This window comes from Poecilia mexicana, unplaced genomic scaffold, assembly GCF_051168715.1.
Source record: "Poecilia mexicana isolate PSO_F unplaced genomic scaffold, ASM5116871v1 scaffold_2, whole genome shotgun sequence".
NCBI classification, from domain to species: Eukaryota; Metazoa; Chordata; class Actinopteri; order Cyprinodontiformes; family Poeciliidae; genus Poecilia; species Poecilia mexicana.
This window is the reverse complement of record NW_028263371.1, coordinates 35,209,292-35,281,380: the sequence shown is the minus strand read 5'-3', so window position 1 is coordinate 35,281,380 and position 72,089 is coordinate 35,209,292. Positions and strand designations below refer to the sequence as shown.

Below are 72,089 nucleotides of genomic sequence, written 5' to 3'. Positions count from 1 at the left end.
CAATATATAAGTAAGAAAATTAAGATGAAATGTTAGAAACTTTGTTCATGTGATAATCATCCTCCAGCTACTTCTCGTCGTCTTCTTTGTGGTTTGTGCCAGTGGCAGCATCTGAAGCCTCATGCATAAAGCAGTGTGCGCACAAAAAAGTGCGGTCCCATATATTACGCAAAAGTCGACATGTATTTGGATTTTTTTTTCTTTAAAATGTATTTCTTCTTTTTGTGTGGTGACATAATGTGTCCTCAAAGCACCTTTTAAATAAAATATATAATATTATTGTAAATACTTATACTGCTTCAAACAAGGATGTTGCCATGGTTATTGATTCACATGTTGGCAGACTTCCGGGTATTTATTCTAATTTACATATAAATTTGTGGGAGGCGACAGGGCGGACCAGCAGCTATGCTCTATATCCCGCAAATTAGGATTTATAAAGGATAGGTGCGCGTCCACGTGTGTGCGCACGGCTTTATGTGTGACTCGTGTATGGTGTAAAAAAAGTGCATTTGTTGCAGTTTTGCAAAATAAACTAATTTGATATGACCAAAAAAGATATGCGCTGCTGAGGTTTGTTGTGGTGAAGAAAGAGCTGAGTCAACAAGTGGAGTGTTTTTCTATCTTCCAACACTTACTATGGTCACCTTTGGTTGAGTATTGATGATCAGTAACATCCAGCCGACAGCTGCTAACAGCAAAAGAAGTTGTACTCTAGTTAGCTTTCACTAAAGCAGGGTGTATTCCTGTTCTTCTAGGAGATTTTCCCTCTGCAGAAGTAGCAAACCCAAGTTCAAACGTAGCTCTAACAGAGGCATGGCTGCGGTTGAACTGTGAGCAGAAGAGCACTCAGATCTGCCAACAACAAAAGGAACACTCACAGTTTGCCAAGGGTCCCAGCTGACCTGTGCTAAGCATTTCAGAAATGAAATCAGAGGATTTCTTTAGCCGTTCCTCAGAATATTCAACCCTGTTATGCCTTTTTTTCTCCTACCCTCAGAAACAATAGTTGGAGGATTCAAAAAATGACACAGAAAGAGAGAATCATAAAACACAGTACATTAAAAGGACAAACTGCTTTGCTGAGACTTAATGTGATAGAGCGATGCTAAGTAGTGCACAAATGTTACATGAAGGGAAAATTATATGTTGCTATCAGTGGTTTTTACTAAAAATACTTGTATTCAGGCTTTTTATTCCTGAGCTCAGGTAGAAGAACCTGTTGGTGGGATAACTACAGGCTGTGAACTCCACATCTCTGGTCTTTATGAGAAAGTAGAAAATAAAATAAATGTTGTTTGCCATGTAGAACGAGGTGCTTTGATCAGATGGGACCAAAATGCAGCTGGGTGATTCTCACGAACATGGTACAACTTACAACAAAAATAAAAATGCATTGTATGCACACAAAAACACACCTTCTTTATAAAATAGAATCTAATTTTATCTTTCAATGTAAAATTATAACCTCTATGCATATTTTTAAAGGTATTTTTAGACATTTTAGTCTGACTTTGAAGAAATAAATTCATTACCGTAACACAATTTTGATGAAGAAATATGAAACCACAAAAACATTTTTCCACTTTTTTTGGACACCATGGACTTCAGTGTCCACAAAGGAGAAGGTACCAACAAAGAATAGTCATTAATAACAAAATGTATTATTTTAATGTAAACAATTATTTCATTACCGTAACATGAATACAATTTTAAAATCTATTTTTGTTCTAATTTTGTGTTAAATCATTAAATTGAAAAAACAACACAACCATAATATAAAAGAGTCTGACCATTTCATTGAGGAATTAAAAAGTTCATGTAATTCTTTTATCTAATCTAAATAAATTATCATAAAATGAGCATAGCGGTAATGAAAAAACGTATGTCGGTAATGAATAAGAATGTTTCGGTAATGAACACTTTATAATTACACTAACATTTAACTACACATAAATAATAAAATGGCATGTAACAAAACATACATCTGCAAATGTACCAACGGCTCTTTCCATGGCTCTACCAACGTTGAGCCATGGAAACAAACCCACAACTGACTTTTTTTCATCTCTGCTAATGTAAGGTTGGGCAATTGGACGAATTCATCAATCCTCAGGAATAGTAGGGCTGTAGTGATTCAATAATCTCACGACACAATACAATACACGATATTCTGCTCACGATACCATATATATTGCGATATTCAGCAAAGAATACAATTCAATACACTTTTGCAATTTTCTGAAAGATTTTAGAGGGACAGAGTGATTTTGGTGACATTTTGTGACTTAGAGTTGGATTGAATTAATTTAACTGAAAACTGATTAAAAGCACCAACTACACAATACCTGGCTCTAGTTGGACATGGACACAGACTTAAAGTCAACAGCTGGACAAAATGAATCAAAGAAGTGGTGAGAAGACATGTTTCTTTTAATTGAAACAGTACAAACTGTAGCTTACATGCATTTGTGAAGTAAATAAAGTGCACCAAGTACCTGCTCTGAATAGTTTGATACCTTTTTAACCTTGACACTTAACATCTGAAGGAATCACTCTAAGCCTGATGACCTAATCACTCTCCCGGCGAAGCAAGCAATGAGTGAACAAGACGACAGTTGGATGTTGCAATACTTGCATTACTATATCGATTTTTTCTAGGAAAGAAAATATTGATATATATCGCAAAAATCGATATTACACAGACCTGGATAATAGGCTATGTCCTTCACTGGGTGTTTTTTTTTATTTTTATTCATTTATTTTTATGTAAGGGTGATTTATTTATTGAGGTGGCTCGGGCATCCTCACCAGATGCCCAAGCCACCTCAACTGGCTCCTCTCAATGTGGAGGAGCAGTGGCTCTACTCTGAGTCCCTCCCAGATGACCAAGCTCCTCACCTTGTCTCTACAGGAGAGCTCAGAGAAAAAACATTTTAGCCTCTTGTAGCTGTGATCTTGTTCTTTTGGTGATGACCCAAATCTCATGTCCATAAATGAGGGAAGGGTTGTAGATTGGCCAGTAAATTGAGAGCTTTGTCTTTTGACTCAGCTCTCTCTTCACCAGGGCAGACCAGTGCAACTGAGAAAATGTTGCATATTGCTGAACCATAATGGAAAGCCATTACTGCTTACAATGAAAAGCAGTATATGCTTCACTGTGGACGCTGCACCAATCCACCTGTCAATTTCTCACTCCATTTTCCCATCCATGACTACAGATATACTGGGAACTAAACCTGTAGATCATGACCTGATGAAGCCAACAGGACCACATCATCTGCAAAAAGCAGAGATGCGAAGGCCACCAAAACGGACCCTGTCCACATCTTGGCTGCGTTTAGAAATTCTGTCCATGAAAGTAATGAACAGAATCGATGACAAAGGGCAGCCTTGGCGGAGTCCAACTCTCACCGGAAACCAGCCCGACTTACTGTCAGCCCCTACAGGGCTCCCTGAAGGACACGGTCGAACACCTTTTCCAAGTTCACAATACGCATGTAGATTGATTGGACGAACTTCCACGGACCCTCCAGGACCTGCTGAGGGTGTAGAGCTGGTCTAGTGTTTCACGACCAAGACAAAACCCACACTGCTCTTCCTGAAGCTTAGATTCGACTAATCCAGATAATCCAGAACCACAGAATAGACATTACCAGGGAGGCCTAAGAACCCTCTGTAGTTGGAGCATACTCTGTAGGTGGACCACCCCCCCCGGGCTGCCAGTCCAGGAGAACTGCCCCCAGTATACATCTTCTTTCACTCATTCACCTTCCAAGTAAAATTTTGATAGTGGAATATCCTTAACTGAATCGAAAAACCATCAAATTGGATCATGAGCTGAAATGGGTCCCTCTGAATCTAAGCATTTTTGGAAATTTTAATTGATATCCAGCACTACTTCGTTTTGCCCTTCACATTAGGTAATTAATATTTGTTGCCATAAAATAGTATAACCATTTTTCATAAGTAGGAAGTAAATAAAAAACTGCTGTAATTGTGTAAAAAAAAACAATAAGAAGGAGCATTAAAGTTTAAATGCACTATGTATTTATCTATTTTTTCATTTCAAAAAGACACTGTTCATCACCGTAATCTTGTTTTTCATTACCGCAACAGGTCTAAAATTACGCGGTAATGAAAGTTGTGCATTACGGTAATGAGTGACAATCGCATGAGATAGCTTAAAATGGTAGCATGCCATGGTGAGTCAGCTAAAATTTTTTCACCTACAATACAAATTCCCTGATATCTTCTCTACAGAAAAATATCTAATCATTTACTTTTTAAGCACATGAGGTAATGCACATTACGGTAATGATCGCCTATGGTGTGCGAATAGGCGTATGCAAGGAGAAACATAACAATTATCATAATCAAAATATGTCAAACAATCTTATTTTTTAGCCATATTTTGTCTTCTCTTCTTTGTGGTACATTATGGGTCAAAATAACTCAATTTTAAAAAATTCTATAAATTTAACAGGACTTCGAACAAGGTGCTACGGTAATGAGTTTTGCACCTCTGGACACTCACTTTTATTAAAATATATTTTATTATTTAATAGGAAATCATTAGATATTACAATATTGAGCTAGTTTACATTATTTTACACAAGTTGGTAGTATTTTTTTATAAACCAGCTCGAATAATTACAATGATAAATTGAGGTGAAAGCATTTTTTTTTACTGTGGACGCATTACGGTAATGAATTTCTGACTCTAAAATTAGTTAAAAAACATTTAAAAAAATATTTTGGTAACTAACAATTAACTGTGCCAAATATTAGAAATGATGATTGTTCAAATAAAAGTGAATTATTTTTAATTTTCATGAGTATGACTTTAAAATCTTCTTAGACATTCAAATGACTGGGTTCGTGAGAATCACCCAGCTGTCTGGTTTATGAACAAATTACTCCGCATGGAAGATTATTAATAATGAGCAGCAATAACAAAACACGGTGGTGGCAGCTTTGGTTTGTTTGAAAAATAACAAAATCAAAACTTTGTTTTCCTTCCACTTCACAATTATGCATTACTTTGTGAGTTATGTTGTGGTTAGAATGTGATAGTTTTTTTTTAAAAGTATTCATTCAGATTATTTGCTACCATTGTTGAATTGATGACAGAGAAGAATCCGATTCAAAGAAAGGAGAATTTGATTGTTTGATTTAAGCCTGTCACCATTTAAAAAAATCATCAAAATTTTTATAGTTTCCATATTTTTAGGGCTTTTTGGTTAAACAATAAAATGATCCACTTTGAGTCTAAAATCATTATAAATATTAGCTTACATTTTTTTTAATTTCTGATCATTTTTTGCACTCAATTCTCAAACAGTAAGAACATTTTGGATGACCTGTTTTCTAGTATTAGTGTTGAAAAGCAACAGAATGTTCCACATTTCAAAGCCATAAAAAAGTCAAAGCTATTATCTTTTATGTACAAAATGGCTTTGGATGGAGATTATTTGTCTCTCAGACCAGTTGGAATTTCACTCTCAATTAGAAACTATGTCACTTTGCTGACACTGAAAGCAAGTCCTGATACTTGACTTGAAAAAAATACTATTGTTTGTTTAGATTTGGCAGCAGCACATAAATGGAATGCAGCCAGTGGACTAAACCTATCATGGGGATTATAGGCCTGAACAGACAGGAAAATCCCATATTGATAGAAAAATAATCAGAATATTCTGAATTAGTGTTTATGGCTGATGAGGCTTTAGATAAAAGTGACAAAAAATTATTGGTAACACTTTATTTGAAGGGGTGTGCATAAGACTGACATAACACTGTCATAAACATGACATAACACCTGTCATGAACATGAACGAGTCTTTATGAACGTCTATGACTGTTGTCATGAAGTGTCATTTGGTAAGTAATGACCCTTTTAATGCAAAGTTGCATTAAAAGTCCATTAAAAGTGCCAACTTTGCATGATTTTGTAAATAATGACAATTTAATGCAACGTTGGCTCTTTTAAGACATTCATAAAGACTCCTTCATGTGACATATGTTATGTCATATTTATGACAGTGTCATATCAGTCTTATTCACACCCCGTCAAATAAAGTGTTACCAAATTATTTTTTTTACTATGTGCCCTCATTTAATCCCAGGAGATGCACAAAGTAAAGATGACTTTCACAAGATTTTAAAATGTTAACATCTCACAGTAAGTTCACAAAAACACAACACATTCCAGTCAGAAGAGGCTTCACCATTTTCTAAAACCACAATGCCAAGAAGAAGGCATTGCTGCTGAAAATCATTTTATTTCCAGTCTGTAGCAGACAAGTGGAAACGTATTTAACTCAAAGTATTCTCTGCAAGATCAGAGATGCAATGTTCAAAAAACTGCAAAAAAAAAAAAAAGCCAAGAACTCCAGAAGGTTCAACTGAATGATGTTAAATGTTAAAGTTAATGACATGCCAGTTGGACCCCAGACTAGAAGTCTGGTTTAGATGAAACGGGTTCTCAGGAGAAAGAAAAATTGCATCCCAGGGAAATTCAAGACTCATAAATAATGTCTTGTGAAAGGATGAAATCAAAGAAAATATGTTTGGTCATAATTCACAAAACAAAAATCATACAGGCACCAACACATCGACACTGTTTTTATACCTTCCCTTTGAAATTTAAAACATTTTACAATTTTCATTTTGATCCCATAAACCATTATGGCTATATACCATATGTAGCGTAGTTGAATCTGCGTTGTGTCTTGTGGAAATAACAGCCAGACAACAGCTGAGCTGAAGGCACTTTAATGCTCCTGCATTCAAATAGCAGAAAATTGTAGTCAAAACAGGCTTTTTCTCATCACAGTGCTCCACAGCGCCTGTTTAACCATGAACAGTACTATTTTCAGCACGTGGATGTAGCATTTTCATTAGCAATGTTTCATGTAGCATAAGAGCAGCTAAATATCTGCCAACACAGTTCTAGCACTGTTTAACAAAGTTCAAGTGCTCCAGAGCACATTATTTTACAAGAACAGTAATTAATCTAGCATTTATTATACTTAAAATACACTTATTAAACACAGAAAACAAAACTTCATTTCTTCTCCCACGGAATCCGAACAGAAAGAGCGCGACGGCGAGCGTGGGAAAACCTTTCACGGACTATAATGGTACAATCCGTTAATATTTCTTCTTAAACCCCGAACTGACACTCAAAACAACAATCCATGAACTCAATATGCTTGACAGTAAAGATAATAACTCACATTTTCATTCACAACATCAAATTTCAATAAAAATAATAATTTTGAAACAGGAAGTTACCCGCTGTTTTGCAACGGATCTGCCGTCTTTTCAAAAACCCGTATTACACCAAGCACTGTAGCTAATATTAGCTGGTATCTCGCCGGTGGACATACTGTACATGCAGTAAAGTAATATTCTAATCACAATATATACACAATAATATGTCCATCTTACTTGTGAAATGTTGTCTGTGGAGCCCTCGCATCAATAATCCATAGATCCGAACAACAATATCCCTCAGTGCTGAGGCATCTTCTGCTGTTTTGATTGAGCAAAGTAGGAGGGTATACCGCTCCAAGATGGCCGCCGTATTTCCTGCGCCGGAGCGGCCAATGCGGGGTCTACTCTTATATTACTGTATGTCTATGGGTGCTCATATGATTTCCTACCGGAATAGCTTCTCATTTGACATTCTAGTGTAATAACATCACCCTGCTACACATATACCATTATGAAACAATAACATTGTGTTTGAATGCTCACCTCCACATGAGAAGGGTAAAGCTACTGTAAGTTATGTTTCTTAATGACTTATCATGTAAACAAACTTATTCACATGTGATTTTAGTTGTGTTTCTTATTGAATATAGAAACATGGCAATTGTGAAATTGTGTTTTTCGTCATAAGCAGAATATAAACGTTTTGCATTAATATGTATGTCAGCTTGTGATATCTACGGCATGACAGTTCCTGACATGCACCATTACAACCTTAAAATAACCATAACTACCTCATAGTCTCTCTAAAAAACCTTTATTTTTCATAATGCCCCATTTAAATTATCTCTGAACATAACTGTCATGTGGACACGGAGTCCTTGTGGACTCATTGGATAACATGCAAGAGTTTTGAAGGTGAGAGTTAGAAAGTTAAACTGTAAATCAGTTTGAGGAGATTATAAAATTCAGGGGACATTTTACAATATTTTCCTGATAAAATAAGGAAATAAATTTAACTTTCTCACTAATTTTCTTGAGCTACTTCTCAAGAAAAGTCTTTTTTTTCTGGCTTTCATCAGCTTTATATTAGAGTATTTTTCTTGACACATTTAGAAACGTTAAGGTTCGTTTTGCTAATTTTCACTGAACATAGCCCAAGGTACTGCAGAAATGTTCATATATATATATATATATATATATATATATATATACATATATATATATATATATATATATATATATATATATATATATATATATATATATCCCCTCAACTTTAAAAGATAAAAGCCCCCATGAGTCCAGTAATGAATGGTCTCTCAGCTCTTTTTGACTTTAGGTAATGACAGCATCGGTAAGTGGCTGTTTTTCCACATTGTCTTTAATGGTGGTGGCTGTCTAATTCCTTGTGGAACATACTAGCAGGCTATGGCTAAATGCCGAAAATGGATAATGAGGGCAGAATTGTCTTCTGGCTGCTTCTTTACAAACAAGCCAACTGGTCTTCATCAGCACCGCATGCTAAACATTTCTACAGGCATTTTCGACTTTCTGCTCTTTCTCTTGGGAAGATTTTTTTAAACTTTCATCAGACATACACTGTCAATCTTCGAGCAGAAGCATGTTAAGTGTTGAAGTCTTGAAACAAATGTCACTTCTGATTGCAAGTGAAGGAAAGGGGTAACAGTAAGAGAAAACTATTCTCAAAAAATTATACTTATTTTGTCAAACCGTGGTCTCCATATCCCACTTAAAGTATTTCTGTTTACAAAGATTTTTTCATAACTCCCTGTGATTTCAGGCATATTGTAACTCTGAATATGTCCTCTCAGTTTAATGTCTCCATGAAAACTTTATGCCTGGAGAGATTCAATAGATCATTTTTGTAATTACAGCATGTAAAATAAATTCCTCTGATCTCTACCACATCAGTCCGGGACATTTCCAGAAACTAGAGTCCAAATAGATTTGTCCAACATTTACACAATAAAAATCTTGATTTATAGAATTATTAGTTGTTTTCATTTCTCAGTTTGACTCGCTGGACCAAACACAAAGTTCTAGGTCCATGTTTCCAACTGGACATTCATAACTCATAGGTACTTTTGTGTACCACATTTACATATTTCAGACATTGAACACTCCTTCATCTACTATATCTCATCCAGTTTATTCACCAGTGTTTTTTTTTTGTTCCACTCATGTAACAGGACAGTTTTGTAAAACCTTCTTTCTTCTACCCTCCACTCTGAGTGACTCTCCTCTGTGGCTTTCCAGGCCTTCAATTTATCTTTCATTTAAGAGAAAGTGCTCCTTGCTTTGGAAGTGCTGAATGTCACAACCCTTTATTACCTGGACAGGCCGATCTTCTGGGAGCTTCTCCTTCTGCCTACTGGTAAGTGACATCCCAGCATGTGCTGCCAGTGGAAACAGCACGTTGGATCTACCCTAAAAGTCCAGCAGGCTGCCTTAAAGTTGACATTTCATTTAGCCTGGCTTTTCTAAAGAGCCTCCAACTCTGCCCAAGAACTCTTCAGGTTTTTAAAGGGTTGAACATGGAATGAGCTGCTTCTGTTACAGCAATTTATTCATCAAAAACTGTCAACCTGCAACATGAACCCAACATATTAAATTCTGTAAGCCTCAATACTTTGAAATTGTTTTTTTATTCATGTTTTATTTTTTTCCAAATTGGCCCAGAAGTGGTGAATGTACATAAATGTGAAATGAACATGGTGAAGTGAATGTCTGAGAGGAGATATTGCACGACTGAACACTAAATCTATTTAAAAGACATTTCTTAATTTATTTGTCCATCCTGACATTTTACATGCTTTCTATTTCATTGGGTACAAATTGTTGTGAATTTTGCTGCACAGTTGGATTAGCCAAGTGTGCAGCAAAATTCACAACAATTGAAAATGAAAATTGAGCGAATTGTTCGATACAAAATTTCAAATTGCACAATTATATGGTTATTGCAGCTATTGTTGTTCTGCAGCGAAAAAGTCACAGATTCAAATCCCACCTGTGGGTGGCTACGCTTTGGGTACTGCATCTTCCTCATACAGGCTAATATATAAATGTGCAGCTCTAGATGGAAACTTGGGTCTCCATAATTCCAATTTTTTTGTTTTAACTAAACCTCTTACCATTTCCATCTTGTGTCCCTGAAAGATTTCTATAAAGAAATATAGCACAATACATTTTTCTTTTTATTTCCTCAGCAGAATCTGTGGTTTTCTAGCTCGTTGTTAAAGTTTCTCTTTTCATCACATGAAATAGAAAACTGAGACATTAAGCAGGCTACATAATGACTTACCAACATCATCATCCCACATTTAGACCTTGAACATTTCAGAGACCTGGAATTCACAACATGAGAGCAGAAGGTCAAAACTTTACTGGAAATCAAGCTCTCCGCTTTAACCCTGAAGCTCTTTCAGAGCTAAACACAACATATGGTAACAGTTAAATCCCCACAAACAACAACCTGTGGTATCCATGGTGATTAAAACAAAAACAAAAAACAAATAATGAAAAGGATTGCTTACTCTGGTGAACAGTTCAGTCTTGTATTAATACACAAAAAGCTCAAAATTATAAAACCTTGAAAGGAAGTCATCTAAAAAACAGATGTTTTTATCAAAGTGAATGGAAGCTGTCCTATGTTTTTACCATATGTTCTGCATACGGCTCTGATCTAAACTACCTGATATCATTCATTTACTAATCAAGACAGCTTTGTCCTGCTAAAATGCCTGATTATAGATGTACAACTACTGCAGACATGCCCAACTATCACCCCAAACTGGTCTCAAACTGATGTGAAGTTGAGACAAATAGGTGTTCAGGAAATTCCACTGGTTCAAGCTCTTGTTTGCAAGATCCCCAACCGGTCCAGTGTTACAAATATTAAGGTAAGTTAATCCTCTAACAGTTGGAGATTAAAAGATGTCGGTGAGGTAAGGAAGATGAGAGTTTCTGTGCTGCAGTATTTGATTTATAATGTTAAGTTGACAATAGGTACTTATTTAGCATCTCAGAGTGAACTTGCTGGTCGGATCAGTGGAGAATGGACAGCTAGCTGAGCATCAGATAAGCAGAGTGAGGTCATCAAGAGAAAAAAGGCTGTTAATCCTGCTGAGATGATGTGACAAGAGACACAAGATAAGCAAAAGTGAGGTTGAAATTTCACCATGGTTACCACTACAATCTGGCAATGAAGAGAGATCCAGAGTGGTAAAAGAAGGAACATTAGTATTGAGCCTAGTGTGAAAGTTGGAATGAGAGGATACACAGGAGAGAACAGAAGAGGAAGATGGATAAAGGGGACTGTAGGATAGAAACAAGGAATGAAGAAAACAAAGTTAAAATAAAGTAATGATAGCAGAATAGGAATTATTTTCTTTTTCCATAATTATTCAGAGCTAGCATGGAAGGAATCCAAGGCTCATGGATTTCTAGACTTTCCCAGGATGTTAGAATCCTGTTCTAAGAGTGTAGAACCACATAAACCAGGCAACATCAGCAAGAACCTTCTCTGAGAATTACTCAGGTTCTGGCACACAGTCTCAGTACTCTAAATGTTGATTGATTGTAGAGGAAAAAAGTGTGACTTTTGGTAAATATGATTCATCAGAGCTAAAAACAGAACAGAGAGCTTCTATTGTGTTGAATTATTCCTGGGGGGAAAGGCATTACAATTAAAGTGCTTGTGGCTCCTGCTCTTGTCGGCATTTCATGCATTCTAATTCCTCTGGAATACATTAAAATTGTCCTCTAGTTCTCCCAAAGTGACAGCTGAAATGATACATTTTTATGAGGAGATCAGAGGAGAGGCAGAGCGCGGAACACGCGGCACTCCGCCGCGACGACTTTCCACTCCACTCCAGATTAAAAGTTAATGGATTGAGCTGAAGATGGGATGTGACGAGGCCGTGTTTGCCCGCGGTTCCTCCTTGCCGTGGACGATCCTCAGCCATTGGCCTGTGATTCACAGATTATGACAGCTCCCACAAGAACTTCTTTGATCAGAGTGCAGCGAAATCAGACCCTGACAGGGATAATCAGAGGCATTTTCTCAGGAACAACCGTTTGAGAGCAGCTACATGAAGAACAACTGCACACGTCCGCCTCATACTGTATGTTTTATCGGCCAGCGCTGCCGCTTAAAGAGGCTAACTTGTAATCATGTTATTCTGACTCTTCTGATAACCTCCACTATTTTATATCTGAAGATGGTTTTTTGTTTCACCTTAAATTAGTTTTTGAAATACACTTCTGAGGAAAATGTTTCCTTTTCCCAAGATGGCCTAGAAATTACAGTTGTAATGTGGTTTCCAACATCAAATGGAGTTGTCATGGTGATGGCTCCTATATCAGCATGGCAATGTTGTATAATGAATCTATCACAAAGTGGAATACATGAAATGATGTCATATAGTTTTAATTTTTATTTTTCATACAGGAATCTCGTTATGTTTGCAGTTGGTTTAGTATTTTAATCACATTCAGCCGTTTCTACAAGATCTGTTATTATGTCCAACCTAAGCTTATAAATATTTCACTACAAAAACACAACAGACTGTATCGTCACTATCACTGGGCTAAGGACTAACCCATCCTGCCGTCGCCCTTGGTGATATCTAGTCATTGGACTGATGTGTGTACATCCAGACTTTCTACACACCGTATGTAACATCCTCCCTGGTTTCAGTGTACAGTTATTTCCTCTATGCGGTCCTGTGGTGAATCAATTCCCAGGAAAGAGACCCAAACTTTTCTTCAGTTATTTCTAAGAAGATCCAAGTTGTTTAAAAAGGGGCAGCATTATGTGTTTTCTAGTCAGAGTGATATTTTGTGGTACAGTCAAGTAACTATGTTACCTTCAGTTGTTATAAAAATGCAGTATGCTTAAAAGAAAATTTACTTTGTAATTTAACGTTTTAAAATTGGGCTCTGTCTCTTTAAAAACTCCTACTCTTTCCACCTTCAAGGAATCAACATAACATGGCTGATTTATTAACCCTTTAACAATATTTTTTTTTATCAGAGTTGCACTGAGAAGTAGTTCATATAATGAGCTCAGCAGTTCCTCCAGGTGTTTGCTAATTGCTGCTGGCTAGTCTGAAGGAGTTAAGTGGGAGGACTACTCATGGAGAAACTGCAGCTCTGAGGAGGAGCTTTGCCTTGAAGGTGCCATTAGCCCCACCAGGTGTTTTGCAAAGCTGACTGGCCCTGGAGGACCAGTCAGCCCTGGAGGACTGGAGAGCTCCAGTCCTCCAGGGCTACCATCCTGTAACTTTTAGATGCGTCTCTGCTCAAACACACCTGGATCAAATAAACTGCTCGTTTCCAGCCTGTTGCAGAGAGGAATGAATGCTGGTGAGGGAATTCAGACATTTTGGAGCAGAGGTGAATCTAAAAGTTGCAGGATTAAAATTGTCCTCTAGTTCTCCCAAAGTGACAGCTGAAATGATACATTTTTATCATTTCAAGGGACTGGTCACCAACTCCAGTCCCTTGAGGACTGGAGTTGGTGACCCCTGGATTAAAGGATTTCTCAGCATGGAAGAATAAAGGAAACATTATAAGATATTAAGCAATTTTTTTTGTGTGTGTAAAATACTGCCCCTTGAAGGTCTGGGTCTCCAAAGAGGATTTTGGGGGGAACCACCTCTCCTCCAGAAATGCTATATTTCCTGGTGTTGCCATGCTTCCTGTTTCTGCTGCCTGTCTCCCCCTCAATGTCTGAGAAGAAACCAAAAATGCATCTTCCAACTACTTTGTATAATCTTTGTTTCTAAATAAAAATAGTTTAAAATGGGTTGTGACTGTCATCCAAGATCCAAATCATATAACGCACTTTGCAGTTTTGGATATTTCTTTTGTTTCTGTTGCATTTTTAGCCAAGTTTCAGTTAGATAGATGGTTTCATATCCGACATGAGGATATTTGGTACACCAGTAGCTCGTGGTCTAATCCATAACTGCAAGCTGCCCATGTCCTTTGGCTACAAAACCGTCCTAGGAAAGTGACAAATCCTGTTATTCAGCGGTAAGGAGGGGTCAGATAGCAAGTAAACTCAGTAATCCTTGAGGACTTGAAGGATGAAGGAGGCATGGTTTCTCCACAGCTGCTTTCAGTGACTGATGATTCTGTTTGGGGCAACTGCTGGTTTGACCTCTCAGAGATTCATGCGGTGATTTACCCATTACCTCTCTGCCCCAACTGCAGTTTCGGTTGTTTGCTTTTCAACCAATGGAAAGCAAACAAGCTTTTAAATTGCTAAAAATTGAAAGTTTTTTTTCCCATTTTTAGGAAACAAGCATACCATGGTTCTTTCTGGAAGAACTTGGAAGAACCTGGAGGGTCTCCAGGTTCTTCCAAGTTCTTCCAGAAAGACCCTCCAGGTTCTTCCAGGTGGCCTGTAGCTTGGAGCAAAGCAAACAGATATGAAGAAGTATTCACACAGAGCGTACAGATTGCAATGCCTGTCTCTTCCGTCACATAGGGGTCTAACTTTCTAACCCACATGCAGATTCACTCCAGAGACCGAGAATGATTTAAATGATTCATTACAAAAAATGGCGAATAAACACAGGGAAACAATCCTGTGTTTGAGTTCCAGTCCGTTGGGACTGGAACTCAGGTCGACTATGAGAGAAAACAGACGGTAAGTTTGAGGTCGTGGGAAATTGGAGACGGTGCTGGTGGCGAGCTTACCTCCAATAGGGAGGAAAAAGGACTGGGGGGAAATCCAGTGGAATCCGGAGTTTGATTCAGGTTCGGAGGACTGTGGGCTGCGGCGGCGTTGGAGGACGGACAGGTAAGTCTGGGAGCTTGAACCGTTTCTGCTCGGAGGGAGGCTGCCGGTCTGTAGGTCCAGATGATCTTTGGCAGAATCTGCTTTCTCCAGCACTTCACAGGGCAACCAGCTGTAAACAGTCAGAGACACAAAGAGTCAGAATTCTGGAAGAGACCAGAAAGAATTGACCGGAGGTAAGCCTGTACCATAACTGGCTAACAATCTGGCAGGGAAGTGTCGGCAGCCTCCTCTAGTTATACAGCTCCTGATGGCAGAACGGTTTCAGGTGCGTAGGTCTGGAGACGCCCTCAGGTGGAACAAAGCCTCCAGCGCCCTCTGGTGGATGAAACAGCTCCAGATCCCAACAATTCTATTGTATTCATTTTTCATTTGTTCTCTATTGGGGATTTTATTGAAAAATTGATTCGATTCCACCTTAAGGACGCTGAGCATATTGTATAAGCCAGAGGAACCAGACTGTTAAAAATGTCTCTTCCTGCAGCAGTTCTGTAGTGTAATCTTTATCATCTCTGTCATAAAGTGATCAGCAGATATAAGAGTCACCTGTTGGTTTTGGACAAGACTTGAACTTGTAAAATCTTCTTAAGTTTCATTTCTTCTTATTGCATTTACAGAGAACCTGAAGTGACCCAGGTGCCACTCAGAGAAGTATAAGAAGCACGAAGCTTTGAGTGTTTTCTTCTGATGGTTGACAGTTTTGTCAGGTTTGTGTTGTACCGATGTTAAATATATCTTTGCTTTGGGTTCACTCCATCTGTCGAACGATGTGTTTCTTTTTTGTTGACGTCCCTATTTTAAGAGGTAACATTTGCCTTTCAAATGTTGCAGTTTAGCTGTGGTTGCACTGACACATGCCTGTGATTTTCACCTCATCAAAGAGATGTTAAATACTAAGCTATTTTTTAATATCCCTATTTTTTGAAGGCGTCATGTTGAGGGACATTATTCAGATCTCTTCACACACAGCTATTTAGCTCTAAGTCAATACATAGATAATTTTTATATTTATGATTTGGCACAAAGCTAAATATGCTTCTCTCATTTTGCTGCTGGTTTTCTTCTAAGAGAGAAAAACACTGTGGACCTTCACACCCTTAACTTTTTGAAAGATTCTACCATCATAATGAACACTTTTGTAATCAGTGGAAGTTTTATTATTTATGTAATACTATTATAGACATGTTGCAACATGATGTTGTGCAGAAGTTTTTGCCCCAGAGTTCCCTGACTGCCATTGGTTTTAGCTGTCTAGTTGTCAACTAATAATAAATATTAATAATATTCATTATTAATATAATGAATAAAAGAAAAAGGGACAAAGTGCTTTGCTACTAATTGTAACACAACCACAACTGTAACTAGGTCCAAGGGAATCACATTTCACTGGCCAACAAGTTTTAAATAAAAAAATGAGAGAGAGAGAGAGAAGTAGGTCAGCTATGCTAAGAGACTAGGAATTAATGGAGAAGTGAAGAGAAACCAGCGAGGAGTAACTGAAAGAGAGGTGCTTAAATCTGGGGAGGTTGGATGCTGAGACAAAAGACCCGGGCTGACGACTAACAGGTTGCAGGTGTGAGTGGAGGGAGCAGGAGGCAGAATGAGGGGAGGGAGAGAGAAAGTGGCACAGGGGCAATGGAGAGTACACAGGGGAACAGGAAATAAGAATAACTAGACTAAAGAAACACCAAAACTCTAGAGCAGGGGTCCCCAAACTTTTTCCTGCGAGGGCCACATAACTGTTCCCTTTTCTGGTCGGGGGCTGGTCTTAGTTTTTCGAGAAAGAAACCTTAGAAAACTTTTGTTGACGGGGGGTGGGGGGAGAGTGAAACTGTGGACCGGGGGGCTGGATTACTGCCGACGACATATTCGCGTTTGTAGATAGATTTTTACCCAGAATGCAAATGGAAAAAAACCGTGAGCGAAACGGTGAGTGGTACTGATACTGATATTCAACGGAATATATACATATTCCATTGAGGGAAACTAAGTTTCATATCTGCTCAAGAGCCCCCCTGGTGGTTGAAGAAAAATCCACATATATATGAAAAAAAACACTGAATGCTCTCTGGTATTGTTCAGGGGACCGGACCAAATGAGGAGGCGGGCCGGATCCGGCCCGCGGGCCGTAGTTTGGGGACCCCTGCTCTAAAGTAACTAGAAACAAGAAATAATCATAAAAAACTAGAATCACTAAGGAAGAACTACAGTAAAAATGGAAACCAGGCAGAACTGATAGAAAAAAACTAAAGAACACAAAAATGACAAAGCCCAAAGTCAAACTCAAATATCCCCAGATCAAAAAACATGAGTGGTTTTGAGTTGTTCTTCAGCAACTTTTCTGCGTTATTTCTCCCTTTGCTGTGGCGCACTGCACTAAATTAATAATACCTACTCCTCCAGGTTTCATTTTAACAGATTGATTTCAGTCCCAGAAAACATTAGCTGTCAGAACTGAAAAGAGCTACACACTATGATTCCAGTTCTTTCAGGAAGAACGGGCCAAAATGGGATAGAGGGATGAGACACTTTTATGCACTGACACAATCTGCAGTGGTAGATGACAGAAATGTTTAATTTTTGCTATTTTTCATAGACATGTGAATTTATCAGATGTATTTTTATTCTCAGATAGAACTGCATTAAGTCTGGTCTGCCTCTGAAACACTGTCCTGCTTGATCTTCCTCCTGATTTATGTCGCTGTCTCTGAAGACGCGCAGTGACCCTTGAGCAACCCTTTAAAATATTCATACTGTATGTGTGTGGTGCATGCTACAGTCCCTCACACTCTTCTTTCTATTTACAGCAAACACTTCTATTTTCCAAAGTGGACTTGGAGTCCCTTACCAATTCAAGCTTTGGATGAACAATAAGCATTTGTGAAACGTGAACTATGTTTCAATTGAGGGTGGTTTAACTGGATCTGACAAGCCCCCAAGAGCAACGCATAATAAACCAGCAAGGAAAATTAGAGACCTTCATTAAGAAAAAATAAAAAAGATCTATAACTGAAACCACTTGCTTGTTAAGGCTCATTGAGCAGACAAAACTCTTTTATTTTTGCATGACTGGTAAAAACAACTAGTACAGAGCAAATCCAAAAGTAAAAATTGAACTTGACAGTTTGGTACAATTTGTCTTGCAGTTTATTGAATCTGAAATTGAGAACTCCAAGTCAGAAAAATCAGCTGAAACCCCATGTTTATCAAACAGCATGGTGGTTACAGTGAAAAACAAAGAAACATTTTTTTAGCAGCTTTAGTGGGGTGGTCCTCATAGTATCACTCATACTAGTTATAGAGTTAATGTTAAATTATACAGCACGTTGTTTAAATTAATTATACAAAAGCATTTCACAGACACATCATTGAAGCACACAAAATAACTTGTTTTTTTTCTGTCAGGTAGTAGATGCTTATTTAAAGTGGAGATTAGTAACATTACATACAATCTCTGCTTAATAGTCCCAAATTATTTTTAATAAAGACCAGAGAGTTAGGCTTTAGTTTTTCCATTCATTGTATTGTTATATTATCATGTAGAGAAAAAGGTGAAACATTTGGTAACATAAAATAACATAAGGAAAACCTCTGTTGTCATTGTGCCAACTTACAATGTGTAGCAGTACAAGAAATTGCTCTGCTGAGTTATGTAAGATGTATACAGAAAAGCTATGACAAAGAACAAAAACCCATTGTAGAGACACCTGTTCTATTATATTTACTTAAATGCAATTCTAGATTTTTCATAAGACTTGGAAGAAAGAGCCACTTAATGACCACTCAATCTTAATGAAAAAAAAATCAGTTTTGATAAATTATTTCTCCCAAGTATCCTCCATCATGTCAAACAAGGAGCCTATAATAATATTTTTTGCTTAAAAATCGCCAAGGGAAAACTTACACCCATATCAGAGCCTACTTCCAGTCATAAATTATGCCCTTCTGCTAAAATTAAACCATAGATATCCTTATTAAATGAGTTAAAATTAGATTATTGGTCCCAGGCAATATCATGATCTGGATCTGCTCCAACGGCAAACCTATTTATCGCCTTGACTTATCACATTCAACTGAATTTTCTTTCACTATAGTGACAGAAATCACCTTGGATGCAGACAGTGCCAGCTCAGTCCTCAGCAGTGAACATGCTCCAGGAACTTGTTCTTTGTGGCTGTGCTCAGTCTTGGCACTATTGCTTTATTTCCTTAGAGGAGACCTGTTGATGTTCTGCAAATTACATTTTCCCATGTGCCAATTCTGTTTGAGTCATAGAGGAGTGTTATGTAAAGCCATCTAGCTGCCAGACGAAGACAACATTTAGGGCTGACTGCTCTCTCGGTGCCAGTTAGAAAAGGATAGTGGTTATTAGCAGCCAGTTATTGAGTTTCATTCCAATAGCTTACTGTCACACTGTAAGGCTGTTGACAGTCAACGTTTCCCTGATAAACTTCTCCTTCATTAAATTTGTAAAGGGGAAGAGTAGGAGTCATATAGCATCAATTCACTTCCTTACACTTCAGTAATTAGGAAATAAATGAAAACTGAATTGGGAACCTTCTGATGATCCTGTCTGAGTCTGTGGTGGGATCAGTCGTCTTCTCAGCTGGATGAGCTGAGAAACTCCTTCGCCTGGTAACAGAAGAATGCTAGCAAAAAGAACAGCGCTGTTGGATAATGTCTCCCTTCATAAGGTGTTGGGGAACTGGATATCTCCTTCAATAGCTGCGTTTCCATTGACCATATAATTTTAAATTGCAAAAAAAAAAAAAAAAAAAAAAAAGGCTTAATGGAAACACACCCAGTTTGCAAAAACTCTTGTTTTTCAAGAGAAATTTTGGTGTTAAGATAAGGTGTTTTTTTTTTGGCCGTCACGAGTCAAGTAATCAACAACTGGATGTGTAAGAGCGGAAATACTATTTAAGGAGTTGTTTGGCAGAAAAAAGACCTTGGCACCTCGGTTCTGTGGAAAGAGACTTTGGCTTCGCACTAGGTCAACCTGACCGACTCCTTTCCTTCCATTTGCGTGCAAAACGCAAATGGAGCCAGAATTTACTGGAAAGGATGTCTGTTTGTGCAAGATAAAATCAACAATTTGAGATAAATTGTTCTATTCAGCAATTCTGAAATGGAGCAGATGTTAAGTTCGTGAGGTCCAAAATATTTTAAAGGTCGTCCAATACACACTCAGTATAAAGCGTGCCAGAATCTTTCTGCAAAACAACAGTAGCACGCCATTGGTTGAAACTTTCCAACACACACTGATGAAGATGAGAAGGTATAAAAGAGGTCGATGTTAAGACTTTGGGGGAGATTTTTTGTGACAAGACAATGACAACGAAGATTTTGTACTGAACTAAAGAAACTGTAACGAGGAATCCGTGGTAGTGTAATAAATCTCCGGCTCGTCTATGGCCTAGCATCAAGAACTATGTCTCTGTGCGTTATTTCTTTTACTTAGATATTTAAGAGTATAGCCACCTTTCAATTCTTCAATAGATGTTGCTACTGACGCAAACCACAAAGAAGACAACAGGAAATATTTGGAGGATGATGGGGCAGCATGTTTTATAAGGACTTATTATATGAACAAAAATATTCATATATGATTTTAATTGCGTTTTTTATTTAATGGAAATACTGCAATTGTGAAATTGTATTTTTTTCGACATTGACAGAATGCTTACAACATTTTGAGTATATCTGTAATGTAACAACTGCTGCATCCTAAGTGCACAAAGGAGCGTTATCACAGGTCCTTCATCCCTGCAGCTGTTAGACTTTATAACCTTCACTGGTCCCAATAAACATAAGAGTTTTCATCTTCCTCTCATTCAGTTTTTTAATTTCCTGTAAATTGTTTTTTTATGCAAATATACATTCATATTTTTAAAACAGGTTTTTAAATTAGAAATCACTGACTAATTTGTTTTTGATAACTGTGCAGTGTTATTTTCTTCAATAATAAATTTGCCCTTACTGTTCAGTCTCTCAGTTTTGGGGATTTGTTATTATATTTTTGCCTTTGTGTGAATCTGGAAGCTCCCATTTTCCTGTCACTTTGCTGCTTGTAGTAGAAATCCTTCAGCTGGGAAGTGTCAAAAAAGCAAAAAAATAGAAAGAATCTGTTGGGGAAGAAACATCTCCTTTCCTTCTTTCCTTCTTTCTTTCTTTCTTTCTTTCTTTCTTTCTTTCTTTCTTTCTTTCTTTCTTTCTTTCTTTCTTTCTTTCTTTCTTTCTTTCTTTCTTTCTTTCTTTCTTTCTTTCTTTTAGAAATCTCTACAAGACTGACAACAGTACTACAGTTGGGTTGGATTTCACTTTGGGTTTCTTATGATGGTTTATTAAAGGGAGTAAGTTTGAAAATTCACTAATGAATGTAAGTCTGTTACTGTTAGGATCACCCACATACATCTCAGATATTTTGAACTAGTTTTGCTCAGTGTCATTCATTGGTTCATAAAGAATAACTATTTCTCTACTGGATATATCCAAATCACAAAGTGATAAGTATGACAACAGCCTGGGTAATTTGAGAGATGTCTACAATGTCATTCTATCTAACCCAGATTGATGGATGAAAAGCCATTTGAGAAAAACCTTAGAATGTCCACGTTTCCACGGAGATTAATTAAAACAAAAAGCTGAAGAGCTTGCAGCCTTGAACCTTTTTTTAAAAGCTTGTTAACATTTAAATACTGTGATGTATTATTGCTATGTTAATGCATTCAGTCTAAAGGTATGCTGTACTTTTAAAATTTCTACTCTGAACTACAGAAACTAGAAAAAAATCAACAGGACAAAAATGAGAAACATTTGCTTGATTTGTTTGAAAATACTTGTTTTCCTTGTCTGGCTGACCGGTCTGCTCTCCTCTAGACATGTTCTGGTGGCTTCACCTTCTATAATTCAGATGTTTCCTCTCTTACTGTATGCAGACAAAGTATCCCACCAAATGATTATATTAAGATGTTGTACAGCAATAGGAGAAGGCATTTCTCCTGTTTTAACTTCACTTTAGTGTGAAGTTGCTGAAGGATGAAAGTGGATCAAACATGAGTAAAATAATCAGTTCTATGATTATTTCTGCTGATGGTTTTGAATCATGATTTGAAAGATTAAGCTTGACAGTTTTATATGATGATTTTTAAGGATTAATGCAGGTCAGAAATGTGTTTTATGTAAGCTAAGTATTCAGAAAGGGGAAGTCTGAAAGCTGAGAAAAAGAGAAGATCTCAGAGAGGATATCCTGGGAAATACTTGGAAATAGTTGAGAAAAAAAGGAAAGGTGAAATAACCAACAAGCACATTTCCCTACTGGAAAGAGTTTGATGCTCAGTTAAGGATAAAACGGCCATGACAGAGAATCAGTTGAAACATTGTGTCAACATTATTGTAAATGGATTAGCACAAGAAAACTAATTTTACTTAGTAGTAAACTTAAACAAAAACCCACTGGTGATTCAAGGTTGAAGAAAAACCTCATTTTAGCTCTGCAAGTGTTGAGGATTATAAACTTATGGATTTACTGTTCTATCCATCTGAACCAGGATGAACTGACATTTCTTCCTGCTGCTGGGAAAACATGAGCTATAGGAAAATACTTCAGCAGAATTAATGAGTTTTACATTTATTTGATATTTTTCCTAAATTCTTCAGTGCTGTATGCAGCCATTGGTTTGCACTAAAGTTCCACTATAGAAGTTGTGGCTGTAAGATTTTCAATTTTTGACATGATGTAGATTCTTTGGCAAGGAAGTTTTATTTGTAAAGCACATTTTCAACAGCACAGCAATTCAAAGTGCTTTAAGTGATGAGAAAAAAAGAAAACAACAACAACAACAAAAAAAAGAAAAATCTACATTGCAGTGTCAGAGTAAGGAAAAATGATGTCATGTTGAAAGACAGAACATGCCCAGCAGGTTTGGAAGATCCCATCATGGATCACAATCACAACGTCTAACACAGCCAGTAATGCCTATCCATTCATGTCAGACAGATACATATTTGGCTTTCTCAATGTTTTGCTTGTGAATGTGATGCCTGCCAACCCAAGCTGATGTTCACAACGACGTCTTTCTGAAAATCGACCCTGGAGTAGCATGCAGTTTTGTTTCTGCAGAGGATTCTGAGAATATCTGGAGATTCTCTGAGATGGAGATTGACAACATGGAGGATGACACCACAAGGCGGTGCTGGGCAAACACAAATACAATTTTACCCCAATTTGTGTGACAGAAGTTGACCTTGCCAGGACTCAACGTGCAGCAGCAGGTATCTGCATATAGATGATGAAATATCACTGAAAACATCAGAGGATGAGGTTGACAGGAGATTCTCATTGAAAGAACCTGGCAACCCGGATGGTCTGAGGTTTTCTTTACAACCGCTGCTTTATATGTTAGGTGATCCTGGTCTCAGTTTGGGCAAAACACCTAAAGCTAAGTCCAATATTATTCATACTCTTGACTGACTGACAGTTAGTATAAACTAATTTGCAAGTTTCAATTTATCACCAAAATGAAATCAAAACCAAGACAAGCAAAAAGCTGTTAATCATTTATTAGAAGAGTCAGAGTTGAATCCAGTGTCTCTGATAATTACTGCCTGAGTTTCATCTCTTCTGTTTGAGTTGTCTTTAGCCAGGGTTATACATCTCTTTCTTTGTGCTAACAGCTCATTCTGCTGCACTTCAGCTCCTCTTTACATCCACAGCAGAATGTATTCTACCATGACCTTCAGCGCTCATCCAGTGGAAGATCATTTCAGAAGTCCTCTTAATTATTTGAGTTCTTGATTGAGCCTATGGCATTACTGTAGGTGAACTTACTTTGGTATTACAACATATTTTGTCGACAATCTGTCTAGTTTTTCATTTTGTTCTCTTTTCTCTTTCTGTTGATCAGTGGCGCAAAAAATGGGTATGCAGCGCATGCAACGCATAGGGGCGCTGCAGCAGAGGGGGCGTCGAAACCCCGTCTGGCGCCGATGATGTGTCCGCATCCACCTGAATAATATGTAGTTGCGACCCTGCTGTTGATTATATAAATTTGTTATTATCTGAGAGGGAAGCATACAGAGTCTAATTTTTTTTACACAAAGTAGTCAGACTGAACAGAGAAGATGTGTGAACATCACTTTTCAAACCTTCCCACAGATGTTTGGTTTGATTTAGGTCTGGACTTTAAGGGCTGTCCTAGCAGACAGATGATTTGATCTGTATCATTCCATTGCAGCAATGACCAGTGTAGATGAAAACATAAAATAAATTCAGATTTTTGTTCTTACAGATGTCAAAATGCTCCTGGACAGAAGTTATGGACGTCCCAAAGACTTTCACATCCCCCTCACTCTCTACTGCAGGACCTTTTTGTTAGCTATGCCAGTCTTTGCATGGCTAACAACAAACACACAGCAGTTATAACAAATATCTACTTTAATATTTGCTGAAGTGCAGTCATTTGTGTATGCACAGAAGAAGAACGGGGCGAGAACGGATCCCTGGGAGATACCAGAGCTTATTGGGAGATAATGCTCCTCAGTATCACTGTAGTCATTTAACTCCATGGTGGTGCTAACTTTTATCACAGCAAAAGGTAAAAAAACAAACAAACAACTAAATATGGATTAGCGGGTATTATTTTTGGATTATAGTTGCATTGCTCATCTTCATCATATTTTCACTTTATCTCTCCATTGCTTTAGGTTGACTTGTTCAATTATTATCAGTTCCTTTGTTAGGATAAAACATCTCACTTCACAGCTTCATCAAACAGATTTTTCAACATTTATTTTAAGAGCAGAAGCAAAAAAGGGCTTCTGTTTGATGAGGCAGCAGAGCTTCACTGATCAGTCAACTTTAACAATTATTTGTACAGAAACAAAGTGTAGATCTCTAAAGAAGACATGCAGACTGTAAAAATAATCTGAACATTTCCTCAGAAAACATGAAAGAAAAGATGCTTTGCTTTCTGAGCTAAAAAAAAAACACATAAATGAGCAGTTTCCAAACAGCACGTTGCATTAGACCTTCTCCTCCAACAGAAGGTGTAAAAAAGGAAACATTCCTGCCACAGTGATCAGTTCTACCCTGAGCAGCTTTTCTACTGAAGAGTTGGCTTATAGTCTTTCGCAGACTAGTATTTTACAACAGGGACAGAGGAACATTTAATTCCATTTTGGTTCAATTATTATTTTTTTACCACCACCTATCATCCAATTAGAATCAAATTCTATACAATCAATTCCTGAAGAAGTTACTGGATAATCTTCAGCTTTGTTCAGTTTTGCATGAATGAGCCAGGAGGAAAACAGGAGGTGATGGAACTTCAGTACTCAAACATGTTCCCATCAGATGAATCACTGGCTCAGATAGGACAGATAAAAGCCGTCAAAGTTACGGAGATCAAGTTTTATTGTTTCCCAGAGCAAAATGATCAGATATTTTGAAATAGTTGGGATTTCCATCACGGTTTCTGTCTGACATTCCAGAAAATTATCCTGTTAAACAAACTTAGATCACTTAAGTTTGACCAACTTAATTCAATTACATATAACACAATTCAGATTTATACGAAATTCTCACGAATTCAAAATAGGCCCAAGCTGTGCTATAATGTAAGCCATTTTCAGTCACAAAGGAATTACTTTTAAAAAGAAAATCTTCTTGAACAGGACATTAACGTTTGTTTCAGGAGAATAATTAATACAAGATTAACTTTAGGGTCTTTGGAATTAGCCAGTCAGAAAAGCTTTGTTTAGTCAGAAGCTGTGATAGTTCGTGCTTTGCACAGAAATGTTTTTCACCGAGTGCTCAAGGACAACAGTTTGTAGCAGGTACTGCTTTACTTTATTCCCCAGGGTGAATTGTATTGATCTTAGTTGCTGAATTAGCATTTCATATCACCTTTGCTCATTTAAAATGGTGATTGCTGATATCTCACCGAGGACAAATGGCTGGCTCGGGAATTACAGCTGAGGGCGATACGGATCAGCCGCAGAGAGTTAACGAGTTCTCATCCCAATGTAAATAGATGTGTGTGTGTGTGTGTGTGTGTGTGTGGGGGTGTGTGGGGGTGTGTGTGTGCGTGTGTGTGGGGGTGTGTGGGGTTGTGTGTGTGCGTGTGTGTGTGCGTGTGCGAGTGTGTGTAGGTGTGCATGTGTGCATGTATGTGTGTGTGTGTTGATTGCTCTAGGGCACTCCCTTGAGTGAAAGTGTCATTCTTAGTAATCAAAGAACAAACTGGGGGAGGATTACAAATGATGGTATTGTTGGAGCATCTGTCAGCGTTTGCTTTAAAGGAAGATTATTCTCTGCAGTCTGTCGGTATTTCTGGGACCATTTTTATTTTACATGGTGAGAAGTTGAACAAGCTAAAGGTCAATATCAAGCATTAAATAATTACTTGATTTGTTTAAACATTTTAAGTGTACATTTTGTTAGTTGTACAGAAAATTGGATTTGTGAAAGAATACGAAATTGCTTCTTGAGGTGCATGCTAGCTCTTCAATTTGACCTTTTCACCAACAAGAGCTTGTGTTGTTTTTCCAGATCCCTTCAAAATGTCTTCTCTGAACTCCAGATCTCCAGATCAAACAAACTTCTCACACATGCAGCTGGTTTCCCACTTTTTCAAAATAACCCAACATGACTGGTTGGTACTCCTATTAGAGAGGCAAATCCTTTAGTGTCTAGCAGTCTGATTCCGATTATTAGGGTCACGATTAGATTCAGAAACAAAATTTGATTCAGAAACTAATCTTTCTATTAAAATTTCTAGAAATTAGAGGTTCTGTTTAAGTTATGTGACTGACAAGAGGAAAAGACAATGCAAATACATAGAACATTTATTTAAAACTATTCTTTAAGGTTTTGTGCTCTATCAAATTCCAGTTTTGTGTATTAAATTGCCAGCATTAGGTTAGCTTAGCTAAATGTCTTTTTCTTAAATAAAAATGATCAAGAATTATTCAAAATAAATACAGAGTAGAGTAGAGCTGCTCTATTAATATAGTACTACTAGAAGTTCTGTGCAGTGACAATAAACCTAATCTAATCTAATCTAATCTAATCTAATCTAATCTAATCTAATCTAATCTAATCTAATCTAATCTAATCTAATCTAATCTAATCTAATCTAATCTAATCTAATCTAATCTAATCTAATCTAATCTATATGGTCATAATTAGATGAATATTGTAGAAATTTTGTCAGATGATTCTCTAGTCTCTTTGCACTGTTAGACACTGTAGGCTTATTGTCCTCACGTTTTGAACAATCACTAATGATCACATTTACTAGACTAAGACTGGAATGGTGGCTTATCATCAGGTGTGGACTTTGATTGGACCATCTGCACAGCATGGTGCCACCACCATGTTTCATATAGAGCTGTTTGTGTCCTTGTCAAGAACTCTATTGTGATCCACTAAGACTTGTGGTGAATTGATCACTCATCACAATTGGCTACTCTTAGCGCAGCAGCCAATAAGAGTGATCAACTTTCCCACAAACAGTCGGGTTTAGACCTACTGACTCCTACTCTCTGCTGGATGTTCTGTTCCAGGCATGCTGACGCTGACGAAACAGAAGCAGTAGCTGGTTAATGTAGCTCATGTCATTTGGGATTTTCTTTATCTCTTCTTGAGATTTTCTGCAGAAATTTTTTTCTGCCAAATCTCAGATTTTTATGGGTTTTTCTTCTCTGTTTTCCATGTTGAACCATGTGGATGTTATGTTTTAGTTCTTGTGAAATTGGTGGATACAAATATCAGTGGGAAAGATTTTCATAATAAGCTTCCTCAAGCTCAGTTAACTTCTCTACGAGAGCTGAATCACAAATAAATTGAAAACAAAGCCATATGGATGTTCTGCGGGACGAAAAGGAGAAGAAAGTAGAAGGATGTAGATCGTCTTGGTGAATGCAGTAAATTAAATCAAGCAGCCTGGAGCAATGGCGAGGAAGCAGAAGTGGTGAGGCATTTAGCTAATTGGGAGTTTTGTCAAGACATGACAGCAGGAACATATTTTAGTCTTCAACAAGATCACTGTACCGTTTATAGACAGTACAGGCAGGCGAACCCAGCAGGAAATGGAAAACAGGAGAGAAAGTAGAGCTTGTTTGCTGTCATTATTATCAAGCAATACAACATGTGGTACTCCATCTTTGTGGTGGCAGCATCATGCAGTGTGTTTTATTCAGCTGGAACATGGAATCTGGTCAGAACCATACTTTTCAAATTTGTACTTCTGAATATTTTGAAGGATTTTTTAAAAAGGATCAAAGCAAATAAATCATCCAAGGAGATTGCAGAAACTACTGAAAATGGTTTCAGAACTTCCCAACACACTACCAAAAACTGGAAGAAAAATAGGGAACCATTATCTTTGAGGAAAAATGTTGTATTAAATAAATCCTAAATGATTTCAAATATTTTGTAAAATCAACAGTTTTTCTCTTTCCTGAAGGCACAGGCATATTCCAGTATGATAATACCAGGATTCATCGGCTCAGACTGGGATTGGATAGATCACCTCAGATTCTGGACCTTATCCCCACTAGGGATCCCATCATAGTATCTCCTGTTCAAACCTTCTTCTAGAACTCCAGAGAAGACTTTGAGCAAGATCTGATTCTCCCATCATCAAAACAAGATCTTGATGAAAAGTTAATGCAACTCTGGATGGAAGTGAATCATGTGACATTGCATGACAATGTCACAGCGAATGGAAGCTGTAAGCAAAGGGAAAGGAGGACTAACAAAATATTAGAGTGTTATCAGTTTTTTTGATCAGCCAGTGTACATGCAGGTTCACAGTTGTGCTAAGACAAAATGTGGCAATGAAAACATCTGCTTGCATGAAAGGAGTCACACAAGCAATGATTAGCATAATAACCCAACAAGACAAATTATGTTCCACCTAATAAATAGAATTTTTCAGAACAGGGTTTTAAAACAGGACAGGAATCCTAATATAAACAACAGTGTCTGTGCAGCAGTTCCACTCCACAGAAAGTGGAAACTAACCGTATGTTTGGCTGCAGGTTTACCACTCCACTATTTATATCTACAGACGCCCTGTTTGACTCAGACAGCAGTGTGTCGCTCCGGGCTAGCTTCATAGCGGGCTCCAGCTTCTTCTCCCAGGCTGTCATCTCTCTGTTGTGTTGATTTGTGCGACTGGAGGCACGATCAGGCTGATCCTCTTTTCCTCTGCAGGTTGCTCTGCACTCGAGATCTAAGCAAGAAACAAATTCAGTTCTCAGTAATGCCAGAGTCGGATCAACGCAAATAATGTTCCATAATGATTTTCTGCAGCTCACCTACATACAGTCACAATGCTTTTGCTCCATGCTTAGGAGTCTGAGCTGACAATGAACCTAATCAATCCCCTTAACTAAGCAATTTGGCTCAGATCACTTTAAATATCAGTCAAAGTCTCCATTCCACCCTCATCATAGCTCAAGCAGACCTAAAATCCATAGCCTCATTAGATCGTCCAGCTGACAGCATTCTTTCATTACCCTGACATTCCTTTCATCCTGAGAAGATAGTCTGCTAAAGTAGGACATTCATTTTTTCTGAAAGATGTGACAGTGTTGGCACCAGAGTAAGGAGAATCTCAGGTGGATTATCACCTGCCCTAACCACTTCTTAGGTCTTTGGGGAAGTGAATAATATGACAAAAATATTATTCGAGCAGCGAGGTGCCACATGTTGAGGCATCTACATGAGGCAACTCTTGCTGCTGGTGTCTGAAATTGACTTGTGATTTGTCATTTACAGAATATCAGGTTCTTCCAGGTTTTATGTCCCTCTTGTGGCAACACTAAGGTAGGGATCTGATACTCTGCTCCTCACAGCAGGGTAACCAGAAGTTGTCAACACCACCTTGGGAATTGCACCCAAGGAAATAGACTGCCAGTAGGCTCAAGGTTCGTGACCAAGGAGAACAAGACTTTTCCAAAAAAATTAATTACATTTTATTGTTTCATGTTAAAAAGAGACAATCACAACATAAGGAACACAATAGGAAGGGGGTGTACAGTACTGAGGCCTACCAGCAGGGGGAGGGCGGTCCAAATGGGAACTGGTTCCTAAAATAAATGTATAAATCCAAAATAAATCACCCCAAACACTTGTGAACAGGCATTCAATTGTGAAGAAATCCCAACACCGGCCACTCGCACGACACAGGTCCAGTCTCCCAGGAGGCCCCTCCCACTACCTTAAGCCTGGAGACAAAAGGGCAAATACAAAAAAAAAAAAAAAAAAAAACTACTACAATTTAAACTTGGCCACAGACTAAAATGAGGTTACCTCCAACATAACCAATTAAAATCATCAATGCTTTAATAGAATAGTCTAAAAAGAATTCATGGCTGCTACCTGCAGCAAGGCTGGAGGCCACACAAAACAATAGAATGTTCCAAAGTAAATTTAAACCAAAGAAAACCCAAAACTAAGCAACTAAACGAAACAAATTACACGAAGCAGTTACAAAAATGAAACAAGATAAACTAAACAATAGAATGAAAGAAAACAGTGAAACAAAACAGCAGGGTCTCCAGTGAGCTGCAGCAGTGTCAGAGCTGGAATCAGATGAAAAGGTTAGTATGTGATTTACAGAAGATGGAAGCCAGAGGAAACCATCGTCACCTACCAGAGCTGGATGACTTCACCTCAAACCAGAGGATCCTTTCCGGCCCACAGCAGGAGGATCAGCTTTCCAATATGTTCTATATATAAATTATTGTTATTTTTGGTGTTATGGAGCTGTATGGGTGCAATCAAACAACACATACCCGTTTTATGTGAAAGCTGCACTGGAGAGGGTGAATTACAGCCACACTCCAGTACCCAGCAGGAGACTTCCAGTGGTTTCTAGATTTAAACAATTCAAATCAAACACTGAATTTGTAGATCTTATGCAGAAGGAGAAACATCACTTACTTACTGATGTTAGAGCTTAAGACCTGCATGCTTTCCAAGCGACCTTCCCAACAGAGTGTGACCAAATGCCAGCATAAGCAACCAGGAGAGAGAGTCTCCCTTTATACTCTCCACCCATCATGAGGTGATTAGGGGGCCAAATGTTCTGAATATTGGGGCAGGCTTCTTCCTGCTACACTCTGTTACTGTACCTTGCACGTCTGGCACTTATGAAAGAGTAATAAGGAAAACATTGTAGCTGAGTGTCCATTGACCTTACAATTACAAAATTTGATTTTCCAAAAGTAAATTTGCGTAATGTTTCATTAAGGCATTTTTTGAGGCTTTAGAAAGAAAAGAGGTTTGTGATTTTTCTTTAAAAAAATCACTGAAAGTATTTGTTTCTCTGGTTCTCACAGATCAGAGACTCCTTTGTGAGGATTTTTAGAAGAATGTCCCACTATCTTTTTTTTTTGGCAACATTTTGCCCTTCTATTCAACTTTCCATAAATAAACTTGGATACTACAGCAATATGTGAACAACCAGCTTCTATATCAGTTGGAGGTTCATCCTGCTTGTGGAAGGTGACTGTCAAGTCTGCATGCTTCCCCATGATTGGTTAGCCAGTAGCAGAACAGTAAAACCTTAATAAAACTCTTCTTATTCGTCCATCTATCCAACTTATCAGATTGTAGGTTTAACAGACATGTTTGCCCTTTCACACCAATTTCTGATAAATTTGAAGCCAATATGAAAGATATTTCATTAATGAGATTGATAAAAAAATTCAATACAAAACTGTAACTTCTTCGAGTTTTACATTTAACTGTCAATCATTTGAGTATTTGTCATTCTGACTCAAAATATACAAAGCAGAACAGCTTTGTTTTTTCCTTTATAAAAGTTTAATTTATGTTATATGTACAGTTTGTAGATGATACTTTCTTTCTACTATAACTATTTGACACACATTTAGATTTGACCTACTTAAAATTTCATATAATTCTGTTGTTATTGGTTTTTACTTAAGGGAAAATTAATTAACAAAATTAATAATGGTCGGATGTTGAAGTGATTTCAGCCTGCATGTGCTTTAATATTGGATGATCTGATCCAGTATGATGATAGCACATCTTGAGCTAAAGGTCATTGATTCTCTGGGCTTTCCCATCAGAAATATGCGTCTCGCTGTAGATGAATACTTGTAATAACTGACTGATTTACATGATCAACACATTTCTGCCTGACTTCTTCTCTTGCCTCATTTGTTGCAACACTGACACTTTTTGTCATAATCAGTTTTTAAATTATTCACACCTCAGAATTGCAGCAAACTTCTTCTGAGAATTAATTGTGTCGCTCCTAGCTAGCTAAGGGCCACCGATTCATTCAGCTAATGTGGCGTGTCAGGTAGCTGGAGGAGAAAAACCTGTAAACCAATCAAATTATTATCAACTTTCATTGTGCTTATTACTTTTGACAAGGACTTTACCTTCAGAGCAGCTAGTGAACGCAAACAGAGATAGGCTGTGAATGAAGGGTGAGTGAAAGGTGAAAGTGGGTGAAGTGTTGCAGAGGAAACACCTTCTACTGCAGCGTTTTGTGCTACTGATGAAGCCACGGCCTCATTCAGAAGGTGCTGCGTCTCCCTCTCATTCTGCTCAGCACTTCCATCTTCCATTTGATGACTTGGTAAACATCAAGTGTTTTGAGATGTATTACCTTCAACCTAGTGAAGGTTGTTCTACACTTATGAAGAAAATGTTGATGATGCTTTCATTTCTAGGACAAACTGACGGTAGGGGCACAGGAACCTCATGGGTTTACGAAAAGATGTACACATCCCGAACTTTCTCCATCATTTGTAACATATCAAAATAAAAAAAATGGATTTTCATATAATAGACCAGAGGTCACCAACTCCAGTCCTCAAGGGCTACCATCCTGAAACTTTTAGATTCACCTCTGCTCCAAAATGTCTGAATTCCCTCACCAGCATTCATTCCTCTCTGCAATATCCTGGAAACGACCAGTTTATTTGATCCAGGTGTGTTTGAGCAGAGACGCATCTAAAAGTTACAGGATGGAAGCCCTGCAGGACTGGAGTTGGTGACCCCTGTAATAGACCAACACTGCATTTCCATTGAAGTGAAATGGAAAGAAAAATTAAACAGTCTTTGAAATGAAAATCAGTCATTTGTGAAACTCTATTTTGGTGTCTTGCAGAATCTCAGACTGGACTTTGACTGAATCCATTTTGATCTGAACCATTCCTCTGTATCTCTGGCTGTTTGTTTAGGTTTGTTGTCCTGCTGGAATGAGAACTTCCAGTAAAATCTCAAGTCTTCTGCCACCTCTAACTGGTTTCCTTTCAGGATTGTCCTGGATTTAGCTCCATCCATCTGTCCATCAACTCGGTCCAGCTTCTCTGTCTCTTCTGCTTTTCAGCTGTGTTATTTTGTCGATTCATTGTAAAGCCATAGTACACTTCAATACTTCACATACTTTTAGTGATACAGCAAGTAAGACTTTATTTGTATATCTATTTAGTTCAAAGTGGGAATTACCTCCCAAGGTGGTGGAGAACGACTGAGATAAGATCCTGTGGGACTTCCTGACACAATCAGACAAAATAATTATGGCCAACCATCAGGACATTGTGATCATTAATAAGTAGTAGAGGACAGGCATTGTGATCATTAATTCAGCTGATAATGATTTTACCACCTAGCAGGGGCGTGGTGTAGGGGGGCTGTCCACAAAAACAAATATATTTTTTTACAGAAATAAAAGATCGAGGCCCTGTCAGTTACTGTTATTGTGTTTTTGAAAATAGTTTTTTGCATTAAAAATTAAATGTTACTCCCCCCAGACGAAAAAGCACATATCTATATTTGCACTGAAGACCCCAGTGTGTCTGCATGAAATGGTTCGTTCCTGCTCAGCGCCTTGACGGTGACGTTTTCAGCAGCAGTCAGTACAAGACAAGAACAACTGGTGCTGTTACTGCCTAGAAAAATAATGAAGTCAAGTTTTCAAGATATAGAGAGATAAGAGAGAAAAAGACAAGAGTGGGAATTTGTAACTGTTGAGACGCTTTACCAAGGTCGAGAAAGAGTCACACGCTGTTAGACAAAAGGCCCATAGTAAAGAGTTACATTTTTGATTCTGTTAGACACTAAGATCCATTTCTCACGAAAAAGAAACGTTTTCTCAAGCCACAGAGACATGGTGTGGTTTCAGGGAGTGTCTTCAGTCCATATAATCAGCTGCCCTCCTCTTTCTCCTCAGACGCTGCACAGACTTTTTTAGAAATTCTTCTCGGATGTAATGGTAAAGCGTCTCCTTTCAGCGCTGAAAGTTAATATAATAAGTAAAATCTGAATGCTTTTCTTGGCTGATTTTATGCTCCATGTGTTGATACAAATTATGATTCATCGATTGGGATTTCCATTCCCAACATAACCCAGTTTTTCTCCAAGATAGGTGGGTAGACTGTGTGAGATTATCAACCACTTAGCATAGGTAGCTTAGCTACAGACTACTGTTGCTTCCATAGCATTTAATGAATTAAGGAAAATAAATACCAAGATATTTATATACTTAACTTGTCCCTGTACCTTTTACCACAATTAACAACAGATGAGTCATTCAGCAGCAGCTCTAACCCATGATACCAGCATAAACCCTCCTCCTCCCCCGTCCCACTCATAAAGGTGAAGAACATTTTGTCCAATGACAACCTAGTTAGCATCATTCCACAGAACCCATAGGGATTTCTCTGTGTCTTTGCTCTTTTTGCAATTATACAACAAAACAATATATTTGTTGCTGACAGAAATTCAAATAATCTTTATAAAATTATAAAAAAACAACCTCCTGTCTGGACTGCAGCCAGTCCAAGTAGTTTAACCTTAGCTTCCATTTAAATTACAGATGTCTGTTGCCACGTCCCTCCCAACCCATCCTCTCCTAAATGAAATAAATTGAAGCTGCTTTTATATGTAACTTTTATAAAAAAAAATATTTTTTTACATATTTGTTGAAACTGTCATTGTGTTGTGACAGTATGACATGAGAGATAATTTGTGAAAAAATTATTTCCTCTGCCTTCTCCCAGTGCTATCTAGAAACAACCAATCAGATGCAGGAGGTGGGTTTTAGCGCTGTCAATCACAATCTCATGTGGCTGCTCATCCTCCCTCTCCCTCGCTCTATGCTGTGCTGCAACTAGCATAGCCTGTTGTGAATTCTCAGTCTAGTTAGCATAGCTACCAATGACGGCAAATAAACAGTTTTCCTGTAACAATAAGTTGTTTCTTTGCCATTAGCACATTTAGCAGTGAATGAATGAGGTTGATTAACAACACTAAGAGCCTCTTGATTGATTGTTTTGGTCAGAAAGGCGCATTACTTTAGCTAACAATAGTAGTTTAGGGAGGAGGTGGAGGAGATTGATATTTTTCACAGATTATCTGTTTCATAGCAAACTGTCACAACATTGTGACAACTTTAACAAATATGGAGATAGACTCAAGAAACTGAAACAGTAGTTGCGCAGGGGGGCCCAATTGAATTTTTTGTCATGGGGCCCAAGATTCCTGGCGGCGCCCCTGCCACCTAGGGACACTTAAGGTTGATTGAAATTTAATTCATCATCATCAACCTTTATTCAACCAGGATACAAACTTATTAAGATTAAAAATATATTTTACAAGAATATCCTGGCAAATGGCGTCTGACTTACAGATAGACTGACTTTCACTCAACAACATTATCATCATTCAAAATTTGAAAATCTAGATGCTTCAGTTTAAAAAGAATGTCAGGCTGCATTTCTGCTTTGCTAATTTCTACATGGAAACAAAGAAACTCATGGTAAAGAATTATGTGTGTCAGCCATAATTCATGGATGTAGTAGGACTTTACGATCCACAATAGCTCCTTCATTTCCCCAACTTTCACCCATTAAATATGTTTGTTTCTTGAACAGCTTTAGGGAATGTGTCTAAACTTCTGAATTTGAAGAAAGTAAAAAAAAAAACCCCAAAACAAACAACAACAAAAAATCATTATTATAACTTTTAGAAAATAGAAGTTAAAAGAGTCTAATTTACATTACTTAATTACATAATGTATGTGCATATTGTTACTTATTTTAATTATTATTATGTCTAATATATTATACTTATTTTTCATAAATATTTAAGTAAGCATTTTTAAAACTTTTTAGACTTTCCAGGAAAATACTAAAACAGACTGCATTTCCCAGTGTCCATTGCGCTAGATCGACTAAAACTAACCCTGAAGTGCCCAAGTTGTATTTGAGCCAAACCCGTAAACTCTTGTTAGTTTAACATTGATACTAGTTTGACGTGCAAGTGTTTGTCAGTTTAACTGGTTAATATCAAGAGAATAACAATGTCACGCGCCATCCACGCGGTACATCGTGGGTCCGTGTAAAGTTTTTGGTTTCCTCTTTCCAGTGTGTAGTACGCATGCGCGAAGCTACGCCGGGTGAAACATGTCAACTTCAGTCAGCAGCTACAAACCTGTGAGCCATGTCATTTTCGACATGGATGGATTATTGCTCGGTAATCCACCTGTTCATCTGTTGTTTTACTTTAAGCAGCGTCATCTGAGCCGAACTTCAGCTCGTTCTCTGTCTTAAGCCGTGAAAACCACATCTAACGAGCGCCATAGGAAAATATACCAAGTCGTGGCGATTTCGCACATAATTAACGTAACACATAGTATTAAACACGAAGACATTTTTTGTCTTTTGAGAACGACAATTAATTCGGCTTATTTTTCATAAATCAATTGGCGCTATAAAGTAAAATATCTCAGTTCAGTTTGATGTTTAAGGAAGCTGGCCAACCTTTGAACAGCTCAATCTGAACTAATGAATTAAAATCTAACTGAGCAACAATTTTAGTCCAGCCAATAAATTAATTAATTGAAACTCGTTTATATTTAGTGATATAGTTGGTTTATTATGTTTTACAAACACTTGTGGAGGTGTACTGTATTAAGTTAGTGAGTGTTTGTCTATGACTCCAAGTATTGTATCTGGCATCAAGACTTGGTCTGATTTCTTTTAGCATGAAAAATGCATCAGTGCAGCATGACATGGAGCTGGTGATTGTTGGTTCTGGTGTCCATCATTTTAATCTTTACAACCAGCTCATAGATCCTCTTTGGGGTTAAGGTTAGGTAAGTTTGCTGGTATCAGTGCTGTTGGTTGTTTGATAATACTTTTGCCACTTTCTTTCTTCCACTCAACTTTCCATTGCATACTACATCACTCTGCGAGCAACCGGCTTCTCTATCAATGACCTTTGTGGCTTACTTTGCTTGTGGAAATAAACAATTTATTATATTCTAGGAGAAATGCACTTTTGGGTTTTCATGACGTGTAAGCTGAAATCATCAAAATGACCTGAACTGAAATGCTTAAAATATATCACAGATTTATAATGTTTATAATAAGCATTATAAACATTATAAATCTGTTTATAATGCTTAAAATATAAACAGATTTTATATATAAAATCTGTTTTACTTTCTAAACCAAGTTACTTAAATTTAATGAGGTGCAGCTCTTTGAACTGCCTTGTTGCTGAAAAAGTGCTATAAACTTCTTCTTCTTCTATTTCTACGGTGGTCCAGAGGTAAAAAATAAATAAATAAATAACAAATCTACAAGTTTATCTATTATTATAAATGTTTGACAAATCTCCTTCAGCTTGACTGGTCTGTTCCAATCAAACTACAGTAAGCCAAATTTTGGAGGCAAAATTCTCTATGGAAATAGTTTTGTTTCATATTTTGCATCATGTGCCTTGTAGCTTTATCACAGCATGACACCCTGAATAAATTAATGCAGCTAGCACATTTCTCCAAAAGAAAGAAAAGGGGTCAGAAGAAGCAGTAAACTTTTTATGACACACATTGATGACACAGGAACAATTATTTAAGGCTAGGTTTGGACTTTAATGCCTCGAGTTGAGGTTATAAAAAATTATCCATTTTTACTGATAAGAGCTTGTGTGGTGAAATCTCGTCAGATTCCTGTAATCAGTGTTGAACATTTCAGTCCAGGTTTGACCTGTTTTAAATCTTAAGGCACCACAAATCTGATTTAGTCCTTGTACTACAGAAGCAGTGAAATAGCCCTTTACTGATGTACCAAATTGGAAGCTGACAGTCGGATGCTAATCTTCACCTTGTGTGAAGCTTTCCCCTGATAGCTTCCAACAAAGACTAACTGAGTGGTTTTAATCAGGTGCCAGATAACGCTCTGAAGTGATCTGGTTTTAGTCTGGCCGTATGGATCTGATGCCGAGTTAGAACCGTCTGTGAAGACGGAGCTCAGAGCTGGAATGATATCACTCCCCAGCTGTTAAAAAGTGGTGGGGTGTTCATTTTGTTTCTCTAACTACAGGCTAGCACCAATTTTCTCTAAAAAAACTTAAGAAATACTTATTTTGCAGCATAATATGCTTTAAGTTTAATGAAACAAAATTTTAAAAAGAGCAAATAAAAAAGCTGATGCCTCCACTACATTCAAACTGGTCATCAGCCATTTTGGTTAAAAAACGTAGAACTCTTTAGCAAACTCTCCCAGTCTGAACTCGGACCTTAAAGGGCATTCTTGGTGTTTTTATGTAACTTATGGTTTTTTTTATATAAAGAGGACAATGCATACTAATCAACATGAATACATAATAGTTTAGTTAGAGAGGCTGATTTTCATCTGTAGTCTGCATAAAAACAGACATGACTTATAATTTAAGACAGATTTCAATGTACAGCTAAAAATAGTGTAATTTACAGTGAACATTTTGATACAAATAAAAACAAGTCACAACCATAAGAAAGAAAGAAAATATAAGAGCAGTTAATTTAAAAATTAACTGGTAAAGACCCCATAGTATTAAGTAGTAGACATTGATAAAATATTTTAAAATGTACATTTTTTGTCGTGATCATCTGACTTGAGATTTTTTTTTCTTACGATTTAATAACTTTACAATGTTTGAGAATATTCTAGTTTTAATGTGGTAGATGTATGCTAGTATAAATAATGGAAAATTAAAATGTTCTGTTATATTTTTCAGTTTTGCCGCTGTTTAAAAATTTATTTTTAATTTATCTCAAAATTTATGCGATTTTTAAAATATGTTTATTTTATTTTATGTTTATTTTTTGGCTGTAATTTACTTCTCCATAGCAAATTGTTTTTTTTTTCTTTTATCTTCAATGGCTCTAATATGCTGTTGTAGTGTTGGGCAGTCATGGTGTGGAAACTAAAATAACTCCATTAAGCTAGCGCTTTCTGTTTTAAAGTCTTCAAAGCAGCTGATTTTCAGACCAGATGAAGGAGATTTTCCAGAACTATTACATCATTGGGCATAATGAACATTTAAGTGCAGCTAAACTTCACAGAATATTCTTAGTTATTTTTGCTATCAAAATCCAGTTTACAGCTAAATGCTGCTTTTCAGTACCATGTTTTTTTAACAATGTAATATTGTGTTAGTTGCAGCAGAATTAATTCTTGGCTTAAATCATATTGTAAATTTTATTGTTGATTTTTATGTGAATATTATGTTACATAAGGTTATCAGAATCTTCCACTGTCTTCAAATCAAACATAGGTTTAACTTTAAGAAAATATTTGGTTTAATATCCATTTTATTTCCCAAGTTAAGGTTGCTGGTTTTTATTTCTTGTCATCCCTACCTTTAGATCTGTTTGTATTATAGCCATTTCCCTGAAGCTAGTCTGTGGCATCAAACCAAATGTCTGTTTTATAGCGAACCCTAAGCAGCACTTTAGATGAGATCTTTTGTCTCTTTTTGTCTTCTTATTTTAGACACAGAACGACTTTACACAGTGTCTTTCCAAGAAATATGCGATCGCTTCGGGAAGCAGTACACCTGGGACGTGAAGTCGTCTGTGATGGGGAAAAAGGCTCTGGATGCCGCCCAGATTATCCGGGATTCCTTGGATCTTCCCATGACAGCTGAGGAGCTGCTGAAGGAAAGCAGGCAAATACAGGAGAGGATCTTTCCGTCGGCCAAACTTCTGCCAGGTTTGTCTTATTTACCACTCCCATTCTCCATGTTTGAAACATTTCAGTAGGTAATTGTAAGATCAACACACATTTCTACCTATGCTTCTACACAAAGCCTTCTCATGCTTACATTTTGGTACATTGGCATGTTTCTGTTAAACACATTTATTTTCAAAATGTCAAATTGCGTAATTATGTGGTCAATGGAAATGTATTTGTAAATTATTCTGTATTGGAAGTAAATTATGAAATGAATACTGTGCTTACTCCCATGAAGAGTGGACAGAAACACCTGACCAGAACTGGAAACATTTAGAGAAGGTTTGTGTGGTTTTCCGTAACCAACCCTGTTTGACCTGATCTGTCATTTTGCTGCTCATGAACCAGGAGTGGAGAAACTTGTAAACCATCTGAAGAAGCACCACATTCCCATCGCTGTGGCAACCAGCTCAGCTGGTGTGACCTTCAAGCTGAAGACCAGTGCACACACAAACATTTTTGCTCTGTTTGATCACATTGTTCTGGGCGATGATCCCGATGTAAAGAACGGCAAACCTGAGCCCGACTCCTTCCTGGTGTGTGCCAGCAGATTCAGCCCCCCAGCCTCCCCAGAGAAGGTAGGAACTCCAGATTACAGATACAGTCGGTGTCAGAGTTTCTTTCATGCTCTGCTGAGAAACAAACACAATTATTTCAGAGTGAAACACATATCTTTGCGCCTTAAAAAGATTGTTGAGAGCAGTGGGAAAAGTTTTAAAGCTACAGTCAGTCAGGGATTGCAAGCTGCTGATTCTGTGTGTTGAAGGTAACTAATGTAGGCCAACCTTCCTCCTGTGTTGATGTGGTGTGATATGTATTTCCATTAAATGCATTTTCTGTAGAAGACTTCAGTTAGGTTATGAGTTTGTTTTTAAGAAACGCCTCATGTAAAGCTTTCTGAACCGAGGTTACCAAATTCATAAGGGCTTTTTGCAAAGGGAGAGTAACATTTTTTGTGTGGGTGATGAACTTTGAAATTGCTGTTGGGCTTTTGTTTCCTGTTCTGTTGTTAAAAGCAACAACCTGAGGGACGTCTGGAGTTCTGGTGTCGACACATCAGTGACATTTCTCTATGAGCCTTTCACCAAATTTTTTCCTTTTTTTTTTTTAACGTCGATCTTTACTCCTTCCCTTCCAGACATTCTCTGATTCCTGACTCACAATTTAAAAAGACAATATCCCAATTTCTTCAGAACTTTTTCATTTTGTTAAAATTTTTTAGCCAATATTTGCATTTGATGATGGCTTAAAGTGATTTGTTTCTTAAAACAAGTCAGAAAATTAAAGGACAAAACAAATATCAGAGCTAAAAACCTGAAATCTTAAAAATCATTTTATTGGTGCTGGAATGTTATTTTATGCATGTTAAATAGTTTTTTTCAACCCCCAAAGATCACATTTAAATTAATAAACAGTGGACCCTGTTTCTATTCATGGTTTAGTATTTGCAGATTTTTCTGTGGAATGCAGCTCCAAATTATTTGACAATTTTTCTTACATCACCTCTGAAATATAAAAAATGAACACCTTGTAAAGGTGGAATACCTCAGCACATTGCTACTTCATATGCTATTGACTGGCATTAGCATATCAGCCAATCCAGCACTGCCATTCAATTTTCTTGCTGTTGATTGGCTGTAATGCCCAAAGTTTCTTCCTTTAAACATGTTAGAAAACCAAACATGATGAAAAATGATTCGATAACTAGCAGTAGTGCTATACCTATTTTTAGTGCATAGAAGATTTCTGAGGTAAGTGTCATCATTCTCTACTCTGTGGACCTTCTGCACATTCAGGTGGGAGACAAAGATTAAAAATACATGTGAACAGATATACCTTCACTTAACCTGACTGTGTCAGTGAATCGAATAGATCTGGAACTACATGTCAGTATGTGTCCAAAAATATCTGGTCTGTTTTAATTGAGTTTAGCAGCCTGTGCATCACCCTGCACCTTTTTTAGATTTGCATCTAATTTGTTCCATTTGGAGCCTTGCAGGCAGGACGTTATGTCACTGACACACATCCACTTAACATCCAGCACTTTGATCAAAACTGTGAAGCTTTCTGGGTTCGGATGCTTTTTGAGACGCGTGTTCAGACTGTCAGCAAGCCTTTTGCTCTGTTGAGTCAGGCTGAAATAGCTGCCAAATATTTCCCTAGAAGAACCAAATAACTGTGAGGATGACCTAGTTTAGGGGGAAATACTCACTGTAGACAGCAGGCAGAAATGACAGCCTGATGTTAATTTGAACAAATCCCCTTATTAAAAATCCAGAATATTGATTAAATATTCAATAAAACGGCTGCTGGTAAGTGGCGGTGTCACTGGCTTCAGTCCTAAAAGAAGAGCAGCATTTGTTGAATAGATAACAATATGAGAGTTTGCATATATAAATCCATGAGATATTCATTAAACAGTCCTGTCTTTTAACTTTTTTCTTCACCTAAATATTTCACATTATCAAACAACTTTAATAATCAGACAAAGCTAACCTAAGGAAGCACAAATCATTGTTTTTTAGAAGATTATTATATACATATATTGAGGGAAAACTTAGTTGACCCTAATTTCATTAAATCTTCATTACCAGACATTAAACATGTAGTTTTGATCAACAAACCAGAAACGCCTGGTCTGATTACTGTCAGACCATTAAAGTCAAAAAACCAAAATAGAACCAGCAACTTGAAGCATATTACCCAAGATTCTCCATAGTTATTGTAGATGCTGATTGGTTGTGAGCAGAAAGGATCTCCTATAGAGGTCTGGACTACAGAAGATCTGAAGATGCCCCTGACTGAAGATATTCTTCTGAAAAGGATGCTCAGTCCATAATTTTCTTGTGTCTTATAAAGAATCCTTCTTTGTACTATAATCTCCAGATGTTCCACAGTAGCTCCCAGAACAAGATGATTAATCCCACCATCTGTATGATCTAACCTTCTCAGATACACCCGACCACTACGGTCATCAGAGTGACTCTGTAGTCACTCTGTGTGACTTGTGCTGTAAATCGAAGTGGTATAGAATGAAGAGGAATAGTGAGAGTGTAGTTCCCTGTGCTTCTGGTTAATCCACAAACTGTGGTAGTTATTAATCCAGGTGATTGTTGAAGCCTCCATCTGTGTTTTCTGGAGTTTTTGAGAAAGCAGATCAGGCTGAGTTGTGTTAAATGCACAGTTTTCATTAGATCAGTCCAACTATGGAACCAAATATCTCGTATGAAATGAACATGTATAAACATTAGATGAGAAAAAAAAATTAAACAAGTGAAGTTGAACTAAAGGTTTAGGGTGATGTACTGATGATTGCTGCGGAACACATCCATTTATCACCAGACACGGACAGTAAACCTAGGGGACCTACGGTATGTATCTGTTTTAGAATAACAGATCAAAGCTGATAACAGCTTTTGATAACTGAGAATAAATACACATAGGAAGGCAGCAATGATTTAAACAGACTGGTTATACTTTAAAACCTTGGGATGGTGTGAGGAGGGAGAAATAGATGATTATTTTATCCTTTTATCCTAAGCAATACAAGGTACAAGCTACAGGGTACATTTATAATTTTCTTTACGGACTGCCGACATCATTAAGGCATCTTTTAAGACTGCTTTTCTCAGATCTACACTGACACTCTGATTTGCTGTAATTTCTTACCTTTTTACACTGTATCGTCAATATGAATATGTCAAGATTCCTTCAAATGTTGAGTTGAGTGTAGGTATTTACTTGCACTAGATAAAAAGACTCAACTTTTGCTTCTCGTTTTATGACATTAAATACAACTGACTTTTTACTGTTTTAGGTCAGTTAGGATGATCAGCTCTGATTATATACACTGAATATGAGAATAAGAAGACTTTTCTACTAGAGGATTTCCAGATATCTGAAGGCTTTCTCATCCATCTGTTCAGTTCTAATCAAATATAACAAGCATGGGAATGTCTAGCCATCCTGACATTAATAAAGAAGATTGATTCTGTGACCCGGACGTGAATGGGTTTTGTTGTAAAATGTGAACATTTACATCAGAACAAATATTAAAGACTGTGCTAAGTTACTGGTGAAACTGCAAGAGAGGAGAGAAATGTCATAAGTCCTGTAGCAACATGGACTGACAGGCTGCTCAGAGAGGAAGAAGCCATTAATTACTCCAACAGAAATAGAAAAGGGCAATTTGCACTTTGACCTCACTTTTAAAGACATCCTCTGGTCAGATGGAACTGAAATGAAGTGCTTGGTCATATTGACCATCAGTACATTATGACCAGCATTTAAACACCATCCTACTGTGAAGTAAGTCATGTTGTGGGGTTGTTTTACAGACAGAGTGACTAAATAGATCACATGGAAAGAACATGTGTAAATATTGAAGGAAGATCTCAGAGAATAGATATTCAGTCATTTTTAATGTAGCTTTTTAACATATTTTTGTTATTTTTCATCTTATCTCAGTCCCAGAGAACATTAGAGGGCAGAAATGCAAAAGTGTGTGAGCAAAGAGGCCTACAAAGTTCTACCAGGTCTGTCTGGAGGAATGGACCAAATTACCAGCATTTAACTCTAAATCAAACCATTTAAATGTAACTCTACCAAACAGAAAAAAGGATGCATGAAAACATCTGACTTTGAAGAAAATGAAAAGTTCTGTCCCTCTTTGTTTTGTCATGTAACAGATGTAAGGGATGTTGATAATCCTAACTGAGTTTTAACAAGATAACGTTAGTCTAATTTCGTGTCAGTTAAATTTCCCTCGATGATGAAATGAAGCTTTATATTTGTGACTTACAAACATAGTCATGTTGCAGTTATTTAATCTTTCAGGTTTTGAGCATTTATGCAAAGATACCTTCGGCTTCTGGCTGATATATTCATGCTAAGTCCTCTTGCATGAAAGGCTTTTGCTGCAAACGGGTCCAGCCTGTGGCATGATGCACCTGATTTTTTTTCCTTCAATCCGCAGCCAACCGTAGTAAGAACTGGCATTTTTCTTGATGAGATATGAAACTGCAGCTCAGAGGGGGGATTGACGCAGCGTTTAGTGGAAAACAGATGAAGCGTCACCCTCTGACTTCCACTTTGTGGCAAAGGAGAGAATAAAGCATGAGCGACAAGAGACGAGGAGGAGTTGGAGGGAAAGAAAAAGAAAAACTGCTAGCAGAAGGATATTAAGAGAAAAAGCAGTCATGAAGTGGTAACATTCAGCAGAGAGAATAATCAGGTTCTCTGATTCAACTCTGATGAAAAGTCAATTATCACTGGAAGCCACAGGAGATATGATGAGGTAGAGAAAACTGAACAACAGTCATGTTGACAAATGGAGACATTCTGGAAAATGCATTTAATTTTAGGTAAACACAAAATACTAACCTTGTTTTAGTGATTAAAATCAAAGTTAGGACACCCTACTACGTCCTCGCTGGCAGTCCTTCCTTCTTTGGAAGAAGATGTTTCTTGTCTCCATCTACCAGCTCTAACAGTTTGTCCCACTCCTCTCTTAACTTGAAGATGTTTGAAGAGTTTCTTGTATATTCAGATCATTTCGACTTCACACAGCATTTCAGGGAGATCCACATGTGGGCTTTGACTAGGACTACAGCTTACCATTTCTTAATTCTTGGCCAGTGTTTAGTAAATTACCTGGTGTACTTTAGGTTGTTGCCATGTTGAAAGGTCCAGTTCGGATTTAGTTTAGTTGTTTTTACAAATGGCCTCATATTTTCCTTAAACACCTTGTGATAGACAGTAGGATTAATGTTGGACTGATCAGGTCTTGCTGCAGCAAACATTCCCAAATCATAACACTTCCACTTCTATACTTCACAGATGGCATGGGGTACTTTTGCTGGAAAACTTTACTTGGTCTAGGCCCAGCGTGCCCTCTGTTCTGGTGTCCTAATAATTTAGTTTTAGACTCATCTGTACAGTCAAGTGTTGAAATTGTCCAGTCAGAGGACAGTCCCAAGTCCAACTCACAATCTGTAGCAATAGGTGAAATTTGCTTTTATTCTGTGCGCATTTATCTTGTCACTTTCAACCAAAAGGAAAGGTGATGAATAATGATTGTAATTATAGATCATAATGTAGTTATATTGCCAAGCTTGTTAATGGAAGTCCAGGTCCTTTAGCTTCTGATGTCTGGGTTGATTGAAAAGTAAATGTCTTTCACATTGTTCCAAAGCCGTTAGTGAGACAGATTATTTTTCTAAAGCTTTGCTCAGAGGCTGGAATAAGATTAATGAAAAATGAAAGTGAACTAGTTTGTGCTCAGACTGATGAAGAGAGCGAAAAGGAACCAGTTGGTTGTCTGTCATTAATCATACAGAGCATTGCACCTGGGGAAGTCTTGATGATCCAGATATTTAAATCAGGTGTAATTAGGAAATGGGCTTTACAGTTTCAACACTGAATTTACTATTTCTTTTTTGATAAACCTTCCCAGAAGTTATTCCTCAGCAGGCTGCGGACATTCAATGAGTTCCTTTCACACTGCTCAAAATACTCATCACTCATTCTGACAACACATGATTACACATTCTAGGCTCCACTATTAAATTATTGAGCAAAAAAGAATGACTTAGTTGTTTAGCTAACATTTACCATACATTAGTTGCTTTATTAGCTTTGACTCATCATTACCAATGTAAGTTTAAATGTCTAAAGGAAGTTAGATGTTGCTGTCTATCAACTTCAGTTCTTTAGCCCACGTTTTACTAGCTAGCTAAAACAGCTGGCAGCATGTGCGTCATTTTCTCTAATCCTTGCAGTTAAGGATCGATTCTGAGACGGTTGTTTGTGACTGCATTAAAAATGTTTCTAAACTTTTTCAATATTGTGTAGTATTTTTTATTAAATCCAGATTTGGGCTTAGCTTTTTGCTGAACAACAACACGTCTCCACCACTGTTGGCTCATTTGCTAGTGTAATAAGATGTGAAGTCACAAATCATTGCTTCTGAAGTCCAAGTCAAGTCTAAAGTTCTGATTCGAGTCCAGAACTTTTAGTGGCTAATCCAGTGTTGGGTTAAGTTCCAGTTTTTTGTTAAATTCTTTTCCCTTTTTTTTCCAAAAGCACTTGATAGTTAGTCAGCTAGTTTTAGGGAAGCTAATACATGGAGTTGTTTTACTGAGACACTTAACTGAGAACCAAAAAGTGTAAAATTAATGTTGTTTTGATGCTTTATTTTATGTGAATGTTCAGCACAAAAAATTGATTTGCCTGAAATTTATGGAATATATTTGTTGTGTTAGGCAACTTTTTGAATTTGTGGCTCAATCTTCATTGCATAGAGTCTGAAGCATCAACTGAATGCTCTTAATAGGGCAACTCTTTTTCACTATACTTTGAAATCCCACATCCTCCACTCTGCCATAAAGGGGCCTAATTATGATTTATGATTTAATTATTATATGTTTTGTAGTTTTGGAATTTGCCTTGTTAAACTTTTCACAGGTGAGTTCTAAGGTTTGTATTTCCTCCCCAAATTTCTCTCTTGTGATTTCAGACACTAGCTCTTCCAAGCACTCAGAGCTTCAGATATTTATACTGATTTCTACTTAGATTTAAGTACAGTTGACCTCTCTGAAACTAATTAAGTGTTCCTGGGACTTTGTGTTGTAATCATATTATGATTCTTTTACAGACTGTCATATAGTTTTTCTGGTTATTCTTTTGACTCTAAAATGTATTATGTCAAAGTATCATAAGATACAATACAGTATGAAAAGTTATTCCACATAAGAGGAAAAATGTGACCAATAACTCCAAAAAGTGGTCCATGTGGTTTCAAGTTCACCTTAATAGAAAGAGTCACAGCTTTAGGTGATCAGACTCTTGTCATCAAGGAGTTTAAATTAATATTGATTTTTGCTCACTGTCTATAGTGATGTCTTTATTTACATCTCAAACCTTATCTGTTCATATAGTTTCCAAATGTCAAAATATTTTGTGAATTTCCAGGCAAGCAGTTCACCTGTGACTGTAAATGACAGGTAAGAAAGTCATAATTATCACACTGGCTCTTAATCACAACATAATGATTTTCAAATTAACCTACATCTTACCGGTCTGTGTGAAATAATGTCATACAACTTCCATTAAAAGCCGATTTCCCTCGGCGCGACCTCATGAAGGAGAAGTGATTTATAAATCGCTCACACTGAACGATAGTAAAGCAGGAGAAGGTTTTCACACAGAGTGGAAAGAGACGGAGAATTCCCTTCTGGCCATAAGAGCTTCAGATGTGCAGATAATGATGCTGCAACAATGCAGCAACTATTATTCTGGGCCCGCCCTAACCTCCTGCGTATGTACACTTTCATCCTCCTTAAACCATCAGGGGTTGAAAAGGTTTCATGTAATAAAGGATCGACATTGTAATCTGCAAAGAAGGAAGAGACGTTTATGATTTTCAGGAGACTCTCTGGATCTGACACTCGTTTATGACTCCATTCGTTTTATTGAAATTCGTCAAAATAAGATGGGAAAGGTATTGTCGTAAAGTTTTAACTGTATGAAATTGCAGTTCCTAGATTAATGTTTCCTAATTTCTTCCATTCCAGGCAGCAGTCTGTACATTATCAGCAGATTGACGAGATATCTGTGTTATATCGATTTCATTTAAAATCAATTAAAATACTACTACTAGATGCTGACTTGAGGTTGGATTTACTCAAATAAAATGTATTAACTATCAGTGATTTTCAATTTCCTACCAATTAACTAAAATAAAAGAAGCCAAACAAACATAACACTAATTCTAATCTACTCACTCTGTCAAGTAGAAATGTCACCTGGACAGAAAGTAGAAACAGTTTATTGGATTCTCACAGGCTACAAAGGATTTTTGTGGCATTTTGTAACAAAATGTAATTTAAAGGGGGATTATTATGTATTTTCCAGCTGACATTATATAGCACAACCAATTAACTATGAAACTTTCACTTGTTATAAAAATGCTGTATCTATCAAATATGACTTCTTTAAAATGTCCTGCTCTTTTTCAAAATCCACCTTCAGGAAGTCATCACAACATGGATCCTCTATTAACCCTTTAACAATGTTTTTGCCAGCTTTTCACTGAGAAGTAACTTGTGAAACGATCTCAGCAGATGTGCAGTTCCACCAGGTGTTTGCTAATTGCTGCTGGCTAGTCTGAAGGAGCTGAGTGGGGGAGTCCTTAGTATTTTGGAAACTGCAAGAGGAGCAGCTTCTCGAAGGTGGCGCTAGGTCCACACAGATGTTTTGCAGAGCTGAAAGGTTACCAAGATTTCTCAAACATGCATGAAATAATCAAAGTAGCACTCCGGCATGTTTTTGATGACGGAATAACATCCAACCTGATGTACAGCTCAAAAACATTGATTTCACATAATACTGGCCCTTTAAGGAATGTAAACCAGACAGCAGCGTAAGAAAAAGTGCCTTATTTGAAGGTTCAGATTATGTTTGACCATCTCAGCTGATCACTGATTCATCACAAGCAGTTTTCCATATGTTGGAAGGCAGTGCAGTTATTTCTGGCTTCGGTTGTTGTTGGACAAGTTGATAATCACAATTATAATGATGGAACCAGAGTCTGAAAACAACTGGGAATTTACCTGAAAATAACTCGCTGCTTCTTCAGGTGACAGACTATGTATTAAAATAAAACAAGGAATCTTTTTCTTTTTTTTTTTTTAAATTTGACCGATTCCAGAAGAATTAAAAGGTCAGAAGTTGTGAAACTCAATGACGGGCTCCACATAACACTAAAACTGATTAGGATGGAAGTTTTCAGCTCTGACATTTAGTGAGTCATAAATAACTTCCATGCCTTTGACTTTACTTACTTTTATTTGAAAAAAAACTCGCCCTGTCCTTGCATTTTGTGTAGCTTTATTCATTATCACTCAGACTTTAAATGAGTGGGTAAATCCGGCTGCAGGGTCCCACATAGATCATGAGCCCAGCAGAGGAAGCTGGGTGGCAGTGAGATTTCCCAGACACTCATTTTAACTCAATTATGATATTTGATGAATACCCAGGGCTGTCTGAGGGATTTACTCCAAACCATATGCTTTCTGTTTAAACTCGGCTCACTGGCACATTATCTCCTAATAAAAATATGTTTGCTGTTTATTGCAGTTACTTAGTGAATTCAGATTAAGCTCAAACTGGAGCTGAAATTTAAATGTCCAGCAGTTTTCCAGAATGAATTCAATGTTGCTTTACTTTGTATGGAAACCTTAGAACCAAATCCCATTTCCTAGAGTTACAAATATATGTGTCCCACCTGATATGGACTGTGATTTTTATTGTGATATTGTTTCATACAGTTGTAATAACAATAAAAAGATGAAAAAAAATATGTATTACTTTTTTTAGTAGCAGGCAGAATGTTTGTGAAAAACTACAGCAAAAATAAATATATTTTCGCGACCAGATAAGTTGATCCTTTCACTTTTTCACTTCAGTGGTATGCCTAAAATAGAAATGAATGTAACAAGCCACTGATATATCTTACTTTTTAGTAGTTTTCTGACACTTTTTCTAAGTGGAACGCTGCATGTCGAATCTGATTTGCTCCACTCCAGGCCTTCTTTGGTTCTGCGATCCTGTATTGATTATTTTTAAAGCTCACGGTGTGGAATGTTGGTGGTTCAATTTGTGGATGATATTGATCATCTTTATGGTTTTATGATGGAAATGTTTTTTGAAAGAGCAGAAAAAGCTCTAATACTTAATGTAATGGATTTAACCATAGGGGAAAAAATGTCTACATCTTGTTAGGGGGTTTTCCAATATAAAAAAATGACTTTACCATAAAATATTATCAGCAGTAACAGTTAACAGAGGAGTACATTTTTACCAAAAAAGCTCAGAAATATCTATATTAATTTCACATATTTACAATAAAACAATCTGAGTTTAATCTTTACATCTTTGGTGAAAATTCACTCCTTTTTTTCCTTCAATGCCCGTTAAACCTGATCATAATATTCTGACATTGCAAAGTCAGAATAGTTTTACAAGACAGTATAGATGATTGATGTGTGTCATCTAATAATTAGTGAAGTTTGTAAATATCAGTCATGTCATTTCCTGCTCCTATATTTTCCTTTTTCTTTACTATCTATATTTTTCAACCTAGTCTGAATTAACAGCAATCATTATACTATGTCACATCCATATTTGCTGCAGTAAACATTAACACTGGCCTGGATGAGGACAAAACCCTCTGACTCCACCTGGATGCTCCTGTCCATCATCCGTACTCAGTTTTTTTGTGTTCTTTACATCATTAAAGGAACGTTACACGTTCTTCACTCACTCTACCTCAGGCACTTGGATCATTTAAAAAGTGCAATGAGCAATCTGTCACTGTCATTTATTTGCTGCTGCTGCTAAGCACATAAACACACTTTGTCATCTATAATTATAGAGTGTTCTGTGTGAGAAAAATGTATATGGGTTCGTTTTACATCATGTATCAGTCATGCATCCCGGGTGTAGTGACAATGGTGATTATGGCTGCTGTCTTACTTTAGTATTTATTAGTAGAAACAACATCTTTGATTTGTATTCCATACATGTGTTTTTCGTGACGCAGATACTGCACTCCCTGAACTTTATCTTGTTTAGTCACAAATCAAGCACAGACTTCAGTGTATTTAGTTTCTGACAGATGAACACAAGGTTGTGGATAATTGGAAACTGGAAGAAAAAGATGGATGGTTTTCACATTTTGTTCCCTTTTTTTTTTCCCAAAAATGTGTTTTATCCAGCCCCTGAATCAAAACTTTGTAAGATCTACCTTGGCTGCGGTTCCAGCTGTAGGTCTTTGGGTAATGACTGGAGCAGCTTATTACAAGTTTCTGCTCTTTCAGATTCAATCAGATTGGATGGAAAACATTAGTTTTCCATCCAATCTAGTGTTGCCAGAGATGCTGAACACTGAAAGGATGTTTTTATTTTTAATTCAGGAAAAATCCATTTTAAGTGTATTTTTTTATATACTGAGAAAAAAAAGACAATTTTATTTGTCTGTTTATGGGGTTTTGATTTTTATGGGGACCTAGGTTATAAGTCCCCATAAAACTACATTATAGGTTTATGGGGACCTGTAAGCTAAATCTAGATGTAAGCAACCTAAACCCATTTGAAATGGCCAGAAAATGATCTGCTCCAATCCTCTTTAATCAAAAAGTTGTTTGCATTGTATGCACAAAGTGCGCAGACACGGTATTATTAAGGACATAACCAGTAGAACAAGGATTCTCTGTAGTTTTTGCTTGAAAGCTAATAGCGTGTCAAGTGTCACGGCGCCCAGGTATCTCATCTTCCCTCTCTGGATTCTTTTGAACTGAGATATGAAAAAAAAAATCCATCAGTAGGCACATTTTAAAGTTGGAGTTACATTCCACAGAAAAATCTGTGAAAAGTGAACCACAAATAAAAGAGGGTCCACTGTATTACTGTATCAGCCTCATCCATCTTTCCATTAGCTATGACCATGATACTGCCACCACCATGTTTCATGGTGGGATGGTGCGTTGAGGGTGTTTGTCTTCAATCTCACATAATGTTTTCCACATTAGACTGAATGTAAATTTTGGTCTCATCTGGTCAGAGCACCTTCTTCCATATGTTTGCTGTTTCCTGTACATGACTTGTAGCACTTTCTTTCTCAATGCTGGTTGATTTTCAGTTGTAAAAACGCTAAACTGACTGTGTGGACTATAACACCCCAATAAAATGGGGTTTGGGTTAAGAATGTGGAAATGTTTTGGTGGTATTAATATGTTTCTGGGGCACTCTGTTGTGTCCAGTATTGTGAGGATTATAAGGTCTTCCCTGTAGAATCAGATCAGTTACATGTAAATACCTTATAATTGTGCATGGCTCATTAGCAAAGCGCTTGGTGAAGGGGAGGAAGAGTGATTAGAGGAGGTCGTTTCCATGGCATCGTGTCATGACTATGACACCTCAGAAGGGTTCCTAGTGATGCTATATAGTGTTCTGATTAATTCGTAGGTCTAAATTGAGGAAAAATGCATATATACTGAGATCAGTGAGATGGCATTTATTATTCCACTGCATCATGACTGTTTGCGTTGTGCTTCAGTGATATCAGTGTTAACTGTTTTCATTGCTGGGGATTAAGAAATGCTATTGTTGTATGAAAGTAACAAATTTATATCTAAACTTCTGCCATAAAGAGAAATCAGCAGTTACAAAGACAGAACATAAAAATTTAAGCAGGAATAAAAAGATGAAAGAACAAATAGTCTGCAGTATGTTAATTAAATTGATGTGATCAACGCTGTCAGAGACTGCTGAAAGGTCCAACTGCACTAACTAGACAAAAACAGGAAATTCTCCACTGCCTGCTGCATTACAGAATAAATACCAACACAGATTGGTATTTATCAAAAGTTTGAATTCAAAGGTCATTTACAAACTGGTCTGTAATTATCCAAGCTGGGTTTGTTTATATCAGATTCTGCAACAGTTTGTTTAAAAGTGGAAGAGGACAGATTAACAGTGTCCACTAAGACATTTGGGTGAAACACTTACAGAACTATCTGCAAGATTTAAAGAGTATCTCATGTCTTTTAGTATGATGATGATGTGGTCAAGCATGAGATGACGATTGATCATCTGTAGAACAAGAGTGCTTAGAAAACTTATTTTTTGCATCGAACTGTGCTTTTCACTCGTGACATTTAAAAATAATGTACAAAAATCATTTGCTAAACAATCACAGTAAGGTTTGATTATGTTTTCTTCAACGAGTGGAGAAATGTTTTAGAATAATATACAGGAAAGATTCTGCCGCTTTGATTCAGATGATGCTCCATGAATAAGAAAGTGAAGGTTTTTTTCAGCCAACTCTTTGTATTGACAGGAGATTAAATATTGTTTGTTTTTGTTCTAGTTTTGTCTTATTTTGTTGTCAGCATTGTGTTTTTTCTTTTTCTTTTTTGTCTAAAAATGACCAAGAAACAGATTAATATCTAATATGTAAACTAAATGTTTGATTGGTTATGTGAATATAGTCAATTTCCACAGTTTTTGTATCATCTCATTTAAAGATATTAGAAATTTGTTTAGTGCAACTCATGACCTTTGAGCTTAGCTGCTGTACTTAGACTGACTGCACCAGGAAGTTGATCAAATATAATACAGTAAAATACAATTTACAAATTTAACCAGGATCTGACAGGCTTGGTGTGGGACACACAGAGCAATTTGGTGGATATATTTTATAAAAATGTACAACATTCCTCTGCTTCTGCCTTATTTTAGAGTCAAAAACTGTCAAAAAGTTCATTTAAGGTGAAGATTTAGAAACAGCAAAATCACAATCTTCATCCATCAGTTCCAATACGTCTACTCTAAACTGAAACACTGCTGTTTTTCATAAATACATAGACTGTTGTGTGTGTGTGTGTGTGTGGGGGGGTGTGTGTGTGTGGGGGGTGTGTGTGTGTGTGTGTGTGTGTGTGTGTGTGTGTGTGTGTGTGTGTGTGTCATTTTAAGAGCCTCTCCAGTCTCTTAACTGTCCTACACTCTAAACAAAGACAATGTAGTGAGTTAACAGGGAGCAGACCTTAAAATCTCCATTAAATGGATGTTCCACCCAGCAGAGGTAAACATTAAGTCTCAGAGGAATGCCAAGGTAAACTAACTGAGATGGAAATAGTGCTCCCTATTATTGTTTCATCTGCAGGATGGGAAGACTTAATGAGCTCTGTCGTTTCTCTTTCTCTCAGTGCCTGGTGTTTGAAGATGCCCCCAACGGCGTAAAGGCTGCGCTAGCTGCAGGGATGCAGGTGGTGATGATTCCTGACGACAACCTGGCCCCCAGCCTCACCCAGGGGGCCACTCTGCGCCTGAAGAGCATGGAGGAGTTTGACCCGCAGCTCTTTGGCCTGCCTGCGTTCAGCTAAACAGGCCACAGCAGCGCTGCTCCTGCCTCTGTGTTTCAGTTCATTGACATCCTTTCAAAGAAACAGTTATGTTAATTTGCTGAGGAGAAATCATACTGATAGTTTTCAGAGTCAGCCTCAGCCTTTGGGCATTAAAGGATTATTTTTTTATTTTACATTTTACTGCCATCTTAATATCAACCTCAGGGCTTCATGGAAGCTCTGGAGTTAATGGGACGATGAGTTGACTCTTCTGAAATGTAAATCAAACTGTTTCTGTGGAAATCAAACATTCTTTTCAGCTTTTGTAAACCTGTCCTACTTATGATTTTTAAAGATGATTAAAGTAAATTTCAATTGATTTTACTGTATGCCACAGTTTCAGTTTTTTACAATCATCTTATTATAACAATGTTTGTGATTGTTGTGAATTTGGAGGACAGGTGCACAAGTGGGACAAAAAGGTGGCACCTTGTGCCACATAGAACCGCTGGCTGCTTTAGTGTGAGATTTATTACAGGCCAACATGTATATTTAAATCAATAGCCATATGTAGTCTGATGTAAATGTAGATGTTTAATTATGTTATCTAACAATCAGATTATCAGCAACCGAACAGAAGTAACATTTTTTGGGGAGAAAATTAAAAAATGTGAGGCACTGGTAATAAAACCTGTTAAACCCAAAAATCCTACCCAGAAATTCAGCCACAGTTAAAAAGACAGAAAGAAAAACAAAGATTTTAGAAGGGCTGTTTTCCATTCAGAAAGAAGTGCAGGCACCTGAGCACCTGAGTTTATCTGTGGACGTCTCGGCCTTCAGAGACACTTGAAGCTCATTTCTTCTCCATCCTGTTACTCAAGTTAAACTTCAGAAAGTTGTCTTAACACTTAGATATGTAGACACATTAATAATAATGTGACTGATCTGCTGTTTATGTGAAGAGCCAATTGGTCTGCTGCTTATAAAACAAACCATAATGTATTCATACATTTTAGCATCTATAAATATTTTGACCGTGTGTCGATTATAGAAACTCCCCAATTTAAAGTTCTGCTTTGAGCTGATGGGTCTGTTAAAGCTTTGTATTTCATAAAGAACAGCTTAGATTCCTGAGTAAATGAAAACTCTGATCTATGATGTAGATTAATTCTTGGATTTCACTCCAGGGTGTCATGCTTTTCAGTGCAGCTTCCTGGAAAGTATATATATGTTTGCCAATCCCTTGTGGCCGCTACACATCATCTGTTTGAAGAGATAAACGCCACGCTGACCAAAGATGTAAGTGATGGATAACATGAGTCAGATTGTACCATAGATTTCTTCTTGGATAAGTTCTAAGATATGATCAGTTTAATCTGTTGTCAGAAGTCTCTCAGGTCTAACACACAGGCAGAACTTATCGAGATGTTCGACTAGGCATCATTTGAAAATCCAAAGTTGGGTCTCTCGGGGGAATTAGATAAATTTAAAGTGGAGGAGGCAGCTGCTGCATGCACAAATGGTTCAGGTAACATCTGGAACAATCTTCAAAGACACCTCTCCTCTGCTGGCTGTTTAATCGGCTTTAAGTTGTCCACACACTTTAATCTCTGCTCACATCTGCTCTGGCGCTTGCCGTAGTTTGTATGCACAACACTGTTACAGAAATGAGGGGGGGCCGAGTTGAGTGAGTATGATGCCATGGCTTCCCAAGGCCGCTCAGATCTGATTCTGATGTACTCTTGTCCATTTCCTCGAGGAACCAACAATCTGCAGCAGATTTTTGCTTTTCTTCTTGCAACGTCATCAAACGTGCATTTTCCTGCTTAGCATTCTTTGGGTTGATTGTTTGCCATATGTTACAGAATTAAAGTTTATATTTTTTCTTGTGATTAAAACACAGATATTGATTCAATTAGCTTGAGTATAAAGCAACATCATGAGTGACACACAGAACAGACGACCACGCACAAACACTCATACCTAAAGGTAAATTGGAGAAACCGATTAACAGTCATGTTTTTGAACTGTGAGTGTGAAGGAGCTGCAGAAACAGCTAATCTCCAAACAGACACTTCAGTTTATTCTTACATGTGAGAAAATAAACAATTCAAAGATGTCAGCTAAGTCACACCCACACTACTTCCCACTGATCCCAGAACAGGTGATCAGATGTACAGGGGTTGAAAGTAACTAATTACATTTACTCACGTTACTGTAATCAAGTATAATTTGTATCTATTTGTACTTTTTTGAGTTCTTTTACCTGAGTTGGTTTTGAGAATTTCACTCAGTTACAAGTGAAATCAAATTCAAACCTACAGTTGAAAGCAGAGGTTTACATACTCCATATAAAAAAGTATGCATTTTGATTTCTGGAATCAGAATAAATGTTTCCCATTTTAGATCAATTAAGATTGCCAAAATGTTTTCTATTAGCTAAAATCCAGAAAAATGAAAGATACTTTTTTACAGCATTTTTTTTTCCCTCAAAGTCAAAAGTTTAAAGACACTAATATTACTTTTCCTTTATACAATTTGGAAAACAATTTCCAATTTAATGTCATGTCTTAGGAAGCTTCTGATTAGTTTATTGATAACACCTGTGGATGCAATTGAAGGCATGTTTCATGTAGTGTATGTAAACTTCTGGTTTCAAATGTACGTATAAACAGAAATGTTTTCCTCCACAGGCTGGAAGCTGGAGAGAACCCAAACATCGGTGTGTGAATGTTGTCTCTTAAAACGTCTGCAGCTCTAAGTCAAACCCAGCATTACAGAAGTTGAGCGATATCCATTAGCATTAGTTCATTTTCTTCTTGACCTTCATTTCAGGTTTGATTAGTTTGTGAATTATTTTCACACACGCTGTATATTGAAAGTAATCCGTGCATGTGTATTGAATGTGCCTATTCATTTTTAATTTATGTGATCATTTAATATAATTTATACAGCTCAGATGAACCTGTCACATTCAGTTCACTGCCTGTATAATCAGATGAGGAGGGAATCCAGAAAGTTGTAAAAGCATTCACACTTCAGCTTTTTCACCCAATGACTTTCCAAACAGGTTTAAAGGAAAACAAACGTCAATCTGTGCCCATTTTATAAGACGGTTATATGACAACCAGCACAAAGTAAAGCACTATATATGTTTTTGTATAAATAAAATTCTGACAGGTATTGCAGATACATTCACTCCCCATTCCTCTAACACTTCTAAACAAAATTTAAGAAGAAACATCATCAAGAAGAAGAAACTGGCAGGAGGAAATCAATTATTGTTTAAAAGCGCACATTGTTTTTAGCCTGAAATGCTAATGGTAGTTAGCCAAGTTAATGGACATTTCAGTAAACTGAATTGGGCAAAAAATTCAATCAGGAAACATAAAACTGAAATTATTTCAGAAACTGAATATTTAAAAAATGAGCAGCATTAATCCTACATCATGCAGATACATGATGGACTGGATCTTTTTTATTGTGGCCCTCTGACAAAATCAAGTGTAAAAGACATGCAGTAGTTATTAATGGAGTTCTTTTAAAAAGTAATATTTTATCAGGGCATCACCTAGAATGTAATAACTAACGATGATACTATCAGTCTCATATGCCTGTTGGCCTCTGTGAACCGACCGTAGATATGACATCTAGCAGACAAATATCTACCTTTTCATCTGAAAATGGAGGAATGAATAGTTTGAAAAGGCTTCTCTTTAGGCTATAAAATGCTCCAGAGTTTTGTAGTCATGTGCTATATTCCACTTTACACACATTTGAATTCCTTTTCCACTCTGCAAATCACCTTGTCTTTTTCCTTGCCATAAACCGTTTCAGCATTAATTCTGCCTTTGAGTGGGATAGAAAGCAGCAGTGATGATAGCTCACTGACATGTTTCACAAGCCCGTGTTCTCCAACTGTGCTCACGACTGATAGAAGAGAGCGGCCGTGGGATACATTCATCTTCCATGTCAGTTTTTTTTTTTTTATTTCCGGACCTTATCAGAGCTCAGACACACAGCTCCTTCTACAGGCAAAGTCAGAGTGCCGGACGGCAGGCGGAAAAATGTTATGGATGACCTCATTTTATACACTGAACCTTTTCTTCTGAAGAAACTAACAAACAAGCTTGTGGAAGAGAGGAAGAAGGGACAATCTCCAATCTGTGCTCCGAAAGTCCACTGTGATACTTAAGAACCATAAGTCAGATCCTGTAAAGGTTTTGGAGAATGTCTCCTGATTCCCTGGACATGCGTTTGTTTTAGACATTCACTTTTTGCACAGTTTGATTTTGTTCATTTAAATTAAGTGAAATTTGTTCAGTTCAGTGAATTTTGTTTTTGTCATATTTTTTCTTCAGGGCTTTAATATCCCCTTTTCAATACTTCTTCCATTCAAAATAAATATTTTGAATACACTTAAGTTGATTTCTGTTTTGATTTTTTTTCTTTCTGTAGAATTAATATTTAAGTATATATATTTTATTTTTTTCTACACGTGAAAATATCTTTCATGTATTTTTCATTTTAACAGCTCATCCCTAAAACATGATATTTATCTGGGAAGCATTGTATCCAGAAAGAATTTATTTACAAATAATTTTGCACACACACACACACACACACACACAATAAATGAAAAAACACTCATTAAAAATAAGGGAGGAAAAATATATAGAAATTGTATAGAAAGGGAATAATTTACTTTCTATATTTTTCCACAGAAGAATGTTTAACATTGAAACTGGCACTTACTGGGTTAAAATTCAGAAATATTTTGATTTATTTGTTAGCTTGAAGTTAACAAATAAGTTCATTAAAAAATAGGTAATATTTATTTTGCAATCTTTAAAACAATAGCAAGGTTGCTGCTGGTTCAACCTTGATATTTTTATTATCTTCAAAGTTATTGTCCATCCACCTTGGGGTTGGACAATAACTGCTCAAAAATCTGAAAATTCATGAAAATCTGTTACTTGAGATCATAATGACATTTGAGAAAATATATTTGTAAAAATTAAGATTCTTAATATTATGGATCTCTTTTGCACCTTATGAACCCCAGATAGTTCATGAAACACAGAGTCTAAATCAGAAAACAACCATTTCACTTGTTTCATTTAATTTATTTGAAAGTTTTCAACAATTTCCAAACTTCTCCTGGTGTCAACAGACTGAATACAATCCGTCCCTTCAAGACAAAAACAAATAGCTCCAGAGTGCGCAGAGCTTTTGGAGCTTTAGATGGATTTCTCTTTTCTCGACACAAAGCAAATGCATATCTTAAGTCTGCATATCTCTAAAGTGCAGGCTGCTGCTGAATTGCCAAGAAGGCTTGAGCAAAGACGAATCCAAAAATCAGATGAAAGTAGTTCTGCTCCATGCCATTTTGTATTCCGCTGCCAAAGTGTGCAACCTCAACTTGAACCATACGGGGTTTTATTGAGATGAAGATATTAACGACCTCTGACCGTAAGAAGCACTTTGTCTTTTATATGAGATAGGATGCAGGCTGCTCTCCATGCTTGCTCAGTGATGCAAATAGAGCTCATGTTTTATTCAGCTCCAAGTAATGAGAGAATAAATTTGATTAAAGAAACAGGTGATGGAAAGGACAGTGTTGGGAAATGCTTCCATTGTAAGGTCAGGAGGAATCAGATGAAGATATTTTGCAGTCATGCTTTGGGGAATTAAATAGTTGTTTTGTTCTTATGTGTAGAAACAACACATTGATGTTCTTTATTCAAGACTTTCACTGAGCAAGAAAAAAACACTACAGATCTACTGAGATTCAATCCAATGGAAACAACATGAGAACCTCAGTTAATATAGGAGGTTTTAACTGTGGTTCTGATGTGACTGCTTCAAGAATTTTGTCCTTTTTTGACCCATTTTATGCTGAGCAAACATCCAACAGCAGAGTTTTCGAGCAGGAGTAGCTGATCGACCCTAACCTTGATCAAGAGAAGACCTTTTGGTCAAAGACATCTGTTTGTTGGGCTAAATGTGTGATGATCTGTGTTTTTGTGTATTTATTTCTTGTTTTTTTCTGTGTCCTTGTTCCCTGTGAGTCTCTGTGATGTCCTGTCCTCCCTGTTGGTTGATCCCAGCAGTGTCTAGTTTTCCTGATTACCCTCCCTGTGTATTTAAACCCACCTGTTGTCTTTGTCTTGTCGGGTCCTCGTCTTATGTCAGTTATTGTTTAACGTCTATGCTCTCCAGTAGAACTGTGAAGTCCTGGTTAGCGTTAGCTCTCGTTTTTCAGTCTCTGTATTTCAATTGCTACCGGTAATTAGCAGTGCGCTAAACTCTCTGCTGTGCCGCCTGTATTGGACTGTTTGAGCTTCCATCATTAAATCAATCATTTCCTTCACTACCTGGGTCTCTGCGTTCATCCTCACCACCTCTCCTCATCACACATCATGACAAAATGAAGTCCTGGGAAAGAGGCTGCTGAGATAAATGGGATCAAAACTTCTCAGCAGTGTGTGACGGATGGAGCTAACTCCAGGACAATACTGGGATAAAACCTGCTACATCAGTCATGGAGGTCCTCCACCTTCCAGCCGGACAGTGACCCTAAACATGCAGTCAGAGCAACAATGGAACCACCAATGGAGCAGGCTGACTGAGCTTCTGAACTTTTTAAAGGATGATAGACAGCTGCTGGGAAGCTCTGTATGTTAGTTTAATATTGAACTCAAGTCCAAGAAAAATAGAAATAAATAGACATCAGTGCTGCGCCCATTAATGCCACATCCAACAGAACTTTTATTGGTCTTTGATGTTCTATCCTCCACCCATCTGAGAGTGGTCAGACAGGTTGTAAAAGACCCAGGAGGCAGGTTAAGTGATGGATTGATTCATCTGTCACGCTGATTGTGACAAAGTGCCAGGTCAGAATAAGAAAATATGTGTAAAAATGTATCCACTTAGTTCTATAGCTATAGTAGAGGATAATATAGAACCCTATGATGAAACTTGAATTTACAGTACCAGTCAGATTTTTACAAACATGTCAAAGGTAGAAATATATTAATGAAGGCAGTAAACAGCCAGAGGAAGTGACTACAAAGTTCAGGCTCTGTTGACTGGAAATTTGAATGACCAGATCATGTCAGTCTTTGAATTAGAGTAGACCCAAAGTATACTGAGATTTTTGTCTGTAAAACCTATAAGTTGAAACATTTTCAAATATATATACATCACAGTTGGTAGTTTAGTTCATGTGGATACATTTGAAGTTGTGGGTTAGAGAAAATCTGTCTTCCTAATTCTCATTTTCAAACTTTGGTAGATTGGTTCTAATTTTAATGCAGGCAACATGATGTATTTATCCCACCAATATCTGTTATATTCAAATTAACAACCATTTTATTGATAACAAAGAAACAAATAATTACTTTTTCTATATAACTGTAAACCAGGCAGTGATGTGATGCAGTTATTCCCCAAAAACAGTTTGAATGAATAATAAAAACCCAAAATGAGTCCAACACCTCAGCTATGATGCAACTGTCATTCACTTTGTGTGTCCGCTTGTAATATTTATGCTTCTGCTCTGATTAAATGTTTTAAAGATAAGCCGGGAGACAGACTTTCATCAGAAATAAAGTCCAGGTATATTTGCCATTTTTTAAAACCTCTTCCAGCTTTCGCATGCATTGTCTTTCACTTCCTATCTTCTACTAAAGAACAGCTGCTGTACAGCTGGACCACAACTAATCACACATTTTGACATTTTCATCAGATTTGTTGTTGGTAGTTGGTTATGAATATATTATAATATAAGATTTTGATCTTGGGTTTGGTCTTGCAACAAAATACATAAGAGGAAAATGTTTATTTTCTTTGATGTTTTCCAGTCCAGGTTAAAAGCTACTCATGCAGACTCAAGAATAAACAAACAACATGACCTGAAAGGTCAATAAAAGTCATATAAATGTACAGGATGCTTTATGCTGAGTAATTGTTGAGTCACAGGTACAAGAGAGGAGCCCAGTTAGACGGTCAGTGTACTGCAGAGCCGTGGCTTATTGATGGTGAAATGACGTTATGAAATGCAATAGAGCACAGATCATATCCAGCTGCACGGCTTCCTGTACAGCTTTTCACTTCTAGATACAGAGCAAAGCAGCCCAATCAGTCAGGTAGGACAGAGAGTTTAGAGTTTATTTGTCTTCAAGTCTTGACAGTTTTTCAGATTTAGGTTTGGACAGTAGCTGAGCTTCTATTGCAATTTTGTGAAATGAATCAAATTCGATACAGATGGCAAAACCACTTTGTCCTAACGTCAAACTTTCTTTTAAATTAACATGTTTCCATTAAGTAAATTTGCAAAATGTTGTGGTCAATTACAATTACTGAGTAGTAGACCATTGGGCCACATGCATTTGTTTTGACGTGTCACTGTTGTAGCTCTGGCTCTGTCCTCTGCAGCCTCTAGCAGGTTTTCCTCCCTCCTGAAGTAAACCACACCCAAAGCCTGATGTTATGTTTCAATATGAGGATATGCAGTGTTAGTTTTCTACCACACATCATATTGAATGTTGGCCAAAAAGATTTAGTTTTGTTTTCATTTTATGGTTTTCTTCTTCCCTCTTTTCCTAAGATTTGAAAAATTCATGACTAAAGGAAAATAACAGCAGAGCCTAAAGATTGTTCTCCTAAATTAATGTGTAAATAACACACACTGAGTGTTGTACTGAAGTGTACTGACACAGGGCAGTTTAGAGAACCCCATCATTGGATCATGTGACTAACATGCAAATCAATGAGCTTCGAAGATTTATTGGACAAGGTTGTAAGTGGTGAGTATCTGCAGAAATGGTGCAAATTGATGGGATTTAAGTAAAAAATGTTGTGGAAAAGTAACACTGCATGGCATCCAGAACACACACAGGATCATTTGCGTAGCAGACGGGGCATCTGGTAAGAAGTGATGGGAAGATGGATGGAGCTGGAACAGATGTTCTTTTTGCAGGATTTCCTCAATATGCACGTGGCTGTACCATATCTCTGAAGAGCAAGCTTCAAAGGTTGTCCTGGCAAAATGGAAAATACAAAGTAAAAACGAGATTGTCGATATTTCCTGGAGGCTGTTATAGGAAAAATGGCACCAAATGCACAGCAGCATTTCTTTTTGTCTGTTCTTGCACGATTTCAAGGGCTTCCTTTTACCCCATTATACGTTTTCACTCTTTATCTCCTCTTTTAAAGGGCTACACACTGAGTTTCACAGTCACACTGCAGCTGCTGGAATGTGTGAGAAGATCTGTTCTACAAAATGTCTTCTCCATCCCTCTAGAGGACCGCCAGGCTTTGTGCTGCTGCCTTCTACTTTACAAAGCAATATTACTGTTATAGCGGCAATAAAAGAGAATAAAATATACAGGTATACAATTGAGGGAGTAGTGCAGTATAAAGGAAATCAAATGATGCAGTAAAGAGATAGTTTGAGTTCAATAAAAAGTGCCTGAGGCTTTGCAGTGAACACATTAGGAGAGCTGGTCGCCTGTGATTTCCTAAAATATGCATGTGGATGCCGCTAAGGTGCTGGGAGCAGAGTTCTCTCAACAAACTAAAATACATCATCCTGTTTTCCTCTTCTCTACCTCCACTTCTCTAAATAAGACAGCAGGGATTTTAATCTTAAAGAGGCTTCTTCCTGCAGCGATAGCAATGTCATCTGTGATTTATATCAGTTCACATCTGATTGTAAACAATGCTGTTATAGTTCCTCTGTGACATAAAGGTATGGTTAAGTGAGATTTTAATGCAAATATTTATCTTCAAACACAATATTCCCTTTAAGACATAACTTTACACCAGAAAATGCAACAAAACCTGATTAATAGAGATGTGTGATACTGGTAACGATACAATACCAAGTTAATACAAGGTCCATATTGCTGATACTCCTTATTTAATGAAAGAATGATGAATGAATAAATATAGGCCAAAGATAAGTTTAATACATATTGTCTAACTTCTGGCCTTTTGGTATTTCTGTGGCAGAACAAAGTTTAGACCAAGTTATTAGGTATGTACAATAACATATTAACATGATTTGTGTACATTTTTCCAAAATAAGATGCAAAAAGCTATCATGCGAGAGCAAATAAAACAGGTGTCAGTTAAACTTATGTTGTCTGTTGACTTGGGAGACGGCTCTGTCCCCCTCTCTGTTTTCACATAGGCTGGTGATGTGACCCTATATCCTCTCACTTGATTGGCCACATGGCTGCCAATGCAGCTAATCACAAAGCTTTGTTGTAAACAGGGCGGAGCCACTGAGAATGAGAGCTGAGCAGTGAAAAGAAATAAAGGCGGGCTAATTCACAGACAACTGTGATCTCCAACCAGATACTGTGAGGTTTCTAAACATCATCTTTTAATACCAAAGGATTCTTAGATTCACTCATCAACTTTTATTTAACCAGCCTTAAGATTTGCAATCTCTTCTTACAAGAGTCTTCTGGGAAGTGGCAACACTTGAGTCTAAATTTAAATAGTTGAAATCAAACCACCAAAGGTCTGTCACTTGGCACATGCTTGTTGTTTTACAAAAATGAGCCACATTAGACCCAGCTCTGGCTTATTTTGAGTTTTCAGCTCAAACTCGATGACAAACAGCATGGGGCCTGGCCTAAAAGGAGAAGAAGAAGGGAGGCACAGTGGGAAGATGGGAAGAATGAGAATGTGAGGAAGAGGAGAAAAATGACAAACTTATCTTTTCCTTACCTTGTTTTTCTCCTAGTCTTAATCCACATCACATTCACCTAATTATTCCCTCAAATCCTAAATGATTTGAGGTGAAAATCAGAAAACTGTCAAAAACACCCACTAAACAGAAAATGAGCTCCATTTTCTGGTGAGAACCTGCAGTTGTGTGGAGGAAGCCTCAGGTTTGTGTTTTTATGTGCAGCTGGATGTACTAGCAATCTGTCCAGGGTGAACCCGTTCTCTCACCCAATGACCACTGTGACTTTTCAAAGCTAACCAGACTCAGGCAACAGATGGACAGTTTACTTTGACTAAAACCCGCTAAAGCAGACGGGTATTTAGTATTTTTCAAGGTTTGTGCCCGACTAAATATCATAGATTAGATTTAAATTATATAGTATCTGCAAATAAAAGGGTTGTACATATAATTTTCTTGGATTTGCTTTGCACAGGAGTGTCAGTGATATGGCACTAATGCTCACAGCAGGGAACATGTGTGTACCCAGTGATTAGACCTAATCCTAATAAACCTGTTTGGTACAGAGGATATTAAGCAACATGGGCCTATATCTCTGGCAGCATGAGAACATGAACATATTTACTAATTTAGACAAGGAGGAGAGACTTTCAGAAATGATAGTGCATACTCTAAATTGTGCAAAACGTCATCTGCTTTGTAGAAAACTCAAAGATCTAAATGGAATTACATCCCAAGGTTCCAACTTATTACAAAAAACAAAAAGTTACCTGACTCACCTGACAGAAGGTCTAATGACCAAATTAGAAAATAATAATAATATATACTTTGATTTCCAGCACAGATTTATACCACAGCATGTAGAGAAACATAAATAAAGTTCTAAAGATGAAAATGTTCTGTTTTTTCACAACTCCAAGGACAGAGAGGCAGCTTACTGAGCCATTATCACTTCCTCCTCCCCTACTGTGCATTTAACTTTTTTATATGTGGTTTTCATTAGAGTGGACAGCTATTCAAATACTGTTTTCATTACATGTAGCTGTTGATGGTGAAAAAAGCTGAGATGAAACAAGAAAAAAGTGTCAATGTCTTTTTATACAATATACATAAATATTGCATTGAACTAATCATCTGTAACCTTTCACAGAACACTGCTAAAGAGCAGAAACAAGCAGAAAACTAGACAAACACACTAAGTTCCCCATAACCTTCGCAGTACAAATAAAGCCTGTTTGAGTCATGCAGAACAAGACGTGATTCAGAAAACATCAGTGACAAATCCAGTACTAATGACTAAATGCAGGAGCTTTGTTTACATCAGTGTTGCAGCGCTGCTTAAATCACTGAAAGGAAGAATTTTTATGTTCCTCCCAGTGGTACAAAGAAATTCATTATAGGCAGAGAAATGGAGAGATGTCACATCAGTGTTCCCATCTGAACATCTGATGACGACATGAGGTCACACATGTTCAGCAATGAGGATGCGCTCAGATGATCTATTTGAGAACAAAGTGGGGCAACAGTGCCTAGCATTAGTGCTATGGAGACAATAGCGCTAATGAGGACATTTCCTCATTTGGTCAAATCTGAATGATAGGCAAACACAATTTTAATCTGATAGTTTAACATTTCCTTACTCGTGTCACATGACTCGCTAGCTAAAACATTACCTTCTACTGCAAACAATCTTATGGCTTTATATTTCACCTCCCATTCCTCTTCTACCTCTATGTCAGTGTTTCAAACTCCGGTTGTCCTGCAGCTTTTAGATGCCACTCTCATCCAGCACACCTGACTCCAGTATCAGCTCATTAGCAGAGCTTCAACGCCACATGAGGGTCAATGTAGATGGAAGAAGAAAAAAGGAGTAAAGTTTCACCAAAAAACTCAGGCATTTTAATATTGATCTCAAGACATTTTAAAGAGAAAAAGACAATAAGTTATTTGAGTTTAAAAAGTTGAAATTTTGATTTAAAAAAAAATTGAGATTTTAAGATTAATCTCAGGATTTTTCAAAAAAAATGAAGGAAACGTCTGAGTTAGAAAAGCAAACTTTTGCTGGAAAAAAAAATAATTTTGAGATTAAGCTCAGATATTTTCAAGGAAAAACAAGAAAATTTCCAGGTTTTAAAAGTCAAAAATGTTTGACTTGTTTGGCGGTAATTTACTTTTTTTAAAATATATATTCTGTCTACACCAGCCCTAATATGGCATCTTATTGTATAGCTTGACCACATTGTGAGGGAGTTTCATCATTCAATTCAAGTGTAGGACAAGGGACACATGTAAAAGCTACAGGACTCTGGCCCTCGTGGATGGAGTTTGAGGTCACAGTTCCAAATAAAATCCAGAGCAACCACAAGATGCACATCTGATCTCAGTGGACTTCAATGGACAAAACATTTCTAGATGTACACATTTGTGAAAAGCATGTATCAGTTTCTGTCCAATTCACAATAAAGCAGAACCTTTTGTTTGTCAATCAAAAATATATTAAAGTTTGTGGATGAAATTTAGAAAGTTTGAAGGCTGTGAATACTTTTTCAGTGTAGAATGTTGATGCTATATTTTTAGATATTTCCTCTTCAAAAGACACAGCCATCTTTTTCTCTGCTGCAGACCTTTCTTCACCTCAGAATTTTGTCTTTGAAGGTTTCTCTTGTTCTCTGTGTTGACTTTCTCCAAATTTGAGGCAGATCTCCTGCGTGATTTGGGCATGAAGGTTGAAGCAGCTCTGCTCTCCAGCTCCTCTTTCATCTTGTTTATGCTGTCCTCTTTATGAAGACGTTTCCCTCAGGTTTCCCCACAAGGGCAAGTCTGGCTTCTTTATCCATTTGGTTCTTCAGCCAATCTTTTTTTCTTTGCAAGATTCAAACTTCTGTTTGCTTCAAAATCTTTCTCTTGCTGTCTGCTTCTAACGAGTCTGAGGAACTTAGGACTTCCTCCGAATTGGAAATATTAATGATACCATGAGTAATTGAGTAATTTTTAAACCTAAACCATTACTTGTAATTTAATTGAATAATTTAAAGTCACCTGAAATTACTTCTGAGCGTCCAACTGCATTTTCTTTGTGAGTCTCAGGAATAATTGAGGCTGGATTTTTATTTGAAAAACATTTTGAAAACAACGTCTCCATCATATGGGATTCCTATAGGAGGTATCAAAGTTTTTGGTTGTGAAAACATTCAAGGTTTGTGTAGATTTATGCAAAACACTGTCATATTCTTTTAGAAAATTGAAGCATTCATACGTTAATGTCAGTCAGCAGTTTCTTAACCTACTCAGTTAGGATGTGTGACGGGACGTCCAGATGCCAAATTGTGTCAGATTCAACTTGAGTTGCTGCTTCTTTTGGCGGTTACTCTGCTTCAATGACCATCTAGAACAATCTTATCAACCTGAGACAGATGGACCTCAGGAGAGACTTCCATTCTGTCTTTTCCTAACATTCATTTAAACCTGAAGTCCTTCATATTGGAGGTGCAACACAACTGAGAAATGGTGAGAAACCATTGATGAACCTACAAACTAAAGCCATATGTTGAGTTCTCCAAATACAGTCGGAAACAGATATTTCCACTACATAACGTACAACAATAAATCAGCATAATCTTTTCTTGTTTTAGGTTAGTTAAATTATTACTCCTTGTTAAATGCCAGAATAACACAATTTTTTTTTTTTTTTTACTTTTTTCAAATTGAGAAGTTGATCTACTCTAAGGTTACAACACCATTCAACAACTTTGTGGTGGTGTTATGGCTTTTTAAGCTTCTTATAGGTTATTTCACAACAGTTGAGTTACTGTGGAGACAATCAAATACTGAGGAAATATGTGGAAATTTCTCATTTAAAAAAAACGGAAAAACTCCAAAAGGTTTCTTCTTCATTTTTCTGACATCTATTAAATAGAAATGATTTTGGTATTCCTAAATGACCAGAATGAGGAAAGGTTTAAACTGATTCAAGGTCAGACAGTGAGGAAACGTGCCATGTTTTTATACAGATTTTAAGACATTTTTTATTTTTATGATCAAACCCTCTGCAACTGAAGTGTTAAAATTGACTGAGCCATGCGGCTGGTGTGTGTCTGACAGACCGACTGCTTTGGGAATGCAGATGGGGGAAAAACAAGTGTTTGCTGAGGAAGCAGGAGAAGCCTCAGGCTAATGCAGTCTTCTAAGATCATTGGAAGTTTGGTCAAACGCAGAGCTATCGATTTCCTAATTACTCTGTCCTTCACTGTGTGTCCTCTACAGTACGTTCTGAGGCCACACCCTGTTTCCAGTGGCAACGTTAGGATTTAACATATTTGTTTTGCCTGTGTGTGCTCCTGGCTCAGCTGCAGCTACCAGCCTCTTCTTCTTCCATACAAGACCTTTATTTACCCGAGTAGGCATGCTGCATTTTGATAACAGCCTATGTCTGCTCGAATTAATTCAATACCAGAGAGAGGGCTTTCAATTAGGGAGCAGGACAAGTTCAAATAGAATGAATTCAACCAAAAATGCACTGGCACTTCATCCCATACATGAGAGGAATCTACAATTCAGCACACCTCTGAAAGTCCTTTTTAATTTCTGCCAGGGTGTGAACCAGCCACATTCGCAACATCATTTTTATGCAGAACATCCTTCCTCTTTAACTCGACGGACTGTCAGCGTGAACAGAATGTTGCTCGTTTGCAAGTATTATCCACTTGGTTTTATATAAGAGGTTTGGAAGTTTCAAAGTGAAGTTAAATGAAAGAAAAAAAATATCCAGTTAGACAAACACACAAATGATTCCTCAGAAGTCCGTTCTTTTAGGACTTATTTCGGGTTGGCAGATAGTCGGCTTCTCTTTCTTCTGATAAATCTTCCAAGACTTATTTGCCATTTCTAAATCCTCTTTAATGCCTTGAAAGTCACTTTGCAAAACCACATTTTCATCCTCAAGTCTTTTGCTGTATATATCTATCAGCTGTGCACATCTTCAGATGAACATTTATGTTCACTCTGTAAAACAACTTGATCAGTTCGGATGGGAAGCATTCGTGAACATCAGTTTTTAAGTTCTGCCACAAATTCTCAAATTTTATTTAGCATTAACTTTGACTAGGCATCTGTAGCACTTCATAATACTTTGATGCTGCTTCTGTATCTCTGTCAGTCTGACTCAGCTTAGGAAACAGTGCCATATCTTAATATGCAGTCGCTAATTTTCAAGCTAAGCACAACCCACATATGGAGGCTCTAGTTTTCAATGCGGCTGTCATGGGTTCACTTCCTGGTCTTCCCCTTCTCTCATTACCCACTTTTTTTTGTCAATTTACTACTATTGGCCATCAATAATCCCCAAATTCATTTTAAAAGACATTAGATGCTGCATTAGATGATATAAAAAACACCACCACCAGTTGCAGTATATAATCTAGTTTTATTTCAAAACATCAAACAGCACTGACAGCAATAGGCTCAGCACTTCAGTGCCACCTTCAATGGTACTTTGCACTGAAGGTGAAGTGTGCTTTGAAAGTTCATTGGAAGCGGCCACGGATGGTCTTGTGATCACTGATGATAAAGTGTCTTTGGTGCTGCTCTTGTTTTCGCCAAGACTTCCAGCCTGGAAGGAAAAACAGGAAATATAGCAGAAACATTAGAATAATAAATAAATATTTTAAAAAGAAGTCTGAACAAAACTAATCAGACTCACCTGTGTGTGTCACGTCATATTCATTCAAATTACTCTTCCCACCTGGTTTAGAAGATAAAGCATAAAAAAGTCAGAAATAATTACTAAAGAAATTAGTCAGCTTATAGAAAATGTTTTGGACAGCATTAAAAGTCGTGCCAACCTGACAGAAGAAATGTGTCGAAGTCATCATAACAGGCTTCAGTCACCAACATGACACACTGACAAAGAAAAAACATTTTGGCAGTTTTTAGATGTGCCACAGGTACAAAATACCAAAGTCAAATGACTTAATTGCCTCCTCATTGTGTAGATATGTTCTCCAGAGTCCTGCTAATCACCTAATAATTGTATTCAGGTGTGGTGCAGCAGCAGCACATCTAAATGTTGCAGGTCAGTGGCCCTCCAGGACTGGAGTTTGACTCCTGTGGCATAGATCAAGCCGATGGTCCAGCGCAGCCACTCCCCCATTTTGCAGTCTACAGCCAAAAACTTAAAGAAAACGACCCCACAGCTAAATAATGTTAACTCAAATGACCTCCAGATTTTCCTGACAGTTTTAATGTTCGGTTAAGATAATAAACAGTCGTATATACCGTGATATCCAAACAAATAAACGTACGTTAAGCGAACTATGTATATGAATCGATACTCTTGTGTAAACGGAAAAATGGAGCTTACCTTGTTATAATAAGCTCC

General features: G+C 37.2%; 1 protein-coding gene across 1 annotated transcript; it reads left to right on the top strand.

Annotated features, from left to right (window-relative positions):
• The first annotated feature begins 36,454 nt into the window (after positions 1-36,454).
• pudp (pseudouridine 5'-phosphatase) lies at positions 36,455-55,390 on the top strand. Its single transcript, XM_014971903.2, has 4 exons — positions 36,455-36,578; positions 39,866-40,084; positions 40,454-40,683; positions 54,874-55,390. The coding sequence occupies exons 1-4, from the start codon at positions 36,509-36,511 to the stop codon at positions 55,048-55,050; spliced, it is 696 nt and encodes a 231-aa protein (XP_014827389.1). The 5' UTR covers positions 36,455-36,508; the 3' UTR covers positions 55,051-55,390.
• Positions 55,391-72,089: the final 16,699 nt, after the last annotated feature.

Excerpts from the sequence above, each read along its gene's own strand:
- pudp (XM_014971903.2), top strand. The coding sequence starts at position 36,509 with ATGTCAACTTCAGTCAGCAGCTACAAACCTGTGAGCCATGTCATTTTC. Across the intron at positions 40,085-40,453 it reads GTCGGCCAAACTTCTGCCAG|GAGTGGAGAAACTTGTAAAC; the intron begins GTTTGTCTTATT and ends CTCATGAACCAG. Across the intron at positions 40,684-54,873 it reads CCCCAGCCTCCCCAGAGAAG|TGCCTGGTGTTTGAAGATGC; the intron begins GTAGGAACTCCA and ends TCTTTCTCTCAG.